This window comes from Natrix helvetica (assembly GCF_964273705.1).
Source record: "Natrix helvetica genome assembly, chromosome: 3".
NCBI classification, from domain to species: Eukaryota; Metazoa; Chordata; class Lepidosauria; order Squamata; family Natricidae; genus Natrix; species Natrix helvetica.
This window is the reverse complement of record NC_138549.1, coordinates 155,250,257-155,322,345: the sequence shown is the minus strand read 5'-3', so window position 1 is coordinate 155,322,345 and position 72,089 is coordinate 155,250,257. Positions and strand designations below refer to the sequence as shown.

The 72,089-nt window shown below is 42.2% G+C and overlaps 1 protein-coding gene and 1 long non-coding RNA gene across 2 annotated transcripts in view; both read left to right on the top strand.

Moving 5' to 3' along the window:
• LOC309389323 overlaps window positions 1–1,827 on the top strand; it is a 3,686-nt gene extending 1,859 nt beyond the window's left edge. The window contains exon 2 of the long non-coding RNA XR_014174930.1: window positions 1,324–1,827. This is a non-coding gene — a long non-coding RNA (uncharacterized lncRNA). The remainder of the gene's footprint in view (window positions 1–1,323) is intronic.
• A 35,517-nt stretch (window positions 1,828–37,344) lies between these two features.
• LOC309389553 (plasmanylethanolamine desaturase 1-like) lies at window positions 37,345–63,688 on the top strand. Its single transcript, XM_081948087.1, has 6 exons — window positions 37,345–37,774; window positions 49,309–49,428; window positions 58,570–58,661; window positions 60,418–60,562; window positions 60,893–61,105; window positions 62,331–63,688. Exons 1-6 carry the CDS (start codon window positions 37,423–37,425, stop codon window positions 62,450–62,452), a joined length of 1,044 nt encoding a protein of 347 aa, XP_081804213.1. The 5' UTR covers window positions 37,345–37,422; the 3' UTR covers window positions 62,453–63,688.
• Window positions 63,689–72,089: the final 8,401 nt, after the last annotated feature.

Here is a 72,089-nt window from a genome sequence, read left to right as displayed (position 1 = left end):
GGAGCCCAGGGAGGGCAAAAACATCCCCCTCCATGGTGCAGGAGGCTGACTAGACCATTCCCATCATGGCCATGTCCCACCCAGCAACCGGGCAGAGAGCCCCTTGCTAAACCTTTTGAAGCCCACCCCTGGAAGGGACATAATCCAACTCCTTGTAGAATGGTATAGAAAACCGTATATCATTCCAGGCAAATAGCTGTCCGGTCTCTTCTTAAAAACCTCCGGTGTTGGAGTATCCACAACTTCTGGAGGCAAGTCGTTCCACTGGTTAATTGTTCTAACTCTTTGGAAATTTCTCCTTAGTTCTATCTCAAATCTCTCCTTGATTGCAGAACATTGCAGGTTGCAGGAACTAGGTATGTCTAGCTTAAGAGAAAGAAGGACTAGGGGAGACATGATAGCAGTGTTCCAATATCTCAGGGGTTGCCACAAAGAAGAGGGAGTCAAACTATTCTCCAAGGCACCTGAGGACAGAACAAGAAGCAATGGGTGGAAACTAATCAAGGAGAGAAGCAACTTAGAACTGAGGAGAAATTTCCTGACAGAACAATTAATCAGTGGAACAGCTTGCCTCCAGAAGTTGTGAATGCCCCAACACTGGAAGTCTTTAAGAAGATGTTGGATAGCCATTTGTCTGGAACGGTATAGGGTTTCCTGCCTAGGCAGGGGGTTGGACTAGAAGACCTCCAAGGTCCCTTCCAACTCTACTATTGTATTGTATTGTATTGTATTGTATTGTATTGTATTGTATTGTATTGTATTGTATTGTAACATCTGCTTTAAAATTTGAGGGCTTCCCCTGGATGGTGCTCAGTGGAGGACAACTGTAAACAAGTCCCTTGAACGCCACACTCCAGTTCCTTGGTTTGCCTCCTTCCCTACTGGAGATAAGCAGCCAAAAGGGCCACAGGGGCCCTTGGGGCCCTCCCACTCAGCTTCAGGATATTTCAGCAAATGGTGGTGGTTCCTCATTTCCAGCTTCCCAAACAACGGTGGGGAGGAGGGGAACTTGATGCTGCAGGCAGCCTTTATTTGCACAATTGCATTGCTTGGAGGAGACAGCCTTATGCAGTTTGGCATAGAGTGTCAGGATAATGATTGCAGGCCCTTCAAGGCTGCTTCCAAGGAAAAAGGAAGAATTTGGAGGCGGAGCAGTTAGCAGCGAGGAAATGGCCCAAACTGCAAACTCTTTATCCTCTAACCGTTGCTAAAATAACTCCCATCTATTGTAGAAATCAGACTGTTCCTTCTTTTTCATTTCAAGTGTTAACCTATTCATTTCTGCACATTCTAATATTTTCCCAATCACATTCTCATCCATAGGGAGACAGCCGTAAATGGGGCCTACCCCTCGCTTCTCCTGGTTCAGGGGATGCTGACTTGGGCGATGCGAGGCTGTCCTTCGATGTTCACCTCTGACCAGGCACTCCCAACCTTTGCGACACACACACGTGGGATTGCACAATTTCAACCTTATCTGGCCAACAGTGCTCTTTGCCCTGCAGAGCTCAACAGAGACGTCACCTGGCGGGTGATAGAGGCTGCTCCTGTCTGTTGCCTCTGGGACAGAATGACCAGAATGCCTTCCTCAACTTGTTAAAAGGAAAAAAAATTTCCAGGGCTGCAGGCAGGTCAAAGGAGCAGCTGAATGCAGAACTTTGGGGAGGAAATGGTAGGAAGAACCAGCCTGTTCCACCACCCCTTACCTGCGTAAGCAAGATGGAATTTCCAGCAGCTCTGGGACACGTTGCTTCGTTTTTGAGCATTGAATTCATGATGTGCATATTTGTAGAACAATAAAATCACATTGTCTGTCTGTGTTACCCATCTTTGTCTTGGTGTAATCTGTTGCATGCACATGCAGCTCCCTAGGACTTATTCCCCCAAATAACTTCAGAACTGTGGCCTTATTTTATCACTACAGGTAGTCCTCAACTTATGGCCATTTGCATAAAGACTGTTCAAAGTTATAGGGCTGCTGAAAAAGTGACGTATGAGTCGGTCATCACCCTTTGATGATCCTTGCAGCATCCCTGTGGTCAGGTAATCAAAATTTGGGCACTTGGCAACTGGCATGTATTTATGATGGTTGCAGTGTCCTGGGATCATGTGATCACTATATCCAAATTCCCTAGGGACTTCCGACAAACAAAGTCAATGAGGACAGACAGATTCGCTTAATGACCAAATGATTTGCTTAATGTCCACATGACTGCTGAACGACCATAATTTTTTTTTTTTAAGGTTACAGAATCGGACACCACTGACTTAAAATTTGCATTGGAAGGTCCTATCCCAATTGTGATTGTAAGTTTAGGATTACGTCTAATTAAAGCTACAGTAGATCATGAGTGCATAGTTTTCGGAGCCCTCTGAGTGATCTGCTGAGGCTTTGATCCCAAAAGTGGTCAGGACCAGGACATAAATGAAAGGTTAGTATGTTTACTGTTTAATAATTTTCTCCTCCTGTCACATTAAGAATCACCAACTGATGTCTATCTTAAAGGTGCTTATTTATTTATTTATTGGAATTCGTCAAACAAAAACGAGAACAAGAATAAGAGAATAAAAATACAATGACAGGGACAATAGGCATGTTAGTGGACTTATGCACGCCCCCTCTAACTAACCACTTAAGTATGAAGTAAGGTCCACAGAAGTCAATTTGCGACTGAAACTGTGACAATTTGTAGCTGAGACAACTGAATCAGGTAGGGCATTCTAGGCTTCAACAACTCTTGTTACAGTATTTTTTACACTCAAGTTTAGAACAATTTACATTGAGATTAAAGCGGTTGTTTGCGCACGTATTATTGCGATTAAAACAGAAAAAAATCATTTACAGGTAAAACATTACTACGTATAATTTTGTACGTAACACCTAGGTCTGACCTCAAGCGACGCAGTTCTAAAGTTATCCAAACTGAGAATTTCGAGCCTCGTAGGATAAGGAATTCTATTGTGTACAGAAGAGTGCAAGACTTTTCTCATGAAAATACTGAACCCGCTCAATTGTGCTGATGTCAGATATATGGTGGGGATTCCAAACAGTTGAACAGTAGTCTAAAATTGGTCTACCGTAAGTTTTTTAAGCTCTAATTAGCAATGCAATGTTTCCAGAAAAAAAGCTTCGCAAAATTAAGTTTACAACTCTTAATGCTTTTTTTTAGCAACACTGTTACAGTGAGCTTTGGAGCATAAATCATCAGATATAAGTATACCTAGATCCTTTACAAAGGGATGGTCATCTGCTAGATCAATGCCACCTAGCTTATACTTGACATTCTGGTTACGTTTACCAATATATAAGACAGAACATTTATTAATCGAAAGTTGAAGTTGCCAAATAGATGACCATTCTGGCATATAGTGGAGATCACTTTGCAAAACAAAACAACAGAATTATCTGTAGAATTGAATAAGTTTACGTCATCGGCAAAAAGAACGCAATTGCTTTTAAGTTCGTCACATAAAGAGCAAAAAAAAGCATGGGACCTAAAACGCTGCCTTGTGGAACACCACTGTTAACTGATGCTGGATTAGACAGCGAGTTCCCTATTTTGACTTTCTGCAGTTTATTAGACAGGAAAGCGGCAATCCACTTGTGCAAAGGGTCCAGAAATGCCGTAGGAGTTTAATTCCAACAGCCACTTATCATGTACTACTGTATCAAAAGCCTTACAAAACCCTATGTAAATTGCATTGCACAGGTACAATATGGGTGGTACCTTCCTCAATAGTAGTAACTGTGAGAGGGATCTTGGAGTCCTAGTGGACAACCATTTAAATATGAGCCAGCAGTGTGCAGCAGCTGCCAGAAAAGCCAACACAGTTCTAGGCTGCATAAATAGAGGGATAGAATCAAGATCACATGAAGTGTTAATGCCACTTTATAATGCTTTGGTAAGGCCACACTTGGAATACTGCCCACGATGTAGAAAAGATGTGGAGACTCTAGAAAGAGTGCAGAGAAGAGCAACAAAGATGATTAGGGGACTGGAGACTAAAACATATGAAGAACGGTTGCAGGAACTGGGTATGTTTAGCTTAAGAGAAAGAAGGACTAGGGGAGACATGATAGCAGTGTTCCAATATCTCAGGGGTTGCCACAAAGAAGAGGGAGTCTATTCTCCAAGGCATCTGAGGGTAGAAAAAAGAAGCAATGGGTGGAAACTAATCAAGGAGAGAAGCAACTTAGAACTGAGGAGAAATTTCCTGACAGTTGGAACAACTTTTCTCCAGAAGTTGTGAATGCCCCAACACTGGAAGTCTTTAAGAAGATGTTGGATAGCCATTTGTCTGAAATGGTATAGGGTTTCCTGCCTAGGCAGGGGGTTGGACTAGAAGACCTCTAAGGTCCCTTCCAACTCTGCTGTTGTATTATATTGCGTTGCATTGTTTTGTATTGCATCAACAGCTTTACCTTGATCAGGACATGTAGTCCAGCTGTTTTTGCGGTGCAAAAGTTGTAAATTACAGGATGAGTTTTTCCTAAAGCCAAACTGTTTGTCGGATAGCAAATTATGTATGTCTCAAGTGGTGAACGATGGATTGGTTTATAATTGATTCCATAACATTGTGTGAAACACAACACAAAGAAATTGGTCTATAATTTTCGACTGAACTAGGGGTCTCCCTTTTAAAAAATTGGTATAACTATAGTTTCAGGCCATAGATCAGGCAGGGAACTAGTTTGAAATGATACTTCAAAAATTGTACACAAAGGTTCAGCTAGTACAGTAGCAAGCTTTTTCAGGAAAAAAAGCACCTAATCCATCTGGTCCTGTGGATAGTGATGGCTTTGGATTACATAATGCTAATTCAACATTATCTACTGTAAATTTAATATTCAGCAATTTGCTACTTTAGCTTCTTCAACTTCTTGGATGAGAAGTGAAATGTCCTCAAAGAAAAACAAGAAAGTCCAGTTGCCTGTTGAAAAAAGCACCTTTTGGGACAACCATGATCTGGATGACTGAGAATCTCCAGAGACAACTGACGTCCACTTTACAGCACCTGTAAAAGTCTTCTGGGAAAGGTCAGAGTGAGTTTCCCATTACATTCAGAGTTGGAGTCACACATGCCCTGTATCCTGTCTCCATATGACATGTTTAACCAGACTATTGAAGTACCTAGGATAACCCTAGGGGCAGGAGTGAAATCCTCCCGGTTCGGCTGAACCAATAGGAACAAATTCTGGTTCTGTGAACCAGCAGTTTTTTTAAAAAGCTGCCGAGGATCGCACGGCTAAGCTGTGAGCCGCGCAATCGTCGGAAGGTTTCCCCACCCCCGCTTTTTAAATCATTTTTTTTCCTGCTGGTTTGGGCGAATAAGCAGGGGAAAAAATGCTTTATAAAGCGGGGTGGGGGAGCTTCTGACGATCGCGTGGACCAGCTGTGGGGCTTCACGATCGTCAGAACTATATTTTCCCCATCTTTTAAAACATTTTTTTCCTGCTGATTCGCCCAAACCGCTAGGAAAAAAAATGCTTAAAAAGGAAAAAAAAAGTTGGCCATGCCCACCCAGTCACATGACCTTCCCCCAACAAGCCACGCCCACTGAACCGGTGGCAAAAAAATGTTTGCTTTCACCACCGCCCAGGGGTCACACGTGCATAACATGTTAAGCTCTGGATGTGTTTGCCAGGGGAGTGGGTTATGGCGTAGCTATATCTGTTAATCTACCCCATCTGACTGTTTATGGTCCAATATATTGTGCCACCCCAGCAAATGGGTTAAATTATAAATCAGGTTTAACATGTTATGTGAGGACATCCATTGAAATCATAGTGATGTGTTAATGACTAATTAAACTACCACTGATTTCAGTCCCTGTTCTTTAAAACCTAGACCCAACCCAAATGACTGGCTGGGCTGACAGATTAATCCTAAACCCAGATTAATTAAACATTATTGGCATGTGTACAGACAGCTGATCTCCAAACAAACCACATTATGGCCTTATGCGATGTCCTGGTTCACATGATATCTATGCAGCTAGAATCTCTCCTTCAGTGAACCACACATGATCCAATTCCATTTCAGCCTAACCTAGCATAATATGCAAACTTTGCCATAGTGTTATTGATGCTTACCCACATTGGGTGCATTCCAGTGGTAGGTAGCAAATCCCATTCCAACCGGTACGGTTGGAACATGGCCGACGGTGTCCTCATGGACATGCGCAGTGCATGCATGCATCCTAGTGCCTCCATGACGCTCCAGCTGCTCCATGGAGCATCGCACAGGCGCTGTACGGGCCATGCGCCTGCGCGGAAGCACAGAAGCCTTTAAACACCAGTAAGGAACGCAGGCTGGTGGGTGTGTCCTCCAGAGCTTCGTACAGGAATGGTATCCGGTGCTCCGGTACATCCATACCGGGGCTTACCACCTGCAATCCACCACTGGTGCATTCTCATTTACTCTTTGGTGAATTGATTGGTTACACAAACATGAGCCGCATTAGGAATTCATTTCTGTCATTCACAGAAAATAGATACTGAACTGAAAGTGTTCTCATCTAAGGGGGAACATTCATCTCTGTAGAATGGTCTTTATGGCCCATTATTGTCACTCTAAGAGGGACGCGGTGGCTCAGGGGCTAAGACGCTGAGCTTGTCGATCAGAAAAGTCAGCAGTTTGGCAGTTCGAATCCCGTTACTTGTCCCAGCTTCTGCCAACCCGGCAGTTAGAAAGCATGTAAAAATGCAAGTAGAAAAATAGGGACCACTTTGTAAACAGTGTTCCATGCGCTTTTGGCATTTAGTCATGCCGGCCATATGACCACAGAGATGTCTTCAGACAGCGCTGGCTCTTTGGCTTTGAGATGACCACCACCCCCCTAGAGTCAGGAACGACTAGCACATATGTGCAAGGGAACCTTTATCTTTATTGTCACTCCACAGTCGGCACTTCACTGGTTAGGAATTCTTGGAGCTGTAGTCCAAAGGTCTCCCAAAAGTGCCAGATGGCTGCAACACCCAATGGAGTTTTGTTTGAATCAACAATGCACAATTTCACCCTTGTTGATCAGGTAGAATATTGCACGAGACCCTTAGTAATCAGTCCATGTCCAAAAGCAACATTTCCCATCCATCCCCATTTCACTTTAATCCTCCCCCACTTAACAACTGTAGTGCTGGTAGAGGAATTTCAGAACATGAGGTTTTTTGCATTAATAGTTTACACTAATGGTACACAAAGGCAGTCTAATTTGATTTGAGATTCAGTTCTTTGGAAAAAGTCCATTTCACTCTCAATGAGTCAGGACCTAATCTAGCCCAACATGTTGCCCAGATGTGACGCGAGATTCAGGGAATAAGCAGAACAAAAACTTAACTCTGTTGAGTCCAGTTTGAGAAAAAGGATGACGTATATGGAACATCCTCCCACAGAGTGTAAGATTTCAATAAGGAAGCTATGGAAATAACAGAATAACAGAGTTGAAAGGGAACTGGGAGGTCTTCTAGTCCAATCCGCTGCTCAAGCAGGAGACCTATGCCATGTTTTAAATGTTTTAAATATGAAGTTAACATATTCCAAACAAAAACAAAATAGCACTTGCTAATTAATCATGCCCCTACCAACAAGTGCTTTATTTTAATTGTAGCTTTCTGCTTATTTTGCATGCAGAAATACACGTCCTTCTATATTTTGTACATCAACAGCAAATAAAAATGAAAATCTTTCAATAATCTACCTAGGGAATACTTTCTATTGAGTTCAGTATCACTTAGTCTAGCAAATTGCATTGTAATCAAAGATTTTACTATACCTCCATTAAGTCTTATTTGGTTATTCTTTGAAAATAAAGTAGCCCAAACTTCCAGGTTCAGAACAAATCAGAGACTAGTTCTGATGAAGATTTCCCAATTTACAGAAGCTATCAAAACTCCTCAAATTTCTCTACTCATTAAATGTAAGAATGGGATTTCAGAGAGCAGTCGTGTATATCATCACAGAGATTGAAAATAATTTAAAATTCAGTTTAACTAAAGATAGAAACCACCGTGATTTGTTTTTTCTAACACTGAAATCCGTTTATGACTATTTAAAAGTAAATATCATTAACAGGGTTTGTGTAATGCACTAAACCAGTTTCTTATCCTTAGTTTCTGAAAGAAACTACAATTACCTGGGTTTTACACCATTCACACACCATTCTATAAATTCTAGCCTTCTAGCATGTTGTGTAAAGTTACCCATTGAGTTCAGTGTGATTTTCCCCAGATTTACATATGATGCTGAAGAAGATATTCACTTGTAGGTTTGCAAATGTAAGAACGCATGTGCGCTCGCTTCACTCACATTTGCCACTTCCACGCATGCGCTCAGGCTTCTGCGCATGCGCTTTGGCTAAAAAAAGGTCCTAAATGGGATGCCCTAGAGCCGGGGCAGGTGGGCGGGGGCCACCCACGATTTCCACTACCAGTTCAAGCAAACCGGTCCAAACCAGCAGAATACACCTCTGATGATGATTTCCTTGCATTTTCCTGCAAGGGCAAGGTCCATTTTTTTCATATCAATCAAGAATTGATTTATTGATTGCACCAAGAATTGACTGACCGGTTTATCGCCCTAATATGATATCATGGGCTGAGAGAAAGCGACTAGCCCAAAGTCACCCAGCTTGTTTTCATGCCTAAGGCAGAATTAGAATTCACAGTGTCCCAGTTTCTAGCCTGGTGCCTTAACTGCTAGGCCAAACTAGCTCTCACTTACATCAGCAAAGTGTGTAATATGTGTGGGCATGGGTTTAACTGATGTCTTTAAGTAAGTTCTTACAACCAATGGCTCCTTTCATCTACAAAAGAACGGCTTTGTGGACATTAGTGGAAAATGGGGCATAAATCTGCATTTATTCCATTTAAGGGCATCCCGAGAAAGAGATTGATTCAACAGAATCAGATACACATTTTGATGTCTTCTAGAACATTTGGATTATAACTCCTACAATTGCTTGTCATTGGTCCTGCTGCTAGAAGCTATGGGACTTGGAAGTCCAACATGTTTGGCAGATATCCCTTGTAAAGTCACAACTTGATGCCATTGAGTTCTACATGCTGTGGTTTGCATTTTAGCTATAGACCCATTTGTTTTAACAAGATCCCCTGTGTACAAAGTCCTTATTTTATATATAGCAAAACTGAACATTCCAAATATACATGCGTAAGAGAACACTGTATTATTTCATTCCATTGTTTTAATTGGGATGCAGTTATGACTGATTTTGTGGGCTTATCCTCTTAGTATAAGTCAACCTTTTATATTCTGGTACATTCCAGTGGTTTGAACTTCAACTCCCAAGGTCCCTCGCCAGCAGAGCTAGAGGACATCAAGAGAGGGAAAGCTAAGTAAATATTTACTGGAATATCAACATATGACCACAGAATCATTGACATAAACACCTAGTGGAAAACAAGTCAGTATCCGGGCAAGGACTTCTCCCAGGAGGATGAGCACCAGAATGGTTATAGGACAGAAATGTCAGGAAGTCACAGTTATCTTTAGCAGTTTTCTCAGTTCTCTAAGTAATTTCAGCCAATTGCGACTGCACAATTGAAGGGAAGAAAAAAACTCTGTCTCCATCCTGTATCTGAAGACTTAACACTATTTGGATGGTGGGTCAGCCAATGACTTTTCCACGTATTCCCCAAATGAGTTATTTTGCCTTCTTCACATTGTATCCAGGCGGTTTAAGAACTCAATTTATTCTTGGAGAGGATTGTGAGCATTTGCTGCCCTCTGGTGGAGAAGTAAAGAATGGAAAATCTATAGTTGAACTTTATTTTGATTTATGGCTCTTCTTAAATGGCAGCACATAAATGCTGTTATCTAGTAAGGTGCTGTCTTAAAGTATGCCAGCAATTTAAAAAATTGTTTACTCCATTTCCAACCCTGGCAACAAGGCACAAAAAGCGGAAGGCAGTGGGGGAAAGCCACATTTGGTGTCGGTTCTTCACGTAATAATTATTCTGGGGATCAAAGGATCAAAGCTGTTCTCCTCCTTCCTATGGTCAGTAATCCAAGGTGGATGCTGGGCGCCCAGATTGCAATCAAATGACCAGGGACTATAATGATCAGAACATCAAGGTTCTAAGTACCACTCATTCAGCCCGGTTGTAAATTTGAATGATTGCTGAACAAGCGGTTGTTAACTGAGGACCAGCTATAGTATTTACACTCTACTGCCTCCTTGTGGTCAGTAGGTCATCAGTTGCTGCTGCAGAATCAGTGGACTAGCTGTATTATTTACACTCTACTGCCTCCTTGTGGTCAGTAGGTCATCAATTGCTGCTGCAGAATCAGTGGACTAGCTGTATTATTTACACTCTACTGCCTCCTTGTGGTCAGTAGGTCATCAGTTGCTGCAGCAGAATCAGTGGACTAGCTGTATTATTTACACTCTACCACCTCCTTGTGGTCAGTAGGTCATCAGTTGCTGCGGCAGAATCAGTGGACTAGCTGTATTATTTACACTCTAACTCCCTCTTTTGGTCAGTAGGTCATCAGCTGCTGCTCCAGAATCAGTGGACTAGCTGTATTACTTACACTCTACGGCCTCCTTGTGGTCAGTAGGTCATCAGTTGCTGCGGCAGAATCAGTGGACTAGCTGTATTATTTACACTCTACCACCCTATTTTGGTCAGTAGGTCATCAGTTGCTGCGGCAGAATCAGTAGACTAGCTGTATTATTTACACTCTAACTCCCTCTTTTGGTCAGTAGGTCATCAGCTGCTGCAGCAGAATCAGTGGACTAGCTGTATTATTTACACTCTACTGCCTCCTTGTGGTCAGTAGGTCATCAGCTGCTGCGGCAGAATCAGTGGACTAGCTATATTATTTACACTCTACCGCCTCTTTTTGGTCAGTAGGTCATCAGTTGCTGCTGCAGAATCAGTGGACTAGCTGTATTATTTACACTCTACTGCCTCCTTGTGGTCAGTAGGTCATCAGCTGCTGCGGCAGAATCAGTGGACTAGGTGTATTATTTACACTCTACCGCCCTCTTTTGGTCAGTAGGTCATCAGTTGCTGCTGCAGAATCAGTGGACTAGGTGTATTATTTACACTCTACCGCCTCCTTGTGGTCAGTAGGTCATCAGCTGCTGCGGCAGAATCAGTGGACTAGGTGTATTATTTACACTCTACCGCCCTCTTTTGGTCAGTAAGTCATCAGCTGCTGCGGCAGAATCAGTGGACTAGCTGTATTATTTACACTCTACCGCCTCCTTGTGGTCAGTAGGTCATCAGTTGCTGCTGCAGAATCAGTGGACTAGCTGTATTATTTACACTCTACCACCTCCTTGTGGTCAGTAGGTCATCAGTTGCTGCGGCAGAATCAGTGGACTAGATGTATTATTTACACTCTAACTCCCTCTTTTGGTCAGTAGGTCATCAGCTGCTGCTCCAGAATCAGTGGACTAGCTGTATTATTTACACTCTACTGCCTCCTTGTGGTCAGTAGGTCATCAGCTGCTGCTGCAGAATCAGTGGACTAGTTGTATTATTTACACTCTACTGCCTCCTTGTGGTCAGTAGGTCATCAGCTGCTGCGGCAGAATCAGTGGACTAGGTGTATTATTTACACTCTACCGCCCTCTTTTGGTCAGTAGGTCATCAGTTGCTGCTGCAGAATCAGTGGACTAGGTGTATTATTTACACTCTACCGCCTCCTTGTGGTCAGTAGGTCATCAGCTGCTGCGGCAGAATCAGTGGACTAGGTGTATTATTTACACTCTACCGCCCTCTTTTGGTCAGTAAGTCATCAGTTGCTGCTGCAGAATCAGTGGACTAGCTGTATTATTTACACTCTACCCCCTCCTTGTGGTCAGTAGGTCATCAGTTGCTGCGACAGAATCAGTGGACTAGCTGTATTATTTACACTCTACTGCCTCCTTGTGGTCAGTAGGTCATCAGCTGCTGCTGCAGAATCAGTGGACTAGCTGTATTATTTACACTCTACTGCCTCCTTGTGGTCAGTAGGTCATCAGCTGCTGCTGCAGAATCAGTGGACTAGTTGTATTATTTACACTCTACGGCCTCCTTGTGGTCAGTAGGTCATCAGCTGCTGCTGCAGAATCAGTGGACTAGCTATATTATTTACACTCTACCGCCTCCTTGTGGTCAGTAGGTCATCAGTTGCTGCTGCAGAATCAGTGGACTAGCTGTATTATTTACACTCTACTGCCTCCTTGTGGTCAGTAGGTCATCAGCTGCTGCGGCAGAATCAGTGGACTAGGTGTATTATTTACACTCTACCGCCCTCTTTTGGTCAGTAGGTCATCAGTTGCTGCTGCAGAATCAGTGGACTAGGTGTATTATTTACACTCTACCGCCCTCTTTTGGTCAGTAGGTCATCAGCTGCTGCTCCAGAATCAGTGGACTAGCTGTATTATTTACACTCTACGGCCTCCTTGTGGTCAGTAGGTCATCAGCTGCTGCTGCAGAATCAGTGGACTAGCTGTATTATTTACACTCTACGGCCTCCTTGTGGTCAGTAGGTCATCAGCTGCTGCTGCAGAATCAGTGGACTAGCTGTATTATTTACACTCTACTGCCTCCTTGTGGTCAGTAGGTCATCAGCTGCTGCGGCAGAATCAGTGGACTAGGTGTATTATTTACACTCTACCGCCCTCTTTTGGTCAGTAGGTCATCAGTTGCTGCTGCAGAATCAGTGGACTAGGTGTATTATTTACACTCTACCGCCCTCTTTTGGTCAGTAGGTCATCAGCTGCTGCTCCAGAATCAGTGGACTAGCTGTATTATTTACACTCTACTGCCTCCTTGTGGTCAGTAAGTCATCAGCTGCTGCGGCAGAATCAGTGGACTAGCTGTATTATTTACACTCTACCACCTCCTTGTGGTCAGTAAGTCATCAGTTGCTGCTGCAGAATCAGTGGACTAGGTGTATTATTTACACTCTACCGCCCTCTTTTGGTCAGTAGGTCATCAGCTGCTGCTCCAGAATCAGTGGACTAGCTGTATTATTTACACTCTACTGCCTCCTTGTGGTCAGTAAGTCATCAGTTGCTGCTGCAGAATCAGTGGACTAGCTGTATTATTTACACTCTACCACCTCCTTGTGGTCAGTAAGTCATCAGTTGCTGCTGCAGAATCAGTGGACTAGGTGTATTATTTACACTCTACCGCCCTCTTTTGGTCAGTAGGTCATCAGCTGCTGCGGCAGAATCAGTGGACTAGCTGTATTATTTACACTCTACTGCCTCCTTGTGGTCAGTAAGTCATCAGTTGCTGCTGCAGAATCAGTGGACTAGCTGTATTATTTACACTCTACCACCTCCTTGTGGTCAGTAGGTCATCAGTTGCTGCGGCAGAATCAGTGGACTAGGTGTATTATTTACACTCTACCGCCCTCTTTTGGTCAGTAGGTCATCAGCTGCTGCTCCAGAATCAGTGGACTAGCTGTATTATTTACACTCTACTGCCTCCTTGTGGTCAGTAGGTCATCAGCTGCTGCGGCAGAATCAGTGGACTAGGTGTATTATTTACACTCTACCGCCCTCTTTTGGTCAGTAGGTCATCAGTTGCTGCTGCAGAATCAGTGGACTAGGTGTATTATTTACACTCTACCGCCTCCTTGTGGTCAGTAGGTCATCAGCTGCTGCGGCAGAATCAGTGGACTAGGTGTATTATTTACACTCTACCGCCCTCTTTTGGTCAGTAAGTCATCAGTTGCTGCTGCAGAATCAGTGGACTAGCTGTATTATTTACACTCTACCCCCTCCTTGTGGTCAGTAGGTCATCAGTTGCTGCGACAGAATCAGTGGACTAGCTGTATTATTTACACTCTACTGCCTCCTTGTGGTCAGTAGGTCATCAGCTGCTGCTGCAGAATCAGTGGACTAGCTGTATTATTTACACTCTACTGCCTCCTTGTGGTCAGTAGGTCATCAGCTGCTGCTGCAGAATCAGTGGACTAGTTGTATTATTTACACTCTACGGCCTCCTTGTGGTCAGTAGGTCATCAGCTGCTGCTGCAGAATCAGTGGACTAGCTATATTATTTACACTCTACCGCCTCCTTGTGGTCAGTAGGTCATCAGTTGCTGCTGCAGAATCAGTGGACTAGCTGTATTATTTACACTCTACTGCCTCCTTGTGGTCAGTAGGTCATCAGCTGCTGCGGCAGAATCAGTGGACTAGGTGTATTATTTACACTCTACCGCCCTCTTTTGGTCAGTAGGTCATCAGTTGCTGCTGCAGAATCAGTGGACTAGGTGTATTATTTACACTCTACCGCCCTCTTTTGGTCAGTAGGTCATCAGCTGCTGCTCCAGAATCAGTGGACTAGCTGTATTATTTACACTCTACGGCCTCCTTGTGGTCAGTAGGTCATCAGCTGCTGCTGCAGAATCAGTGGACTAGCTGTATTATTTACACTCTACGGCCTCCTTGTGGTCAGTAGGTCATCAGCTGCTGCTGCAGAATCAGTGGACTAGCTGTATTATTTACACTCTACTGCCTCCTTGTGGTCAGTAGGTCATCAGCTGCTGCGGCAGAATCAGTGGACTAGGTGTATTATTTACACTCTACCGCCCTCTTTTGGTCAGTAGGTCATCAGTTGCTGCTGCAGAATCAGTGGACTAGGTGTATTATTTACACTCTACCGCCCTCTTTTGGTCAGTAGGTCATCAGCTGCTGCTCCAGAATCAGTGGACTAGCTGTATTATTTACACTCTACTGCCTCCTTGTGGTCAGTAAGTCATCAGCTGCTGCGGCAGAATCAGTGGACTAGCTGTATTATTTACACTCTACCACCTCCTTGTGGTCAGTAAGTCATCAGTTGCTGCTGCAGAATCAGTGGACTAGGTGTATTATTTACACTCTACCGCCCTCTTTTGGTCAGTAGGTCATCAGCTGCTGCTCCAGAATCAGTGGACTAGCTGTATTATTTACACTCTACTGCCTCCTTGTGGTCAGTAAGTCATCAGTTGCTGCTGCAGAATCAGTGGACTAGCTGTATTATTTACACTCTACCACCTCCTTGTGGTCAGTAAGTCATCAGTTGCTGCTGCAGAATCAGTGGACTAGGTGTATTATTTACACTCTACCGCCCTCTTTTGGTCAGTAGGTCATCAGCTGCTGCTCCAGAATCAGTGGACTAGCTGTATTATTTACACTCTACTGCCTCCTTGTGGTCAGTAAGTCATCAGCTGCTGCGGCAGAATCAGTGGACTAGCTGTATTATTTACACTCTACTGCCTCCTTGTGGTCAGTAAGTCATCAGTTGCTGCTGCAGAATCAGTGGACTAGCTGTATTATTTACACTCTACCACCTCCTTGTGGTCAGTAGGTCATCAGTTGCTGCGGCAGAATCAGTGGACTAGGTGTATTATTTACACTCTACCGCCCTCTTTTGGTCAGTAGGTCATCAGCTGCTGCTCCAGAATCAGTGGACTAGCTGTATTATTTACACTCTACTGCCTCCTTGTGGTCAGTAGGTCATCAGCTGCTGCGGCAGAATCAGTGGACTAGGTGTATTATTTACACTCTACCGCCCTCTTTTGGTCAGTAGGTCATCAGTTGCTGCTGCAGAATCAGTGGACTAGGTGTATTATTTACACTCTACCGCCTCCTTGTGGTCAGTAGGTCATCAGCTGCTGCGGCAGAATCAGTGGACTAGGTGTATTATTTATACTCTACCGCCCTCTTTTGGTCAGTAAGTCATCAGTTGCTGCTGCAGAATCAGTGGACTAGCTGTATTATTTACACTCTACCCCCTCCTTGTGGTCAGTAGGTCATCAGTTGCTGCGACAGAATCAGTGGACTAGCTGTATTATTTACACTCTACTGCCTCCTTGTGGTCAGTAGGTCATCAGCTGCTGCTGCAGAATCAGTGGACTAGCTGTATTATTTACACTCTACTGCCTCCTTGTGGTCAGTAGGTCATCAGCTGCTGCTGCAGAATCAGTGGACTAGCTGTATTATTTACACTCTACGGCCTCCTTGTGGTCAGTAGGTCATCAGCTGCTGCTGCAGAATCAGTGGACTAGCTGTATTATTTACACTCTACGGCCTCCTTGTGGTCAGTAGGTCATCAGCTGCTGCTGCAGAATCAGTGGACTAGCTGTATTATTTACACTCTACTGCCTCCTTGTGGTCAGTAGGTCATCAGCTGCTGCGGCAGAATCAGTGGACTAGGTGTATTATTTACACTCTACCGCCCTCTTTTGGTCAGTAGGTCATCAGTTGCTGCTGCAGAATCAGTGGACTAGGTGTATTATTTACACTCTACCGCCCTCTTTTGGTCAGTAGGTCATCAGCTGCTGCTCCAGAATCAGTGGACTAGCTGTATTATTTACACTCTACTGCCTCCTTGTGGTCAGTAAGTCATCAGCTGCTGCGGCAGAATCAGTGGACTAGCTGTATTATTTACACTCTACCACCTCCTTGTGGTCAGTAAGTCATCAGTTGCTGCTGCAGAATCAGTGGACTAGGTGTATTATTTACACTCTACCGCCCTCTTTTGGTCAGTAGGTCATCAGCTGCTGCTCCAGAATCAGTGGACTAGCTGTATTATTTACACTCTACTGCCTCCTTGTGGTCAGTAAGTCATCAGTTGCTGCTGCAGAATCAGTGGACTAGCTGTATTATTTACACTCTACCACCTCCTTGTGGTCAGTAAGTCATCAGTTGCTGCTGCAGAATCAGTGGACTAGGTGTATTATTTACACTCTACCGCCCTCTTTTGGTCAGTAGGTCATCAGCTGCTGCTCCAGAATCAGTGGACTAGCTGTATTATTTACACTCTACTGCCTCCTTGTGGTCAGTAAGTCATCAGCTGCTGCGGCAGAATCAGTGGACTAGCTGTATTATTTACACTCTACTGCCTCCTTGTGGTCAGTAAGTCATCAGTTGCTGCTGCAGAATCAGTGGACTAGCTGTATTATTTACACTCTACCACCTCCTTGTGGTCAGTAGGTCATCAGTTGCTGCGGCAGAATCAGTGGACTAGGTGTATTATTTACACTCTACCGCCCTCTTTTGGTCAGTAGGTCATCAGCTGCTGCTCCAGAATCAGTGGACTAGCTGTATTTATTTACACTCTACTGCCTCCTTGTGGTCAGTAGGTCATCAGTTGCTGCTGCAGAATCAGTGGACTAGGTGTATTATTTACACTCTACCGCCCTCTTTTGGTCAGTAGGTCATCAGTTGCTGCTGCAGAATCAGTGGACTAGGTGTATTATTTACACTCTACCGCCCTCTTTTGGTCAGTAAGTCATCAGTTGCTGCTGCAGAATCAGTGGACTAGCTGTATTATTTACACTCTACCCCCTCCTTGTGGTCAGTAGGTCATCAGTTGCTGCGACAGAATCAGTGGACTAGCTGTATTATTTACACTCTACTGCCTCCTTGTGGTCAGTAGGTCATCAGCTGCTGCTGCAGAATCAGTGGACTAGCTGTATTATTTACACTCTACTGCCTCCTTGTGGTCAGTAGGTCATCAGCTGCTGCTGCAGAATCAGTGGACTAGTTGTATTATTTACACTCTACGGCCTCCTTGTGGTCAGTAGGTCATCAGCTGCTGCTGCAGAATCAGTGGACTAGCTATATTATTTACACTCTACCGCCTCCTTGTGGTCAGTAGGTCATCAGTTGCTGCTGCAGAATCAGTGGACTAGCTGTATTATTTACACTCTACTGCCTCCTTGTGGTCAGTAGGTCATCAGCTGCTGCGGCAGAATCAGTGGACTAGGTGTATTATTTACACTCTACCGCCCTCTTTTGGTCAGTAGGTCATCAGTTGCTGCTGCAGAATCAGTGGACTAGGTGTATTATTTACACTCTACCGCCCTCTTTTGGTCAGTAGGTCATCAGCTGCTGCTCCAGAATCAGTGGACTAGCTGTATTATTTACACTCTACGGCCTCCTTGTGGTCAGTAGGTCATCAGCTGCTGCTGCAGAATCAGTGGACTAGCTGTATTATTTACACTCTACGGCCTCCTTGTGGTCAGTAGGTCATCAGCTGCTGCTGCAGAATCAGTGGACTAGCTGTATTATTTACACTCTACTGCCTCCTTGTGGTCAGTAGGTCATCAGCTGCTGCGGCAGAATCAGTGGACTAGGTGTATTATTTACACTCTACCGCCCTCTTTTGGTCAGTAGGTCATCAGTTGCTGCTGCAGAATCAGTGGACTAGGTGTATTATTTACACTCTACCGCCCTCTTTTGGTCAGTAGGTCATCAGCTGCTGCTCCAGAATCAGTGGACTAGCTGTATTATTTACACTCTACTGCCTCCTTGTGGTCAGTAAGTCATCAGTTGCTGCTGCAGAATCAGTGGACTAGCTGTATTATTTACACTCTACCACCTCCTTGTGGTCAGTAAGTCATCAGTTGCTGCTGCAGAATCAGTGGACTAGCTGTATTATTTACACTCTACTGCCTCCTTGTGGTCAGTAAGTCATCAGCTGCTGCGGCAGAATCAGTGGACTAGCTGTATTATTTACACTCTACTGCCTCCTTGTGGTCAGTAAGTCATCAGTTGCTGCTGCAGAATCAGTGGACTAGCTGTATTATTTACACTCTACCACCTCCTTGTGGTCAGTAGGTCATCAGTTGCTGCGGCAGAATCAGTGGACTAGGTGTATTATTTACACTCTACCGCCCTCTTTTGGTCAGTAGGTCATCAGCTGCTGCTCCAGAATCAGTGGACTAGCTGTATTATTTACACTCTACTGCCTCCTTGTGGTCAGTAGGTCATCAGCTGCTGCTGCAGAATCAGTGGACTAGTTGTATTATTTACACTCTACTGCCTCCTTGTGGTCAGTAGGTCATCAGCTGCTGCGGCAGAATCAGTGGACTAGGTGTATTATTTACACTCTACCGCCCTCTTTTGGTCAGTAGGTCATCAGTTGCTGCTGCAGAATCAGTGGACTAGCTGTATTATTTACACTCTACCGCCTCCTTGTGGTCAGTAGGTCATCAGCTGCTGCTGCAGAATCAGTGGACTAGGTGTATTATTTACACTCTACCGCCTCCTTGTGGTCAGTAGGTCATCAGCTGCTGCTGCAGAATCAGTGGACTAGGTGTATTATTTACACTCTACCACCTCCTTGTGGTCAGTAGGTCATCAGTTGCTGCTGCAGAATCAGTGGACTAGGTGTATTATTTACACTCTACCGCCTCCTTGTGGTCAGTAGGTCATCAGCTGCTGCGGCAGAATCAGTGGACTAGGTGTATTATTTACACTCTACCGCCCTCTTTTGGTCAGTAGGTCATCAGTTGCTGCTGCAGAATCAGTGGACTAGCTGTATTATTTACACTCTACCACCTCCTTGTGGTCAGTAGGTCATCAGTTGCTGCGGCAGAATCAATGGACTAGCTGTATTATTTACACTCTAACTCCCTCTTTTGGTCAGTAGGTCATCAGCTGCTGCTCCCGAATCAGTGGACTAGCTGTATTATTTACACTCTACCGCCTCCTTGTGGTCCGTAGGTCATCAGCAGCTGCTGCAGAATCAGTGGACTAGCTGTATTATTTACACTCTACTGCCTCCTTGTGGTCAGTAGGTCATCAATTGCTGCGGCAGAATCAGTGGACTAGCTGTATTATTTACACTCTACTGCCTCCTTGTGGTCAGTAGGTCATCAATTGCTGCGGCAGAATCAGTGGACTAGCTGTATTATTTACACTCTACCACCCTATTTTGGTCAGTAGGTCATCAGTTGCTGCATCAGAGTGGGTGCCACTAAATGTGGACCTCCAAAGAGCACACCCTAGCTTATACGGTAGCTAACTAAATATTAAGGCTTCCATGGTGGCGTTGGTGTGGCCATGGTGTATATTAATAGCTTCGGTCAAACGCTCACATGTTCAAAAATTTGGCAGGCTTCTGAGAACACAGTTTAACCCAGCATCATCCAACTAAGACTTCTATCAGGTGTGAGCTACATTTTAGCATGGATTTCTCCAGAAGTTCCATTCCATTGAACGTTCATGTGGTCCCAAGCCTCTTCCCAAGAGCTGGGTCTAGTACTGGGGTAGTCAACCTTTTTATACCTACCGCCCACTTTTGTATCTCTGTTAGTAGTAAAATTTTCTAACCGCCCACCAATTCCACAGTAATGATGATTTATAAAGTAGGGAAGTAACTTTACTTTATAAAATTTATAAAGCAGCAAACCCCTACCGCCCACCATGAAAGCTAGAACGCCCACTAGTGGGCGGTAGGGACCAGGTTGACTACCACTGCTCTAGTAGGATGATTCCATCGCTATCAAGCTCCTCATAGTCTACTAAACAGATTCCCTGGGAACTATAAGGAGGGGCAATGGCTCATCTCCATGTGAATTCCAACCATTACATATTGTCACAGTCAAGCTTTGAAAGTCAAAAAAGTCACCCAAGTAATATAGGCCAGCATTGCAGTAGTGTTATCCAACTCTTATTGGAAAAACAAAAAGAAATATATTGCCAGTTAAGCTCTGGGAAATGCAGAGCATTGGCAATAACCCTGTCTGCACTGCAGAAAAGGCTGTGTGAAGCAGCCACATATCCAGAATCTGCATCTACCTAATTTGAAAACTTAGTTAGAATATGATCTTGCCCATTGGATTATTTATGATTCAATATATTTTGCAAGACCAGAAAATGGTTTAATTCAATAGCCAGATGATACATATTGCAGGAATATGACCTGAGTTTAAGACAGGATGACTACTCTACCCTACAGCCCATTTTTGGCCCCAGGGGACTGCAGGGAAGCCTACTGGGCCAGAAATGGGGCACGGGGGGATTGTACATGCATGCAGGGGGGCGTGGGGGGCCAGGTTGCACACGCATGCGTGGGGGTTGTGGGGGTATCGCACAAGCATGTGCAGGGAGGTGAGACGCGGGGTGTGTGTTGCGTACACATTGCATTTCAGCATGTGATGACACAAAGGTTAGCCATCACTGAATTAGGAGTACAGTACACATTGGCCAGAATTTTAGGAGTTAATCCCAATGCATCTATACAGCACTAGGATGTTGCGGCCATATACCACCCCCTGCTATGACATAGTTTAGTCACTAGATGGCAGCCAACTGTTACACTGAGACTGAAATCTGCTGCTTTTGTCTGTTGAAAATGGACACTGGCTAACTTGCTTTTTTTTTTTTTTGAGCTCCTCGCCCTACCGCACCCCTTTCCCATCAATTCATTTCCCTTGTAGTTCTCACTTCCTGATATGCTTATTTATTTATTTATTTTGAATGCATTCGATTTATAGACCGTTTTAGCCCTGTAGGATTTTGTTCTGAGCGATGACGTTGCTTGGATGAGCAACGAAAGAAAGTTTGGTCAGGTTCCCATGATTCAACCTTTAGACAACTCTGGAAGGGCAACGGAGCAAATCTGCAGCTGGAATCTTTGTTTTTCTCTCAACTCAGCAGGGGAGACTCTCCTCACTTCACACTCATGGACTGCAACCTGGGGCAGATAACAGCACCATGTATGGTCAGCGAACCTGGTTTCTTCACTGTGGGTGACAGATTGTGTCCCCGAGAGGTTGGCAGGTGGCAAAATTCCATCGGACTATGAATTATGGCTACCATGGTGTTGGAAGAAATGCCATTCTGGGTTCGTTCCAAGTGGGAGGAAAGACACTGGAAACATGGAGATTATTTGGAAAGATGGTGATGAAAGAAATGTCCTTCTGGGTTCGGTTCCAAGTGGGGAAAAAGACACTGGAGACATGGAGGCTGCTTGGAAAGATGGTTTTAATGGTGGACAGGACTACATGGCCTGAGTCCTGAACAGAAAAGGTGATCACATGCTTCAATGTTGGTGGGGAAGAAGAGAAGGGCCGATGGAGGGGCTTGCTAGGCTTTTTATAACCTGTTCAGTCCCACCTCTCTGTTTCCTGTTCCTGTGTAAGAAATGTATTCTGATTGGTTGTCAGACTCACATGGGGCCATGCAGGGGCAACTCTCTAGGCTGAGTCCAGGTTTGGTTGAATTCTCAGAGTTCTCAGATGCCATGTGGTCAGTTGAGTAAAGGCTTATATTATCATGCCTTCATTCCCATCCCCCTGGAGCTGAAGGGGAGAACTCTTTATTATGTAAAGGGACTGGCTTGGCCTTCTTAATGGCCCATTGACAAAGTGGGTGGAGGCAGGAAGCTACAGGGAGCTATTCTGAATTTAAAACATGTTTCTTCCTTCTCACATCCAGGGAAATATAATATTCTGCCTTTTCAATATTTCCTAGGATATTTCATTTTTCTGGGAGAGGGCTGGGTGATAACTTCCTACAATGGTTTAATGGTGGACAGAACTGTTAAATTCGGTATTAACAGAAGAGGCGTGCGGTAGCTGAGGTAAGAGAACAGCTTCGTTTATTCAGTAAAACCACAACTATGTACAGATGAATTCGGCACCTTGCCCTGCTTGACAGCTATTTATACTCGAGCTGTCAAGCAGGGCGACCAATAGAATTGCTTAGACAGCACATGCTGAGCCAGCTGTGCCTTAGCCAATCAGGCACGGCTGAGCTGTTGCCGGCTGTCAGTAAGTCGAGGACCTGCAGCCGGTCGTAAGTCGAAGACTTTAAGACCGGTCGCAATTCGAGGACTTAGCAAGGACCATATTGACTTTTGGGGTCCTGGGCAAAATGAGCACATGGTGAGAGAGGGGTGGAGAGGGAGAGAGGGAGAGAGGGAGAGAGGGAGAGAGGGAGAGAGAGAGAGAGAGAGAGAGAGAGAGAGAGAGAGAGAGAGAGAGAGAGAGAGAGAGAGAGAGAGAGAGAGATTTATAACCTCTCTTGGGCCCCGTTTTGGAGCTTCCTGTTCCTGTGTAAGAAATGTATCCCGATTGGTTGTCAAACTCCAATGAGGCCAGGCAGCGGTAACTGTGTAGGTTGTCTTGAGTCCCAGACTTGGTTGAATCCTGCTGGGTGATGCAATCGTCTCAGAAGGGTAGAGGGCTAATCCTATTATGCCCTGAGGGTGAAGGTCTTTTGTGTTGTAGATAAGCTGGCCCAGCCTTTCTGGGGCTATTAGCAAAGGTGGAGACTGCTTTCCAAGAGCATGTTTCTCCTTTTCTCATCCCGGGAGCTATAATATTTTGCCTTTTTAAATATTTCCTAGAATATTACATTCTTCTAGGAGAGGGGTGGGTGCTAACTTCCTACAATGGCACCAGCATACCTCAAGAGTAGGTGGGGAAGATTGGTGTCAGGGTTCCAAATAGCATCCAAAAGTAAATCAGAGTCCAAGGCAAAGCATTGCTCAAAGTTCCAATTTATTAAGAGAGCCATGCTGGCACATCTGGGAAAAGTCGAATCTGAAAGCTTCCCGGTTTTCCCCAAGTTCAAGATCTTGCCCCCACACCCACAAGTCCATCACATGGTCCAGTCTCCCACTGCCATGCTGGCAGTTCCACCCATCCAGTTCCGGTCAAGTGCAGAGGTGCAGAGACAAAGGATGACCTTGGCTTTCTAGAAATAATTTTGTTATGGCTACATAGTATGCAACTCCTTACTATCCCCCCCTCCCATTTTCCCACAATAGAAAATGCATAGCAGAATAATAGAAAGTGTGGCAGGCCAAAGATCCAAAAAAAAAAGATGGCTGCAGACCTGACAATTGGCTTATAAGCCTCTGACAGCCCATCGTTGGGCAAAGTTGGCACAAACTGCTCCTCCTTTGCAGATATTCTAACCCTTAGGAATAAACATGGTTATAGCTCATCAGTGAGATGCTCCCTGATTAACAAATATTTATTTATAGGCACATGAGTGTTTCTTGCCCACTGGCTCACTCTTACACACAGACGCACTTTCAATATTCAAGCTGGCCATGTTTTTAAGTGGGCCAAATATTCCTGGCTTTCTTTTTGAAGTTGTAAAATGTCACCCTCAAAGTATTTATAGATATAATTCCAGCTCCAAGGACTTGGAGGATTTTCAGCAACTAACGTAAAAAATGCTGTGGCTCGTTGCAAATGAACCTTCCGCAATCTGAACGTCTAACGGTTGTTCTTTGTTAAATTGCATTGCTGTTTTTTAATGATGTACACTTTTTTGCGACCTTCTGACAAGCAAAGTCAATGGGATAGCCAGGTTCACTTAACAACCAGGTTAGCAACTTAACAACCACAGTGAGCCACTTAACAATTGAGGCAAGAAAGGTCGTAAGATGGGGCAAAACTCACTTAACAAATGTCTAACTTAACAACAGAAAATTTGGGCTTAATTGTGGCCATATGTTGAGGACTACCTGTATAAACTCAAGTGCTATTGCTATTGGTAAAGCAGGATTATTCTTAATATTTTTCCTTGGACTTCTGTACATGGGGAATTTCCTTGAAGCCCACCAACCCAGAGGCTGCAGCTGGTCCAGAGTAGCAGTGCTTATGGCATTAGACTTATATGCTGCTCCATAGTGCTTTACAGTGGTGGGATTCAGTCAGTTTGCACCTATTTGAGAGAACCGGTTGTTAACTTTCTAAGCAGTTCGGAGAACCGGTTGTTGGAAGAAATCCCATTTTGTTTTTTTCCACTTTATAGGCCTAAATCTGTAAGGAAGGCAGGAAGGAAACATTCTGGTGTTTTTTCTAGCCTAGTCCTTATTGCCCTGCTTGCAGAAACAGCCACTCTGGTTAACCCTTATTACATTGCAACAGCTAAGGCGAAGCATTCTTTGACGTGAGTATGCTGTGTTGGCCACGCCCACCCAGTCACATGACCACTGAGAAACACCTACCACTAATTAATCGGTGGAATGACTTGCCTTCAGAACTCGCCTTCAGTGCAGGATGCTCCAGCACTGGAAGTTTTTAAGAAGAGATTTGACAACCATTTGTTGGAAATGGCATAGAGTTTCCTGCCTGAGTAGGGAGTTGGACCAGGAGTTGGATACAACCGGTTTGAACCGGAAGCTAATTTTACATCCGGTTTGCTGAACCAGTAATTGCAAGGACTGGCTGGTCCCGCTTGCCCCTCCCCTCCCAGGAGTCTCCATGCGGTCTGTTTTGGATGCCAGATAGGTGCAGGGCCCATGCAGAGGCTCTGGGAGGGCAAAAAACAGGCCTCCCGGAAGTTCTGGAAGTCTGGAAACGGGCCCGAGGAAAGCTGTTTTCGCCCTCCTGGAGGCTCGAGGAAAGCCTCCAGAGCCTGAGGAGGGTGAAAAACAGGCCTCCTGGAAGTTCCAAAGTCATTTCCACATTTGCAGTAACTCCTTCACCACAGCTCTTCGGGCCTTCAGATCCTTAAAAGAGACGGCTGCCTTGATGTTTTTGCCTTCCCCCTCTCCCCAAGAACCTCTATGACCCTTTTTGTGTACCCGAGGAACTGTCTTTTGACAAGAGTCTCTACCCATGCAATTCGATCCAGAATAACAGAATAACAGACTTGGAAGGAACCTTGGAGGTCTTCCAGTCTAACCCAGGGGTGGGATTCAGCCTTAGAGAAACAGCACTTAAAAAAAACAAACCCACAGACATGTTACTGCAATTTCAAATAACCTTCAGCTGGGTCAAAAAAGGCTCAGCAGTGGGACAGCATGAACATTTGGGACCAAAGAGATTCAGATAATCTTTTGAAGATCCTCATGGCTGTGTTTATGCAATATCCTGAGCCTTCTTCAGTCGTAGCAGAAGATCTGACGGTTTTCAGGGGGGGGGGGGGGAAACCCAAGAAAGTCCAGTTGACATTTGGAAAAAGCACCTTTGGGATAACCATGACCTGGATAATTGAGAATCCCCAAAGACATCTTGAACCTTTATTCCTTTGAGCCAGGATTTGATCAATTAATACCATTGCCTGAGTCAGTACTGCATCATAGAGTAGCTGCCTTGGCTTTGTACTATATAATTAGCCACAAAATAGCCAGGCGCATGATAGTTTGGCTTACATCTACATCTATATCTATATCTATATTTATATTTATGTATATTTATTGTGTTTTTAATATGACTGTACACCGCCCCGAGTCCCTTCTGGGAGAGGGTGTGGTTTATAAATTAAATAAAAGTAAAGTAAAGTAAAGTTACTGATTAAAAGCAACCTACTTCAAAATGTGTCCTATAGATTGTAGTTCAAAGTGATATTAATCAGCTAATGTGGTTTTAAACAATAATTATGGTATTATGTACAAGTTGGTCACTATTAGTGATGTGATTCAATCGATCTAACAACTGGTTCGCTGAGCATGCGCTTTGCATGCGCTTTGCGCGCGCATTGGGTTAAAACAACGCTAAAAAACTTAAAGGTCCACCTGAAGGTCAGAGCGAACCGGTTCACTCTAGCTGATCTTCGTAGTTACCGGTTCTTCCGAACTGGGCCGAATCGGCAGAATCCCATCCCTGGTCACTCTGGTATGTTTACTGAACCCTGGTTATAAGACTATGCCTTCATGTGTTAGATCAGTGTTTCTCAGCCTTGGTGACTTTAAGTCCTGCGGACTTCATCTCCGCAGGACTTAAAGTCACCAAGGTTGAGAAACACTATATTAGATAAACATAATCCTCCACAAAGCAAGATAGACAAAGCACCAGACAATAATTCATTTAGAAACCACCCTGAATTAGGTTGGTCTTATCCAGCTGGTTGACTTTGGCCCACTCACTGTCCCTCAGCCCAATTCACCATGCAAGTTTCTTCTCCGCTCCTTCCATCAGAAACTTAAAACCCACCTATTCCAGCTAGCCGGCTTGGCCTAATTCCACCTATCCCACCTCAGTCCTATTTCTAAATTTTTAAGATTGGTTTTAAGGTCTGTTTTTTAATTTTTATAAATTGTACAGGGGTTGTTTAATTGGATTTTTACCTATGTGTTTGATTGTTTGTATGTTTTTAATTTTTTCCTGTACACCGCCCCGAGTCCCTCCGGGGAGAGGGGGCGGTCTAGAAATTTAATAAATTATTAAATTAAATTATTCTTGTGGGGAAAATAGGAGGAAGAAAGAGCATTAAGTATATTCACCTCGAGCATTATTTATAAAAAAAATAGAGGTAACATTTTTTTTAAAAGATCTTTAAAAAAATAATCTTACAGCTGCTTTGTCTGTCAAAAGATTTCTTTCCACTCTCCGTTCCATACAGCAAGGATCAGTCATACCAAAAACGGTGGTGTGATTTTTACAGGCCAAAATCTTCAAGTTCCTGACCATGTGATTCTCTCCTTCTGAAAGAAAGCCCACAGTGATCATTTAAAAAATGTGTCTGAATGAGCCTTTTGATGTGTCTGTTTGAGCTGCCTGCTTCACTGGATTCTACGGGGAAGAGACAGATTTTTCTCCCTTTGGTGCCTGTTTTTTTTTTTTTAAGAATTTGATTGGTTTTTACAAATATTTATAGGAAGGGGGTAGGTACGTATACAAAATTTTGACAGCTACATTGTGTGAAAGGTAGAAATCCCCCCAAATCTCACAACTTTTACAGAAAAAAAAGTAAAGATCAAAAATTAAAAGATAAACATTGGCAGCTTTTTGTTTTACATTATATCAACAATATATTCAATCATCTTATGTGTCACTTCCAACAATTACATTATAACAACAATTGCAATAATATTTCAAACTTATTTTTGTGACCTGAGTGTTCTTGATGTTGCTTCCTCCCCCCTGTCCTCTGGCAGAGCCACGGCCCCTCCCTCCTTCATATCTTGTGTACTGTCACCTGTTCCATCTAGAAAGGCAATGTGTTTTTTAATGAAGGCCTCTGCCTCCGCAACTGTGTTGCCTTTAGTGCCTGTTGATTCTTCCATGAAGCCATCAGAATCACAACATTGTTTTAAATGATGCACCATCAAGTCAACTCTAGCAACCACACAGATAGGGTTTTTTTTCCCCATGAAGACTGGCAAGTCAACCTATTCAATATATGTATTGGGGAAAGTGCTGATATTTTTGAATTTCGTTCATCTGGAGAGCTGGCAAATGGGAATTTGCATTGTGCAGATTGCAGGCAGTGTTCAACATACCACCATTCATTTAATGATCGTTCAAAGTTACAATGGTGTTGAAAAAAGTTACTTTTAACCAGTCCTCACATTTATGACCATTGCAATGTCCCTGTGATCATATGATAAAAATTAGAGCACTTAGCAACTTGCATGTATTTATGACCGTTGCAGGATCTGGAGGGGTTTTTCCCCTCACATGATCACTATTTCTAACCTTCCCAAGGGCTTCCATCAAACAAGGTCAATGAGGGCAGCCAGATTTACTTAAGGACTGAATGATTTGCTTAACGACTGCAGCAAAAAAAGTGTACAATCAGGCATGACTCATGTAACAACTGCATTGTTTAATAATAGACATTCCAGTCCCAATGAGTCGTGGTGGTGCAGTGGTTAGAATGCAGTGTTACAGGCTAATTCATTGCTCACTGCCAGCAGTTCGATTCTGACCGGTTCAAGGTTGACTCAAACTTCCATCCTTCCGACATTGGTAAAATGAGGAGCCAGGTTGTTGTAGGCAATATGCTGACTCTGTAAACTGCTTAGAGAGGGCTGTAAAGCACTATGAAGCAGTATATAAGTATAAAGGCTACTGCTATAAGTCCAAGACCACTTGTGTGGGCTACAGAAATAATTACTATGAGATACATGGAGGCTGCAAAGCCTGTTTCACCTGATTCACTGGTCAGGGTACTAGGCAACCAGAATGAATTTCTACTTCTCTTTGGATAAAAGCACTTTTTGATTATAGAATACATCAGTTTGATCCACAGGCATCTTAAGCAGAACAGTTTTGACAGCCAAGGTTCCTTGTGGCTAGCAGAATGAGAAATTAATCATTTAGAAAGTGTCTCAATGATTCCACAAGCTTTAGGGCAAGGCAGCAGAAGTAGGAGACACTTAATATACTTCAAATGTTCTCCAGATAGTCAAGTATTTGCAAGAGATTTTCACTCTGCCTTTAGAGCTCAGTGAAATCTGATTCCAATGTTGGCACGCAACAGCCTATTCTTGATAAAATTAAACATGAAACGAATCATGAATGGGCAGCCCTATGAATTAATTAAACAATCAAACAAGTTGTTCTATATGGCCTTAGTTTACATATTCTGTGTTTCCAAATATACCGAAAATAATTGTTATTCAATGTTTCTATTAAATTTATATTCAACTTTACCTGCAGGAGCTCAAGATAGTATATAAAACATGGCTTTTTTTTTTTTTTCATTCACAGTGAGAGAGTTTGGATTGAGACAGAACAATCGGCCTTAATTTGTGTAGTTAATTTCTGTGGACTCAACCCTGGACTTCCTTAGTCATAGTTCCATTCATTAGACACCCATTAAGCACATCGGTTCCTCCAGTTTGTGGAGGGAAGACTGCCATGTATGGAATACTTCCAGATTTGCCAGGCAAAATGTTAGCATTAACTCTGTAGTTGTATGCAATATCCTTAGGAGTAAATTCACCTGATTTGTGAATAAAGAAACCAAGTATCAGAGTATATAAGATAACATCAAATTCTAACAGTTTAGAGGTTAAGCGGGACACGCGTACTGTATAATAGTTTATTTAAGCCTTGTCTGCTAAGACACTGGCAAATTTGGTAAGATGGCCACTGTTGGAAGAAATGTCCATCTGGGTTCAGTTCCAAGTGGGAAGAAAGACACTGGAACATGGAGACTACTTGAAAAGATGGTTCAATGCCGTGGAGCTCCTAGGTGAAAAGGGGAGGGGGTGCTGAGAGTCCCTAGGTATTATGCCCTCTGTTGGGTCCCACCTTAAGAGTTTCCTGTTCCTGTTTAAGAAATCTATCCCATTGGCTGTCAGACTCCCGGGGGATGGAGGTCTTAGCTAACTTTGTAGGCTGTGTGCTAAGCTTGGTTGAGACTTGGTGGATGGTGCAATGAAGGGCAATGAAATGGCTCTGCCCCTTCAGGGTAGATCTTTGCTATGTAGAATAGACTAGCTCAGGCCTTAATGGCCCATTGACAAAGGTGGTGGTGGGGCTGCATTTCTGCCTGAGTTTCTACTTATCTTTTTAGGGGAAATATTCTGCCCTTTTAATATTTCCTAAAATATTTCATTTTTCTAAGAGGGGTGGGTGTTGTGGCCCAGCAGCGGCCAGCTGAGCTGTTAGTGGACTCTGACAGCTCAGACCATTATGGGACTGTTCTGGAGGATGAGGAAGACTCTGGAGGGTGTTTGGAGTCAGAGCAGGAACTAGAGAGGCCTGTTGGCCACCAGCTGGCATCTGAGTCAGGGAGCAGTGAGGAGGAACAGAGGGAGGTTGCCCCTGATGTGCATATGCGCAGAATTGATAGGAGAAAGGAACAGCTGTGGAAAAGACGTCATAGAAGGAAGTAAGGACAGGTGGCTAAGGGTGTGGCCCCTCCCAAAGAGTTTATAGGTGGAGCGACGGGAGGGGAATCTTTGTAGGAAACAACAGTCCAGTATCTGAGCCGTTGAGAAAGCATTCTGTAAATTTAATCTTGTGTTCTTGAAGATAACTTTCTAGGCTCCTAGCCAAGGGGTGGCTTTATCTATGTAATTAGTCGTGGCAGACAGCCAAGCCTGTGTCTGCATACTCATTGGAATAACGGGATGGAACAGGTGGGTGGATGCTAACTTCCTTCAGCCACCTACACAGGAAGTTCCCCATTAATAGAGAATAGAAATTTGCATATCTGTTTCAATGACAGTGGATGTCAGAAGAGAAACAGAGCAACCAGGGGCCTGACTTGAGAGTAGTTAAATCAAGATGCTCACATTTAAATAGAAACACTAGATCAGGGTTGGGGAACGATGACCCCTTTATGACTTGTGGACTTCAACTCCCAGAATTCCTGAGCCAGTATGGCTGGCTCAGAAATTCTGGGAGTTGAAGTCCACAAGTCATAAAAGGCATCGTTTCCCACCCCCTGCTCTAGATTAATGCATTTATTCTACCTCCCAAACTACTGAGCTACCACTCTCCTCAAGCAATGGTCCAGGAAACCTGCTATTCTTAACTGTCCTCATCACTAGGCTGAAACACCATATAAGTATCATTTCTGATTTTGTACTGCAAAGTGAATAGTTCAAACGCAACTAAGGAACGCAAGAAATCTTCTGTTCAAGCCTCAGGCCAAATTACTGAGAATTTTGTTTAAACCTGTTAGATTGGGTAATGGATAGGCACACACAGGATTAACAGTAACAACAGCTCTTTATTAAGTACAACAAGTGAGAACAATCCAGCGAAGGTTGAGTCTGACAGCAGCCCTTTTATAGGGAGCTGTCCAGTGGTGGGTTTCTACCGGATCGCACCGGATTGCGCGATCCAGTTGGTCAATGAACCCGGAAGTAAGTTTCCTGCCCCGCCCCTGTCACGGGATGGCGCTTGCCTGCTCTCCACCAGCTCGGGCGCGACCAGAGAAGTTTCTCTTCTCAGAAATGTCTTCAGTGGAGCGGTGGCAGCCTGCGTCCCTTTCAGGAGCTCCACTGAGGAAACTTTTCCAGTCGCGCCCAAGCTGGTTTACACTGCAGAGACGAAATGCCAGCCTTCGGGTTGCAAAGCCCACCTGCCTCCCCTTCGCGCCTCTTGCAGCTGCCAGCTGCTCAGGAAAGGCGAGAGGCTTCAGCTGGCCAACTTGTGTAAGACAAGACAGGCAAGCTGGTGGGCGCGTGACTCTGCCCAGGACAACGTAGAAGGTACAGAATCAGCTCTGTCTGAAGGTGAGAAGGCTCGGAGCCACCACCACCCCTGCTTGCCCACCAGCCGAAGCCTCCCGGGAGGTTTTGGCTGACGGGTGCGCGGGGGGAGGTCCAAGCTTTTTACCTTCAGGCAGAGCTGATTCCGCGCCTTCTACATTTTCTCCGGCAGAGTCACTTGCCCACCCGCCTGCCTGTCTTATCTTACAAAGTTGGCCGAAGCGGCTTCTCTCTCCTCCTCGTCCTGCCAGCCAAAGGAAAAGCCCTGGGGAGGGCTGCCGCAGAGCCCGTCTCCCCGGGGCTTTTCCTTCAGCTGGCAGGAGGAGGCGAGAGAAGCCACTTCGGCCACTCTCTTCCAGACCCCCAGCTGGGACCGAAAAGGCGCCCTTTTGGCCAAGAAGGGATCAGCTGTGGATGTGGAACCGCGGGGTCTTTTCAAGTGCGTAAGCTGAGCAAAAGGAACATCTGTTCCTCAAACCCGGACAGCGCTACTCCCACCTCCCCATTGTCCGAGTTGCAGCAAGTGAAGTGCCACGGGCGGCAGGGAAAACGAGGCTTCTTTGCCAGCCTCCCAGCTGGCAAAACAGAAATTTTCGCCAACTGGAAGGTGTGTGTGTGTGAGAGGGGGGAGTGAGAAAGAAAGAGTAAGAGAGAAAGGAAGGAAGGGAGAGAGAGAGAAAAAGAGAGAGAGACAAAGATAGAAAGAGAAAGAAAGAACGTTGGAGAGAGAGACACAAGAAGGATGGAGGGAAGGAAGGGAGGGAGGGAGGAAATAAGTGGGGGAGAGAGACAAGAAAGAAAGAAGGAAGGAAGAAAGAGGAAGAGAAAGAAAGGAAAGAAAGAAAGAAAGAGGGAGAGAGAGGCACAAGAAGGAATGAAGAAAGAAAGTGGGGGAGAGAGACACAAGAAAGAAAGAAGAAGGAAGGAAGAAAGGAAGAGAAAGGAAGGAAAGAAAGAAAGAGGGAGAGAGAGACACAAGAAAGGAAGGAAGGAAAGAAAGGAAGGAAGGAAAGAAAGAGGGAGAGAGAGAGACAAGAAAGAAAGGAAGAAGGAAGGAAGGAAGAAAGAAAAAGAAAGAAAGAAAGAAAAAGGAAGAGAACTTATGATCACAATTGAGCCCAAAAATTTGGTTGCTAAGCAAGAGCATTGTTAAATGAGTTTCACCACATTTACAAGTTGGTCACTCCCACCCGGTCACATGACCGCTAAGCCACGCCCACAAAATAGGCCACACCTACGGAATAGGTTCTAAAAAAATTTGAAACCCACCACTGGAGCTGTCAGACCCTTCGACCAATAGGATTAAACCTCTGTTCCCGCCGGAATAGAGGACCTTGCTGGAAACCACTGTAGTTAGAGCAAGTATCTAACAAAACCCTTCCTTGATATTCCTCCATGACCTCTAGTGTTACTTGAGTCTGCTGAGAAGTTGACTGCAGGATCTAATAAATTTCAGAGTGTCATTATGCAAATTTGTAACTCTCAGAGTTTGCCTGGCAGTCTGCCTCTTCTTCATGCTTTCCTTCTATACTTTCTGCAGCTGAATTCCTATTTCTAAAACTGACTTCCTTCTTTTAAAGCTTTGTGTGCACACAAATGCTTCGTCATGATTAGCCATGGTTTACTTAGCTCTATTTCCTGCTGTGTTCTCTTTCTCACTGCCCCATTGCATGGAAGGCAGTGGGGGAATATCGCAGCTAGTTCTCAACCTGCAACCATTTGTTTAGCAACCAGTTTAAGTTACAACACCTTATTAATGACCTGTCCTCCCACTTACAGCCATTTGCAGCATTCCAACAGTCCCAGGATCAAAATTTAGGCCCTTGGCAACTGGCATGTATTAACATTGGTTGCAGCATCCTGGGATCATGTGATCACCATTTGCAAACTTCCCAGCTGGCTTGATTTAATGATCACATGATGCACTTAACAACTTTGGCAAAGAAGGTCATAAAATCTGGTATGGCTCACTTAACAACTGCCTTGCTTAGCATTGGAAATGCGGGTCCCAACTGTGGTTTATTACCTGTAAAGCATAATGAACAGACCAGCTTGCTCATAATAATCCGTTTTCCCTCTCTAAGAGTTAAATATCACTTCTGCTAACTTTCTCAGATCAGTTTTCATAACTCTCCCCAGTGCTCATTAAGTCATGTAAGAAGGAGAGAGGATGCGAGTGGGCGGTGTGCATAAGAGGATGCTTGCTTTTATGCAATAGAGGCAAGTGATAAAAAGAGGCAAACAAAGTATTGTTACAGTTCTCTCTGTGACATGTAGATCATTAAATAAAAGTCAGAAATTGTACACGATCAGAAAGATCCTGGTGGCATCTTTTCTAACAAGCTTTATTAAAAGCCATATATCCTCCTATTTTTACCATCAGACTGCATCATTATTTAATAATATGCAGCAACCCAACACCTAAATTATATTAAACATGCCTTCAGGTACAGCTTAATTAGGGCTACCATATCTGGGCTGCAAAACTCACAGCGCTCAGAAGACCACAAGGATATTGCCATGACTGAAGGAGAAGATATTGGAAAGGATAAATTTACTAGCAGTAAATTTACTCAATCAGTCTTTTTCAGGTCAATGCCCTCTAATTGTGTTGGACTTCATTTCCTCTTATGGGTAGTCCTCATTTAACAACCACTTCTCCAGCAACTGTTCAAAGTTCTGACAGTGCAGGATGAAACTTATGATCCATCCTCCTAGTCGTGACTGTCATAGCATCTCACAGTCACATGGTCACCATTCAAGAACTTGGCAACTTGCTTGTAATCACAATCAAGTGTCCCCCAGTCTCTTTCAACCTTCGTTGTTACCTTTTGACAAGCCAAGTGAATGGGGAAGCCGGTGGGAAATTGCAAAAGGTGACACTACGCCTAACAGTGTGGGACTCATTGAACAGCGGAAACTGGAACTGCCGCAAGTGATATTATAAGTCAATGCAGTCATGTGACATCAGGCTTCATGACCGTATCGCAGGGGAGTCAAACTCATGTCGTCACGGCGGTGTCACATGATATTTCGTGACTCCCCCCCGCTTCGCTAAACTGGTTGTGGGCGTGGCCAGCGCGTGATGCATCTGGCCCGTAAGCTGTGAGTTTGACAGCCCTGACAGTAGTGTTGGAGTTGCTGGTCCCAGTTATTCTAGTTAAGCAAGAATTCTTGTATTTCCCAGCTGGGGATTAATGAAATGCTGTGCCTCTTGAAAGCAATAGATAGAAAAAGCAGCACTAATAATATGGAAAAATTGTGATTTTGTGTTATTTGCCCGCAGTTGTTTGAGAATGAAGGTTTAATACTTCTTGTCTAAAATCTGGCTGCCGAATGAAGTGTTTGGCCAAAGAGAATGGATTAAATATAGGCTATACTTATTTATGTATTAATGTGTTCAATACAATTTAGAAGCCACCACACTCCGCACAACGTTTGGCAGCTTACGTTTTAAAAGCAGGAACAATCTGAAAAATGAAAAGCTCTTCCTTGCAATTGTGGTCAGGCTGGTTTTACGCTGCGCACGTTTGGTTTTGGCTTAGTGCCTGAATTTGACCACTGTGACTTATAAATCATGGTTTACACAGGTAGTCCTCGCTTACAACAGTTCACTTAGTAACCATTTGAAATTATAACGGCTCTGAAAAAAGTGACTTACGATCATTTTTCACACCATCGATGCAGCATCCCCATGGCCATGTGATCAAAATTCAAAAGCTTGGCAACTGGCTCGTACTTATGACCATTGCAGGGTGCTTGGGTCAGGTGATAACCTTTTGCAAACATCAGAGCCAGAGGTGAGTTTCTGCTGGTTCGCCCCAGATTGGGCAAACCGGTAGTGGCAGTGGCGGGAGCCTCCGCCCACCTGCCTGGACACTTCACTTCTGCACATGCGCAGAGGCGTCGGGCAATCGCGCGTGCACAAGCAAACCGGTAGTAAAATAAATTGAAACCCACCACTGATCTGAGCCCAAAATTTCTGTTGCTAAGTGAGACATTTGTTAAATGAGTTTTGGGCCATTTTACCACCTTTCTTGCTACAGTTGTTAAGTGAATCCCAACAGTTGTTAAGTTACACGGTTGTTAAGTGAATCTGGCTTCCCCATTGACTTTGCTAGTTGGAAGGTCACAAAAGGTGATCGCATGACCCCAGGACACTGCAAACATCATAAAAATGAGTCAGTTGCAAAGCATCTCAATGTTGATCATGTGACTATGGGACTGATGCAACAGTCATAAATGTGAAACATGGTCATAAGCCACTTTTTTCAATGTTGTTGTAACTTCAGTCATTAAAAAAACTGTTGTCTTGAGGACTATCTATAGTAGCTGCCCAGAGTCACTTGGTTGAGTTGGGTGTTTATAGAAATCGAATAAATAAAATCCAGAAATAATTACTCTTTTTTGCTTCCTAGTCTAATTTCAAAAGCACCTGGTTGATCATGGCTGATTTCACTAAGATTAGAACTGGACTGGAGGCCACCAGGAAATCCCAGGGCTGAAGAATTGAAAACACCAGCCATTCCTTAAAGGTAAAGGTTCCCTTCGAACATATGTAGTAGTCATTCCCGACTCTAGGGGGCGGTGCTCATCTCCGTTTCAGAGCCGAAGAGCCAGTGCTGTCCAAAGACGTCTCTGTGGTCATGTGGCCAGCATGACTAAACGCCGAAGACGCACAGAACATTACCTTCCCGCTAAACGTGGTTCCTATTTTTCTACTTGCATTTTTAATGCTTTTGAACTGCTAGGTTGGCAGAAGCTGGGACAAGTAACGAGAGCTCACTCCACTACGTGGTGCTAGGGATTCGGACTGCTCAGCGTCTTAGCCAATGAGACACCGTGTCCCTATAAAGTGTCAAAAAGACTATCTGGATGCATCCCGAGATCATCAGATGCTGAACTCCGCTCAATCCAGGCTGCTTTTAGCCATCATCTCCAAAATCAAGCGTGGCCCCTAACATCACAAGGCAGCCCCCTCTGCCAAAGCTGATTAACCTTTTGCGTTCAGAGTTCAGATCCCAGCTAAATTGTAAAGATCTCTCGTCAAGTGGAGACTCATTGCACCCTCAGTGTTGTAAGGATGTTATTTGGGGCAAATTACTGGAACAAATTACTGGAACAACCTTGACCTCAAAAAGGGAAAGGAGGAAAGTTCGAATAGAGCTTCCATTTTTATAGAAACCCAGCAATGCGTAATTATCGTATTTTACTGAACGCATTCGCACTCAATTTTTTTTTTATTTTATTATATTAGTTACCGTAAATTGGATTTTACTGCCGTCGTGAGCAGCCCAGAGTTTGCGTTTAAGATCGGCGGCCCCAGACAATCAATTGAATAAAGAAGTAAAAATAAACTCCATTTATCCCCAGGGAAGGAGGCACCCCCCCCCTCAGAAGTAACGTTTGCAAGGTGGTTTTATTTTATTTTTTCTACACCTCCGTGCAAAATGAAATGACAACGGGCAACGCCTTCAGATTTTTATTTTCCATCCCCGGTTTTGCCACGGCCTCTCCCTGAACGCACGAGCCACCCACGCGGGAGCACAACGACCGGGCCTGGGTCCTACGTGACCCGCTCAGCGTCGCGGAAAAACCGGACAGAAGCTCCTCCCACTTGTACCCGGCCCAGCCAGGTAGGCGGAGTCGACGGGGCACGGTTCGGGCGTTCGCCTCAGCAAGGCCGGGACGCTATTGGCTGAGGCGAGCGCGCGCGGATTGGCCGTCTCCTTGACGGAGGGGCGTGACTCTTCCCTGACGCCTGGTTCGGAGGGCCGGCGAGGGGCGAGTCCCGGCTGGCTGGCCGCGGGGTGCGTTGCGTTGCGATGTTGCTCTCGCCGCCGCCCTCCTCGTCCCTGTCCTGCGGGCGGGCGGCAGGCGGCTCCCCTGGCCTTGGGGCGCGAGCGGCAGGGCCGGAGCTCCAGGGGGAAGCTGCTCCCCGAGAGCCGCCCGACGAAGAAGGGGAGCGAGGCCGCGCCGGAACTATGCCCGAGTGCGCCCCGCTCCGGACGGTTGGAGCCGGCTCCGAACCGGCCAGGGCGTCGTCCGAGGCGGAGGCCGCTGCGTCAACTGTCCTGGAAGAAGAAGGAGAAGCAATAGGAGCCGCCGAAGACTCCTGTCCCCGGTGGGGAGCGCAGCACGCGGGAGCCCGGGAGCTGGCTGAACTGTATTCCCCTGGTAAGGAGGGGTGCGGGATTTCGGGGGGAGACTTTCAAAGGGTCTCTCGGCCGTCCCCGGCGGGCCCTGATTGTGATGCCGGTTCGTCCATCTCGCTCATCCTTCTCTGCCTCTCCACGGGATTATTGCGCACTTGAACGGCTCCTTTGATAGCACATTGCTCCGGGCAGGTCGTTGGAACGAGCCTTCTCGCCGTCCGTCTGAACCTGCAAGTTGGGGTTAGGGTTTTAAAGCCGGTGGGACGGGCAGGTTGGCTTCTTCCCATGCTTTTAAAAAAAGTGAGTAACTGATGGTGGATAGATTAGGATCCCCCCCCCCCCCTTCCACGTTTCCGGATCAGATTTAGTAAATCTGAAGAGTGGGATCTTTTTAATTCGGGTAAGGCTGCCTTGGTTAGTTGCAAGCTTTCTACAGCCCTGGGCCAAGCACTGAATCCAGTCTTAAAAGTGACATAAGAGGACCTGGGACATAAAATAAGGTGTGGGCCTCATCTACAGTTGGTGTCTTCTTGTTGTAACCCGTTTTATCAGATACTTGGTTTAAGGATGTACAGATAGTATTTCTTTTTCTTTTTTCTTTTTGTAGTCAGTAAGGGGTGTGCACCTGAGATTGTCCTTATAAAATCAGAAAACTCATGTTAAAATACCTGGAGGGGCTTGGTTGCTTTCAGCTCCCTATTTAGAGGTATGCTTAATGCACCCTGAGTTTTTCCGTTATGAATGCATTAAGTGCAACATTAAGTAGGGTTGGGCCCAGTGGTCGGTTACGGCTGGTTCGCCCCAGTACGGGCATACCAGTGCCTGCTGGGAGCACCATGTACCGTTCCGGGCCCGCCCGCCTTCCGTACCTGTATTTGACCCAACCAGGCCATTTGCGCACGGAGTGTATGGCAACTGTGCAACGCTCCACCGAGCAGCTGGAGGGTCGCGGGCAGTGGGTGTGCATGCACGCGATGGACGCCTGGCCCTGTCGCAGCATACCGATTGCGATGGGATCCGGAACCCACCACTGGTTGGCTGTTGTTACTACATGGAATAGAAATTGTGGGAAATTTCAAGGGAGTAGTCAAAAACATAACACAAGATTGAAGTGAAAGTCCGCCTTCATGTTGTTGTCAAGAAAACTTCATGATTTGACTAGGAATCAAAACTTCCTTAATGAAGTTTTCACTCTAAGAAAAAGCAGTAGGATCAGTAGATCACTAGCAAAATAGCCATGCTAATCCATGTACTATGGATTCATGCATCTTGCTAATGGAAAAGCAAACACTGCTTTGTTATATCCTCTTATGATTGTCTTAGGTTGTCATCAGTTGTGGTTTATTTGGAAATCATGGCCTAGTGCAAACATCTTATGAGATGGTTGTCATGGAAGACCCTCTGCTTTTGCTTGTTGATTCTCTGAAGGTTTGTCCAAAATCCAGGGCATTGTAGTTTGTGGAGCAGGGGTGTGAAACGCGCACATTGTCATCACATGACGTATTGCGACTTTTCCTCCCCTTGCTAAACCGGTGGTGGGAGTGGCCAGTGCATGATGAATGAGCCAGTTTGACACCCATATTGTAGAGTATTAGCTTTATTTCTAACAGCTTTTGTTGGTTACAGAAAGCTGCAAATTGTATTCAGACTTTATGCCATTTATATTCAAATGATATGTATTTATATTCAAATTTTATGCAACTTTTATTCAACTCTAGCCTTTGCATTGTACAGTATGTCTTTCAAGGTTAATTGAGTAACTCAACCATTTCTCTTTTGGTGAGCAGCTAAGGCATCAGGCTAGAAACCAGGAGATCGTGAGTTCTAGCTCCACCTTAGGCACAAAGCCAGCTGGGTGACCTTGGGTTAATCTTGTTCAAACCTAGAAAGCAAACAATGGCAAACGGCTTCCGAAAAACCTTGCCAAGCAAACTACAAGGACTTGTCTAGACAGTCTACAAGAAACAGACATGATGAGTGAAAAGGGGGAGGGACTCTTACATAAAACATATTTTTCTTCTTTCTCCTGTCCCCAAAAACTTTTTCTTAATGATTGTGGCAGAAATTGATACTGTAATCTGTGATGTGTACCGTGGAATTTTATTTATTACTATTTTGACTCCTGATGACTGTGTGGATAGATAGATAAAATTTTGAAAGTGATTTGCTGGTGTCTTCTTTCTAAAGGTTGAGAGAAAATAGCTCAAAATCGCTGAACTATTTTTATGCCACTCTCTTGTTTTAAACCAGCACCTTTAACCATTAGGCCAACTGGCTCTTTTATATAGTCCTTCTGGGTTATATAAAGTACATAATACATACTTGGTATCGGTTTAGCATGAGAAAAACAGGAGCACGTGGGTAGTCTTCCTTCTGAAAAATTTCTTGTTTAGAATTCTCTCTGTCAGCACAACAATCTTAATCATTTCCTTGTTGAAACAAGAAGGCAGTGGAGGGAGTGAAATAAAAAATAGATTCGGGATGTGCTCAAACAGAGCTTAAAATTAAAGAAAGGCCTTTTGGCTGTATGGGTTTGGGATGTATGTATGTATGTATGTATGTATACACACACACACACATTCATATACATACATACATACATGTGGAACTGCTCATCACTGGGTACAGACTAAAGTATTTTTAGTCCAGCTTTCTTTGTCAGCATGGCCTTCTCGTCTTTTTAAATCCTTGATTTTAAGTATTATGAACATAACAATGGGTTGCCTTTTTTAAAGACTGCAAAGCAATAGAATCAGAACATTTTCCTAAGTTCCTAAAGTGGGGTCTATAAAATTTATGAATAAATGAATAAAATGTTTTATTTATCTGGACATTCATAGCTCTACTCTCTTAAGTGGACTATATATGCAATTTGATAAATAATCTGACCATAATCATTGCACCTGACTGGATGCTTTTTCTCATAAACCTGAGTGTTGATTCTTTTGGAAAATTCCTATCAGTTTCAGAGCCAGTTTAATTAGTCAGTTTAATGTGCAGCTGTAATTAGGTTCTAGTGGTACTTCAGACATGAAATCCAACTAGATGACTTTGTGCCAATCAATTTTTCCCACCCCAGCCCACCTCACAGAGTTGATGTGAGGAACCTAGGAGGTAGTTGTGATAAAAAAATCTAATGCATGATCTTTAATTGGAGTGAGTATCCTCCAGATGTTTTGAATTACAATCCTCAATAGAGCCAGTCTACATAAAGCAATAGTTGAAATTGAGATACAGAAAATCTAGGTCATCCAACTCCACAGCAACTCTTAAGTAGCAGACAATATTAAAAATAAAGTGGCAACAACAATAAAGGAAAAAGTAGTAAACACTCTAAAAGAATAAAACCAACATCTCAATCATACATCATTTCCACAAGGAGTCATTCATCCAATCTAACTCAGTGTCTGGGATAAGTGCCAGGTTTTAAGGACCTGTTTGAAGAAGGCTAAAGTAGAAGCAGGGTAAATCTCTGCGGTGGCATTGTCCAGAGTTGTCCTTGGTTCAGATTATATAACTGAGTCAGAAAAAAATAACCTTTTGGGGAGCTATCAATAAGTGGCATAATATATAGTGGGCTAATAATAATAAACGTGCATGCTCAAAATCCTGCTTAGATCCATTCAAAGGTTGATGTCTTCATTTTATCCTTTTCAAGGGCTTGAATAAACATTTTAAGATAATGAAGGTTTGGCAGGCATATAATATAGAAATCTAAAAAACTTAAGAGATAGCCTTTTCTGTTCTGTAGAGGTTTTAAAAATAGAAAGCCAAAAACAAAGATCAGATTTGTGAATGGGAAAGGATTATGAGTCTTGCAAGCAAGGATTATGAATCTTGTACTACAAGTACTGTGATAATGGATTATAAAATGTGGCCCTTAGACCTTAAGTCTTTTCATTTGGCACTTGATCTGACACCTAATAGTATAACAATGTTGGCTGTCTCCTTCATTCAGGATATAGCATGTGTTTCCTTCTGTAGCTACAGTCTCATGGGTGTGCATTTGTGCATGTGTGACTTTTGAGTCATTCTTTCTCTCTCCTTTGAAAGGTAACACCCCAGTACCAATGAATGAGGCTTATACATGCAAAGTGTCATCTGAACTGCTTGATTTAATCTGGTTATCAGTTGCTTGTCTTATATGGTAAAATGTTCAGTGTCTAAGAAGCAATTTCAATTTTGAACTTAATTTCAGCATATAAGATAACCTTATCTGTTTGAAGTTTATTCAATTCGTATTGGCCATGTGGTTAGTCATAAAATATTGCAGAGCTGCTCAGTCATAAAGTATGCTTTAAACATGTTTAAAGCAGAATCACATACTTAACTCTTAACATAGTCATTCATATCAATTTGACATTCTTAAAAAATTTAAAACTCAATTCCATAATCCAACATTGTCCCAGTATGTTAAGATTATAGGAGAGATAGCCTTAACAGATACACAAGGTACTAGGTCGAGAAGCTACAGTGGCATGTCTGGTGTTTTTGATTGCTCCACAAACAGCTCTGATTAAAAAGGTAACATATTTTACCCTTGATTGAGGATTCACTAAACTGCTTTGTCAAAAATATCCACTGGAACATTTTTGTTTTTTATACAAAGAGTTTTTGTTCTCTTACTTAAGGCCTCACATAACAATGATCACGTGTCAAATCTCCTCTTATTACTGCTTGGCCTCTTGCAAATCCAAAGACAGATGCGCGAAGCAATCATTGGCAGTGGGACATTTTGGGAGGTTTGAAATATATTTTATTTTAACAGCTCTAAACTGTAAGCTTCACTCTTAGCTTCATTGGCTGTGTCCAGGTTTTAACATTACAGTGTGAAAGAGAAATATTGGTACTTATAGAAGAAACGACTATTTGTAGTTCAGTGTTGTACTGTGGAGTCCTTGGTACTCTCTGTCCTTGGTTGTTTTCTTGCAAATGTTTCATTACACAACTAGGCGATATTTTCAATGCTAGAAGGAGGTTGGGTTTCCTCTCTGTTTATATACAGTGGCTTGTCGTATCAGTGTTGGTGGAAGTGTTGTTTTCTTCTTGGTAGTTCCTTGATTAAACTGTTTACTGTTTGATTGTTTGTCTGAGGTTTCACTGGGATATTGTTTACTCCTTGATTGTTGGTCTGGTGTTAGTAGTCCCTGTTTGGGAGTTGATTGTTGATGGGAAGGTGTTCTGGTCCTTTTGTTTTCTTTTTAGCTTTTTGATTATCATGAAGAAAACAACACTCCCACCAATTAGGTAATGAAATATCTGCAAGGAAACAACCAAACTCGGCACCAGGAATTCCAAAGAGAAAATATTGACTTACTTTCCCGTGCCATATATCATTCTGTATGCCTTTGTCATGTCCTACTTTATTTGTATTTTTAAAATATCTGAAACCAAAATGTAATCTTTCCACATATAAAACTTAGTTCTAGATTCATGATGGCCAATCTATGGCATTTCTCCGGGCATGCGAAGCTTCGCCTGTTGCTCTTCCAGGTTCCAATGCGCCAGCCACTCGGAGCGCATGTGCGTGTTGGCCAGCAGCTGTTCCAGGTTCTGGCACGCACATGCAAACCAGCCACCTGGTCTTCCGATTTCTGGCACGCATGTGTGTGCAAAGACCAGCTGGCCGGTGCACGTGTGCATGTCAGAAATCAGACGATCATCTTCCTGGTGTGTGCATGTGCACCGGGCAGCTGCTCTTTTGGTTTCTGGGGCACATGGGTGCACGAACACCAGCTGGCCGGTGTGCATGCATGTGCTGGAAACTGGAAGAGCAGCCCCTGGGCACGTGCATGGCACTGGGCGGCTGCTTTTCTGGTTTCTCCCATTTCAGCACTCAGTGCCAAAAATGTTTGCTAACATTGTTCTAGAATCTAGATCATTATTCTCCTGTTGGCTGGGGAATTCTGGAAATTGTAGGCCTCATATCTTAAAATTATTAAGATTGAGAAACACTCTTTCTAGCCTCTTACAATACAATACAATAGTAGAGTTGGAAGGGACCTTGGAGGCCTTCTAGTCCAACCCACTGCCTAGGCAGGAAACCCTATACCGTTTCAGACAGATGGCTATCCAACATCTTCTTAAAGACTTCCAGTGTTGGGGCATTCACAACTTCTGGAGGCAAGCTGTTCCACTGATTCATTGTTCTAACTGTCAGGAAATTTCTCCTCAGTTCTAAGTTGCTTCTCTCCTTGATTAGTTTCCACCCATTGCTTCTTGTTCTACCCTCAGGTGCCTTGGAGAATAGTTTGACTCCCTCTTCTTTGTGGCAACCCCTGAGAAGAGGGAGTCAAACTATTGATCAATATAACTGCTGCCTTCTGTATTGTTTCTTATACTTAACAGAATCCCTTTAGAAAATCCATACAACTTCCGAAGTATGATCTCATCATCCATAATGTAAAAGCATTGTAATAGATTGGCAATTTCTAATTACCCCCAAATGCTATTTAATTTGTCATTTATGCAGGAATTATAGTATAGTATCTTCTTTATTGTCCCTGTACAAAATAAATACAATGAAATTGGTTTTAGCCTCACTGGTGCAATCCATGACAACAAATATAAACAACATAAACAGTTGTTTGTTGTTTATTTGCTTAACATAAATAAAAAGTGCCCACAAGGTCAGGATTTTCCTTGTTGGGCCTATATATTAAGCAGACAGTTTTAATTAAAAGGTCCAGTGATTAAGGCACTAGGTTAGAAAACAGAAGGGTGTGAGTTCTAGTCCCGCCTTAAGGCACTAGGTCACTGGGTGACCTTGGGCCAGTCACTCTTTCTCAGTTCAGCCTACCTGACAGGACTCTTATTGTGGGGAAAACAGAAAGAAGGAAATTAGATATATTGCTACTTTGAGTCATTTAAAAATAATAAAGCTAGGAAATTAAATAAATAAATAAATAAATAGGTTTTTAAACTTCTCTTTATCTCCTACCCCTGCTATCAGAATTGTGTCAGTTGTATCTGTTGTCCTTGCAACCTGTATAATCTTGCTAAAATTTTGCCTCATGGATGAAAAAAATATTTGGTCCACTGACATATATATCCCAAGTAGATTTACAGTAAATGTGCTTCCATATTTCTTTTTATGTGTTACTCTCCTGAATGCTTTTGATTTTAATTAAAAAATATTTAATTAAGAATTTTTACAATAATAAAAGATAGTACAAACTGAAATCAGAAAGAGGGGAACGAATAGAAAAAAGTAAGGATAAATGCAAAGGATAAAGGAAAAAAATGAAGGAAAAAGGAAAAAAAGCAATAGCTAAAGAAGGGAGTTCTGAACTTAGTCACAAGTACATACAAACTTAATATTTCCCTACCCCAAAAGGTTAAATATGTGGATCAATTCATCCCAGAATCTGTCCCATATACATTCACAAATCCATGAACCATTAATACTTTTTATGCATATGCAGGCAAAAAGTCTGTGAAGGATTTCCAGAATTTTATAAAGATACATTTTACTTTAATCCTCACCAAATAAATCAGCTTTGTAGAGATGTGTGGTGGCTTAGAGGTTAAGACACTGGCCTCCCACTTGGAAGGTTGAGGGTTCAATCCTAGGCAGTGTATAAATGTTTATCAGTGCACAATGAGAAAATATCGGCTGCAAACTGTGTACGTGTCAGGAAGGGCGTCCATCCAATAAATATTCAGCTCCATTCAGTCGCCCGACTCCACCCCAAATAAAGGAATTAAAGGGTCATAAAAAGGGAAAAAAATCTACTTTGTATTCCTCCTTTTACTTCGAACAATGGTTCCATTACACCAGGCTCATCGCTGGTCTGTTCTGGCCACGGTGTCATCTCTGTTCCTTCGGACATCTCTAATTTGCCATTTCCTCCTCAGAATGCATTAATCTAATTGGGTTCAATTGGCTCCATGTAACTTGAATTGATGAAAAGTGGCCTTGATTTTTAATTTGTCAGGATGAAAAGTTGTTTTAGGTACATGATCAAAAATATTTTTTTGTGTAGGGACTTGGCAGTAATGCTGGTAAAGTAGCAACTGTAATCATTTTTTCATACTATATCAGTGGGAGAAAAAAAAACCTCTGTCTTCCATCACAGGGTAATTGTGAATGTATTTGACATACTGCCAATGAACTAAATCCTTCAAGGCCAAGGAGATTGCAACTTTTTGTAGTTACAAACTACTGTTGCTTTTTTTCAGCAAAACCTCCTGGATGGTCATTGACTACTGTAGTAACTTACCGTATTTTTCTGACTATAAGACGCACAGGCGTATAAGGCGCACCAAGATTTCTAAGAGGTAAGAAGAAAAAAAGTTTGCCTTCCCACAGCTCCCAGCAGCACTCTGCAGGCTTCAGTAGGGCTGGGGGAAGGTAAGAACGCCCCTGTTTTTGCCTTGCCCCAGCCCTGCTGAAGCCTTCAGAGTGCTGCTGGGGGCTGAGGGAAGGCAAAAAAGCCTCAGTTTTTGCAGAAATGGCCCACTTTTTGCAAAAATGGGATGTGGGGCGGGGATTCGGTAGGCAAAAATGGCTGTATTCGGTGTATAAGACGCACCAACATTTCCACACTCTTTTGGGGGGAGAGGTGCTTCTTATACTCTGAAAAATATGGTAGCTTGCAAGTATTAATATGTCAGAATGTTCTTTTATCTGTGGTTGGGAGTTAAGGCTTGCTTATTGACTTCTTTGATCTGAAGGCCAAAGCAATAAACAACTGATAACAGATCATATCCAGCTACCCAATAGCTAATGCTTAAATGCATCTATTTGAATAATTTATATATAAATGAAGAGTTGGAGTTGTTTATGAGAAGAGCTTAAGTCCTGAAGTGTTAATACTTTGCATGTCAATTTTTATTTACAAACAAGAACTCATACAAGCCTTCTTGCTTGACTTGGTATTTTTTCAGCTTTGAGATATCTTAAGATGTACTTAACTGGTCCATGTGATATCTGAACAAACTAAACAGAATATAATAATGTAATCCTGACCTGTTTGAAAAGTGTCATCCATGGCAATCAGAAATAGGAAATTTATCACATTTCTGATTGTTTGGTAGATCAAAATATTATTTACTTAATTCTCTTTTAACGGGGGTCCTTTGAGTACTACAAGAACGCATTAACTAGATTCAGACAAAACAGTGAGCCACAGTTTTATTAGCTATATTCACAACTGCTGGTGTATAAAAAGTGTGCTAAGTCATAAGTAGTGGGTTGTGTACACCAGTAGCTGCGTTTCCACAATTTGCTAACAAAAAAATCAAATAATGTTACTAGTTATGAAGTATGTTAATCTAGGCACTTTCCAGTTAACTTCATTCTTCCCTCATTCTTAGATATAAACAATTCTGAAACTTTGGTTTCATATTAAGATGCAAATGATTTAATTGAATCTGGTTTAGTGTTGTGGCCCAGCAGGAGCCGTTGCCACTGCCACCAGACTCCGAGAGTGAGGGTCCCTATGAGTCGGCTAAAGCGGAGGTGGGGGACCTGGACAGGGTTCCGATGCTGAGCAGGGATCGGAGAGTCTGGTCGGCCACCAGGAGGCACCTGAGGCATGGAGCAGCGGTGAGAGCCAGAGGAGGGGGGCTCCCAATGCCATGCCTTGGAGCAGTGGGGAGGAGTCACGGGACAGTGAATCAGAGCTGCACAGGGAGTTCCTGGGCGCTCGTTATCGCCGCGCCCATAGACGCAAGGAGTGTGGGCGTAATTATCGGCGGTAAGAGCTCTCAGCTGCTGATCAGGAGGCTCCTCTCCAGGTTATAAAAGGGTTGACTGTGCATACGCCCTTTGAAGCAGTCAACAGAGGACTTATGCCAGAAGTTCTAGTCTGGAATTCTAGCAAGCTGGATAGCTGCTTTCGTGTTTTGACAAAACCTTGAGTTTTGTCTTGGTGGTTTACTGCCACAGAACCTTCTGCTTGTTTGTGCAATAAACCTTGTTACCTTGTACTGTTCCGGAGCGTGTTCTGTGTGGGCAAAGGAGGAAGGGGGGGTCAGAACAGTTTAGGATGCTATATGACTGTGTTATGCATTTTAAATCATGATTTATGACAGTGTGTTATGCAAACCCTGTTGATTTATTCAGTAAATAATAGTTTAATCGGTGCTTGCTTAATATGTACAGAACTAGTTTTGGCTTGAAATGGCAGGGTTACCAGTACTTTCGCGAGGAGATTGTGCATAGTTTCCTTTGGGAGGTAAAATGTAAGTGCCCTGATGTTTTGAACATCTTAATTGTTCCTTGTGGACTTTAACATTTAAAGTCTTCTGTTTAGGGTGCGATTGCTTCTCTGCGGAATGTTAACTTTGATGTCATGAATACTGTATTAGAATAATAATAATTTCACATATACTTAAAAAAAAACATATTGTCAAGCTAATAATCTATGCTTTGTCCTACATACGAGAGCTATGTGGGTTCCACAACCTGCTTCCACAAACCCACAATTTTTGAATTTCATTTTTTTCCATTTAAGACAACATAGTCAACATACTGCTGGATGTAGACAGAAGAACTGTGTGTACCGCTCCCTGGGATAAGGCTAGCATTTATGCTTCCTGGAGTTGTCTTTTTATAGTTTCCCTGTCACTATACAAGGAAAATTCAGAATTATGGGAGTGCTTGATAAAATATTTTGATCACACAGAAGCCAGACTGGTGTAAGAGGTGAGATAATTCCTCCATTTCATTAACCCAACTTTAAAAAATGGGTATTTTTGAACTATTCAAGTAAAACACAATGTGCCAATTACGACATTTCAAATATGGACACAATAAAATATTCATATAAATCTAAAATGGGCGTTTTCAGAAATAAAATACTAAGAAGACAAATGTTATCTACCATCTACAAATCTTAATGGCAGCCACCTACGTGAAAAAGCGCCTGCCAGCTCCTACCAGAAATTAGGGTGAAGTTTCGCTCATCCCTTTTTAAGCAATCAGTGGGAAATATTTTAGGCCAGCAAGGGAAATAGTGTACAGGTAATCCTTGATGTATGACTGGTCATTTAGCAACCAGTAAACCTTATGACAGATTCCCCCAAAAGCTACATATTATCCAGTTTCAAAGATGCAGTCACCGCATTATCGATAGGCCCCCTGCCTATCCTATCTCCCCTATCTGCCCTCTTCACCGGCTCCCACAGTCCTTGGGCCGTGCTTGATCCCCACCCCACTGGGTCCCACACCCTCCCAGCCCCTTTCACTTATCACATACTTGCCTATCCTATCTCCCCTACCTGCCCTCTTCACCGGCTCCCCACGATCCATGGGTTCTTGGGCCTGCTCCCCACCCCATGGGTCCCACACCCTCCCAGCCCCTCTCACCTATCACGTACTTATCTTTGGAAGAGCTATGCAGGCCTAAGCCATATAGCCATTGAGGAGACAAAGGTGAATAAGCAAAGTGATTGTGGTCTTGCCTCTCTTAGCAATCCTCAGGGCTTGTATTAAGGACTACCTGTTATCTGTTACTCTCTTTCATATTAAGTGTTGGTTAATATGTTGCTGTTTTAATAAGAGCAGAGCAAAAGGCACCATGCTTTAAATTATCTTTTTTTTTTAAACAGGGAAAAGGCTGCAAGAATGGATTAGTGTCATTTTATGTTTCTCCTTGATGTCTTTCAACTTCTACAAACTTCTCTTTTGCCTGAGACTGGAGCATTCCTTCTCAATTATTGTTGGTATATGTAAGTATGCATTAGTTTTTATGCAGGTTGCTATATTTGGAGAGTAATCTCTATGCTTATCTCTATGTGATTCTTTCACCAGTTTATATTCTGAATTGCGCTTGTATTTATGTTGTTTCCTTTCTCTTGACATAAGCAGCAGGGTAAAAATGAATAAAAACTTAATCAAAAGTGCCCTAATTAGAAAAGGCATGATAGCTAAAAACATAATGTAAAAGCAATATGATCCAGGAAATTGGATTTTGCCCTCAGAGTATTTCTAGGAGAAATGACGCATTAAAACTACGTGTGTTGTCCTACATAAAGAAATGAAAAATGGAAGATGAAGATTATTTATTCCATACCCTTCAATAATATCTTCTGAGTAATTTACTAAACTTTTAAAATACCTTACAATCGTTGACAGCCACTCATAGATTTTTGTATGCAAGTTGGGATCTGAAGTCTATTAGTTACTTAAAGTGGATTTTTTTTTCCTTTTGAACGGATTGAAGGGTGCCTTTCTCTTTAGCCTGAAACTAAGGCGAAGACAAATGGGTTGTTCCATAGACTTAGGCAAGCAGATCTAGATTTGCTCCAACTAAGAGCTTTGTACTATAGAAGCAAAACAATTGAAGAACAAAGATTATATAGTTTGCTTTAAAATTGACCCGAAGCTTCTTCCAAGTTATAATTTGCCAAAGTCAAGAATAGCTTTGAGAAGGATATGCAAGTTTTAAAAAGTCTAATCTTCTGTGATCTGATTTTTATTTACCTTTATTTTAACTACTTGTACGTATATCTTAAGAGTTGAATAAGTTGAACAAGGAAATATGAAAAAAAAAACTTGCTTTATATTAAAATATAAAACTTCTGTATCTGAACGCTTTACAGACCTGGTTTATCATTACCTTATTTCTGTTCTGTCTGATCAAACTACTGATTATGATGTTGTCATCCAAGATGGAACATTTACTTTCAGAGAAATGTCACACCAGCTCAGGTCTTTGGCAAATCATTTGCTTATATATGTGCAGTCCATCTCAAATCAAGTCACCTAGGAGCAGCACTTGGTATCTGGTCTTGTCTGGCTTAAAGTGGTTCTTTAGATTGTCCTATTCTCTGTCTACCTCAAACATAAACAATAAAAGAGTTCATTGCCATGAGGTGCCAGGTTGAACTTCCAGTGACCAGTATAAGAGAATGAGAGTGATAACACCAAATTTAACACACCTGCTCCCCCTTCACACCTGAGACCTTGTAACACTAACAAGTCACAGGACACCAGGGAGGGAAAATGGCTACTTGGGCCCCATTTGGATATTATCACTTAGGGGTGTACTCACTTTTGTTACCAAGGATTCAGTCATTAATTGCTGTGTATTGCGTTATGTTGAGGGGACAGCACATTTACACTGTTACACAAGCTGTATACCCACTACTTTACATTGCAGCCAAGCGTCATTTCTGCAGTGTTGTCACATGAAAAGATATACTTAAATATTTACAAATTGTGAGGGGGTGTACTCAATTCTGTGAGATACTGTATCGTTTGGTCTCAATTGTGGACTGCCTGTATGTCAGACCTTCCCCAGTTGGTTCCCTCAAACTCTTGAATCCATTGAGTTGAATGAAAATAACTTTCACTGAGAGAAATTGGATGAAGTCAGGCGGAATCTGAAGTCCCCACACAAAGCACAAAGTAATTCTTCCGGTTTCCCAATCCAAGCCCCCTGACCTGATGAAAAGCAGCAGGGAGGGAGTCCGTCCCGTCTCTGAAGACAGTTCCCTTCCCTAATTCCCGAGCAGAAGCAGAAAAATCCCAAACACGCCATCTCCCATCCACCTTCCTCCTCAGCACAGAGCAAGATGGTGGACTTGACCCTGTACTTCTGCACTGTTTTTTGAATTCCCTAATTTTCAACTACATTGTACCAAAAGAGTAAGAACAGTAACTTCTAGGTATTTCCTTTTCATTGTCCCTGTTCATCCTGTTCCTGGAAGCTAAGATTATCTATGTACTTAAACACCTGATGCAGTAGTAGACATTGTAATGGCAGAATTATATTATCCTTGTACAAGTAATTAATAAATTGTAAATGCTTCAGAAGAACTATAGTTTAAGGAAGAGATCAATTAATAGGTTTGTGTGTTCCGGTTCTTATAATAAAATGTTATATCTGCATTTATTTTCAATACTTCATTGATTTTGAGACACATATCATTAAAATCTTCATGTACTCAATTACAAAGTCTTCAACTCAAATGGGGCATATATTTTAGCTACTCTACTGAATCTGTGCCTAGTACCAGTAAGAGCCATGGAATCGATTTTTATAAATTGATAAATTGCCAGACAATTTTCTAGCAACACTTAAAGGCAAAATAGGATGAAATCTTTCATGCTTATACAATGTTATAAATTCCTGCTGTCACGGCATAGTAAGGTTAACTCTGGACTATTGATTTCTAATGTACAGTTTCCAACAGGGCAATACCTGTTCAGTTTCTTTAGTTCCAGTGCTATAGCTTTTCATGGCTTTGTTGCCTCTCTATAGCAGTTCTGCCCAACCTGGTCACTTCCAGAAGGCTGAGAAATCATTCTCCACACTTCCCAAACAATGCTGTGTTAAGCATAGTTTTCCCAGCTTTTCAAGTAGATTTTAAGAATTCTTGTCCCAATGTATTTGGAGGGCACCAGATTAGGAAAGTTTTGAATAAACTCTGCATGAGGATAACATCAGCATGGGGAATATGTGGGCCTCCGGATGGTGTTGATGGCCTATAATGTTGGTTATTACCTAGGGTTGACATCCAAAATATTTTATGGGTCAAAGCTCTTCCCTCTCCCCCCCTCCGGGTTTGCTTATAATATTCCTCAAGGCTTTCTTTTCTGTTCTGCAGCTTAAATCAAGCTGTCTTGAAAATGAATTTTGGACTGATGTTCTATGAAAACTTTAAAAGTTTGAGAGTTTGTGTGAAGCGTGAAATGTTCCTTTGTGGAACTCATTCAGAGAGCTGAGCAAAGGCTGAACATCTGCTTTGAATTGTACTTGTGTAATTTCCCAGGCAGCATAGGTGAGTTTCGTTCTTAGCACATCTGGAGATGACCAGGTTGGGATACTAGCATGCAGTGCGCTACTGTTTGATATGAATCCTGGAATGTTAATTCCAGGAGGCTCTAGAACTTTTATGGAATATTCTCATAACGCAACCCTGGGAAAGTCAAGCAATGCTTCCTTATTTGTACGCAACATTAAATGCATTACCATGGTTGGTGGCTATGTGTGAATATATTGACAAAGAATGTTCTATCTTCTTAAAAAAAAATATTGCGTTACAGAAAAGGAAATGCGAATCCTGTGCTGATCTTCATGGGAATATTTGATTATTTTTCTACATAATTTTTACTGAAAAAATTCTAAACAAGAAAATAAAAGCTAACATAAAGTAAATACACAGTAAGGAAGACAAAAGAAAATGAAAGAAATCAAAGAAAAAGCAGAAAGTGCAAGAAAAGAAAAAAGTTGGAAGAAAAATAGAAAAGAAAAAGGGAAATGAAGTAGTTTCCGATATTATACAGGGTAGAATATATATTTTCACCTTTTATAAAAAGTTACATCATATCACTTATATCATCATCATCATTACACGGTCATATCTCAGATTCTGATTTATTTTGCCCCATACAATAAGTGTTCGGGGAGTATTTGCTTCCAAGCAGGGCTTGTGACACTCATTCAGGGCTCATCTTGGCATGTTTCTTGGCTGCGTCTCCATTTCTTTTTGACTCATGCAAGAATAGTGGACAGCTAGGAAATGCAAATCCTTGGAGAGGGAAAGCATCCGTGGGAGAAACGGCCTCCCATTCATATTCTTTTTCGAGCATAAATGAGAGTCTGTCAGGAGTTTTGGCAGAGGACTCACACAGTAGAAGAATGATGGAGGTAAGGGTGGGAGCTGGTGATAACTCTTCTTCTAGAAATCTTGCTAGATCGGATTTTTTTATTGTAAAAAGATGTAGGGTTGATGCAGGTAGTCCTTGACTTACAACAGTTCGTTTAGTGACCATTCAAAGTTACAACAGCACTGAAAAAAGTGACCTAAGACCGTTTTTCAGTTATGACTTTTCTCCAGCGTTTTCTCCCCATGATCATACCATCAAAATTCAGATGCTTGGCAACTGGTTCATATTTACGACCGTTGCTGTGTCCCAAGATCATGATCACCTTTTGCGACCTTCCGACAAGCAAAGCCAATGGGGAAGCCAGGTTCACTTAACAACCGGGTTACTAACTCATCAACTGCAGCGACTCACTTAACAGCTGAGGCAAGAGAGGTCGTAAAATGGGGCCAAATTCACTTAACAAATGTCTCCCTCAACAAATTAAATGTTGGGCTCAATTGTGGTTGTAAGTTGAGGACTTGGTCAAATTTCAAGCATTGCCTTTTGAGAAGACTGCAGATGCTTTGATACCTCGATGCTTTCTGATGTGCCATGCCAGATCAGTACTCAAAGAACTCCATTTCTTTCTGTCCCTCCACAGCAAAGGTGAAGCATTTGTGACATCTTCAGAATTTAGCATGTGCTACTCTATAGGTAGATTGCCTAGAGATCCATGATGTTGCAACACATTCCAAGCAGGCGAGACCAAAAGCAGAGGCTTAATCTGGAAGAGGATTTAGAAAGCAGGAGGTGCCTTGTTTAGAACAAGGTATGTTCCTGTAACTTTGTCTCCTGCTAGGTTTTTATGACTGTGGTGGCCTCATTCCTGACTTAGCTACTGCCTGATAACATAGCTGATAGCATTTCTAGTTCTGTAAGCTAAACATGTGATCTGTCTCTTCCCAGCCAAGTGCTGCCGATATAAATTGGACTATAGCTCCGGGATCTCCAACTTTATTTTCCTGTCTCCCTTCAAAGATTGATGGTAGCTTTGGCATACTTCTGGAATGTTTTCTAGCTTAGCATTTAAACATTTCCACCAGCGTTAGCAGGAAACATGAATCTAGAGCTCTATACTTCAGGTATAGTTCCCAGAACTAATTGGTGAGAGTATGACTCTGACCTAGCCAAATTGTGTCATAATTGCATTCCGGGTTCTGTTGACTCTTGTTGGTTTAGGTTTGCTAACATCTGATTGCAGGATTTCAGAGTTACCTGAACTGTTCTGCCGAAAGCTTATTAGAGCGGATGCCAAGATTTTGTAATCTCTTTTCATTTTTACATCACCTACCTACATGCAAAAGGCATCGACAAATAGGGACACGTGAAACTGTAAATCAAAATCTAATAATAAACGAAGCATTTGGCATTATAGGCGGGGAGAAAAAGTCTGCTCTAATAAAATCATATTTACAGCCAATATCATATGACTTCTTTTCCAAGTCAATCCTGGTTTTAGAACCCATGTTTAGACTTCATTTTTTATTTTTACTCAATGCCCTCAAAACCATTCTGTGCTTTGTCCTTCAAGAATCATTTTAGATTGAGAAAAAATTCAATATTTAGACATCTTACTTTCTGGTGCGATTCTGCAAGGAAATTATTTTGTATGGATTTGTATTTGTGCATCCTCTTGTTTTGATGGGGATCATAGCACCTGTAAAGTTTGGTTCACAAGGTCCACTTTTAGATGCAGTGGCCCCCTTAAATGGGATGGGGGGAGTTAACCTGGTCTGCTGGACTTTATAAGAAAGCAGTCCAGCTTGTGTTATTCATTTCTGCAGATAGTTAAAATAAATGTTCCACATAGCTATAAGTAACCTTTTATCTCCCTGATCTGAAGTTTTGCTAACTGGGGGAATAATCATTTTTCCTTTGTTCCAATTAAGTGGAAGAGAACATTTTGTTCAAATGCTATGTTTGGATTTTTTTCATTTCTATAAATGAGAAAAAAAATCTAGAGCCTTTATAAGGCTAACAGATCCATAGCAATGGGTGGATTTTCAAATTTCGCTACTGGGAGAAGATATAATTTTCCTGCTTTCACATAATGAACTTTCACAAGTCCATTTAGTTTGGCCCAGGGAACTAAGGAACTTTCCACTAATACTAGCTTCCTTTTTGGAATGAGTTGTGCTGTTAGGAAGAGTAAGTTTCATAATGACAAGTCCAGGGGTATCTAACCTTGGCCACTTTATGACTTGTGGACTTCAACTCCCAGAATTCCCAGCCAGCATGGGCAGCTGAAGTCTGTCTTAAAGTTGCCAAAGTTGGACACCTCGGACTAGAGGAATTTATTTTAAAAGTAATGTGTTTGCTGACTAATCTCTGGTCCTATTTAGTTTTCAGATTTTTATTAACAAAATAATACTACAATATGAAGATGGCTGATGACTATTTGTGGCTTTTGAAGCAAGCTTGTTATGGCTGCATAATGATCACCTGTAATTTGGACTTAAAGACATTCACACAGGGGGACACACACACACCGATATGATAAAGGGCAGATTGGCATCTTACAGAAGCTGAAAACAATTCCTTTTCACGTTGCTTTATTTTGTAACCCTTCCATGTTTTCCTGCTAGGGCTCTTTAATAAATCCTACTTTGAGTCAAGTGATCTGCTTAAATCTTTAGACTATTCTGGTTGCTATTCTCTGATCAAAATCTGAGAAATGGTCCTTAAAAGCAAAGAATTACATTACTAATATAGAATACTTGGGCTAGATCGCAGAGTAAATCAGCTGCTTGGAGAAACCACATGAGATCCAGCCCTCTGGTCATAGGAACTGCTATGGTCGCTGGGGAATTCTGGAAATTTAAGTTCACTCATCTTCAGGTTGCCGAGATGGTGAAACACTGCTGCATAGTTGAAAATGAACACAGTGCAGCTTTGTTCTTGAAGATGTTTGCAAGCTTTCATTGGAAAGAGACACACTAAGGGCAGGATAAGTGCTTTAAAAAGTTTTTAAGATAAACCACCTTGAAAGAAACCTAGCAATTGTTAATCATCTTGTTTGGTAATGGGTGGCCAGATTCAATTAAAAACACATTTCAGTACCTCCCAGTAGCTCAGTGATTTATTTCCTGCACAGTAAGGTTTCTTAACAAACCTTGTGTTTTAATCAGACCTAAATTATTTAGTCGTTGATTTAATGAGTCTTTTTTAAATTGTTTCATGGTTTGCCACAAGTCTGTTAGGTAAGCTCCCTGTTAGTAGAGCGAGTGTGCAGAGAAGCGTAATGAGAGTGGTGAGGAAGAACACGCACAAACCAGCATACAGGGACACCGAATAGGAAAAGTAATAGTATTTTACTTATCTGGAAAATAGAGATATTCAGAGTTCAATTTACACATGGTTCAGTCAGTCAGTTATCAATGTTCTCAGTTAAAGAGTGATCCATCGAACACAGTCCAGCATCATATAATCAGTTCAGCACACAAAGTCGCTAACAGTAGCAAAACACAGTAACTCACATACGTCTCAAACAATATTCACCGATCAGCATCTAACAAACAGAGAGCTAACAGTCATTCTGGCTCCATCTTATGGCTACTTGAGGTAACAGCAACCAATCACATTTTACAACAGTACTTAAAGAAACTACTACCATCATGGTTTATATATTGCTGACCCAACTGTTAGCTTACATTCCTAACAACTCCTAGCAAGATCAAACCAGTTATTTATCATTGCCTGTGAAGGAAATATGAACCAATTCAAAATACATCCTAGAACCTCAATAGGTAGAAGTCAAAAAAACATCCTAGAAAAAGACAATGGGAGATTGCTTCAGTGTTGTTGCTGCAAAAATGACAACGTATCTATGAAGTCACCAAGATCCTTGCTCAGAGGAGACTTTAATGTATAGGGTACGGTAAGGACTATGCAAAATAAGCATGTAAGTGTGTTGCATTTTGGAAAGGCTTATTTATACTTACGAGTGGTTATGAAGTTGGGAAATAATATCTTCCAAAAGCTTAGTTGTGTCTTGTGCACAAAATGAGCTACAGTATTTTAATTGACTAGATTTGGACTTTGAAAATGGTTTGTAGTGATCAAAATTAAGCTGTTCTTTGATTCTAGTTTGATTGTTGAGGACCTTATAGACATGTGATTTTCTTGACAATATAGAAGGGCCTTGACATTGTCATTTTCTAGGACAGGGGTGTCAAACTTACGTCGTCACGTGACACATCGTGACTTTTTTTCCCCTTCGCTAAACTGAGTTGGGGGGGGGATGGCCAGCACGTGTTGCATCTGGCTCGCGGGCCACAAGTTTGACACCCCAGGTCTAAAATATTATTCTAGCTTTTCAGTCTAGCTCATTATCTTGGTAATCCTTGGTGATCTCCGCTACAACTACTGATTAGACCCACCCTTGCTACACTTCTAAACCTATACCGTATTCCATAAGGTTGTCCAGGTGCTGCTAGCTGTTTGAATGGCTTATTGTGAAGGCACAAAAGAGGCTGTACTTCCTGAGAATGCTAAGGAAGATAAATCTATCTCAGCATCTACTTCTGTCCTACTAACCACAGCACTGTTGAGAGTGTCCTGACATATGGCATCCATGCATGGTATGGGAGCAGCTCTGCAGCGGACAAAAAAGCTCTACAGAGAATCATTAAAACTGCCCAGAATATCAAAGGGCTCCAGCTACCAGCCCTGGACGACATCTTCGCATCTCGCTGTTTGAGGAAGTTGCATAATATTCTCAGAGACTCTTCCCATCCTACTTACAATCTTTTTAGACTGTTGCCTTCTTGCAGAAGACACAGAACAATTAAAACTAGAACCACACGTCTTCTGAATAGCTTTTATCCCAGAGCTATAATTGTACTCAACAATGAACTAAAGGGCCACCATCAGTGAGCTATTGGACAGCACTACTTGGTCTGTTGTGTGGATGCTTGGGTGGTTTAGGGGCAGGAAATTATTTGGTGGGTGGGAGTGTTTGGGGATTGTTATGTGTGTTGGGCCTGGTCTCTGGGGGTTATGTGAATTTTGTTGTGTGTATAATGTGCATTTATTTACAATGACAATAAAGTAAAGTAAGAGTTATTTTGGAAAAGCATCACCATTACTGACTTACATTTCTGTCAAAACAGTACTTTCTTTTATTGATATTCTTTAAAAATCACCATCTTTGCATTGTTCCAAATGTCTAATAAGTCACCTTTCTCTCTATCCCTCCCTCCCTTTGTCTCTGAAAGTTGCAGGAGTCGTTACTGCTGACTTCGTATCCGGTTTAGTGCACTGGGGAGCAGATACTTGGGGCTCGGTAGATCTGCCAATAGTTGGAAAGGTCTGACTTTTTGTGTGTGTGTGTGTGTGTGTGTGAGTGTGTGTGTTGAACTCACTAGTTGAGTTTATTAGTTCAATATACTTGAGATAAATAGTAGTTGATGAAAATTCTCTAATGGAGTTCACATATTGTGCTCAACCATAATGTGCCTTAGACTAGATAAATCGTGCTAAACTATAATGGACATAAACTGCAGTTTGTGACATAGCATGTTGTAGTGAACTAGATAATTGCATCTTATTGAGTTAAGCAAAGTTAAGCAAAGTTAAGTCTTGGAGATTCATGATGATTTATAACTAATCTCTTATTCAACTGTCAAAGCAAACCTGTAAGTCAAGGATGGAAATGCAAGCCCAAAGAGAAGAAAAGAAAGTGTACATAATAGTTGAATCAACACAACAAAACCACATTGCTTGTCTTGGCATAACATGCTAAGTCACTAACTAACAAACCACAATTTGCCTCAGCAAGTTTTGTGAGCTTAAACTATGCTACGTTATATTGAAGCATCTTATTTAAATGTTTTTCATTTAATTGTTAAGCTTGTCCACAGTTTATGACTTCAGAATAATAGCAGATTACATTTTGGGTGTATTTCCCAGTCTACTGACTTGTTTATGATATTACATATTTTAATCTTAATTTTGACTAATGCCAGTGCCTTATTTTTCAGTTCATTCTCCCCCACCCACCTCTTATTCCAATTTTAATAAACTTGGTGCAATATATTAAAGCCCACATACATACAGTATTGAATTAAACATTCTAGATCAGGGGTGTCGAACTCAAGGCATGGGGGCCAGATCCGGCCCGCAGGATGCTTAGGTTTGGCCCACTGGGCTGTCCCGAAAACAGCGAAGGACCAGTCTGTGATGTCTCAGGCAGTGGAAACGGAGCTCAGGCAGGCCGTGTATGACCCTCTTGAGCTCTGTTTTCCCTGGCAGAGGGTTGCAGGGGGCCAGTCAGCTGAAAACTGAGCTCAGGAGCTCCCCCCCCTCCTCTAAGCTCCATTTTCACTAGCAGAGAGTTGCAGTAGGCTGGCTCCCGACCTAAGGAACCCATTTTCACTGGCAGAGCGCTCGGGTCACTACAGGCGCCCCCCCACACACACACAAGTGACATCAAGCTGGCCATGCCCACTCTGGCCACACACCCCCGGCCCATCAAACACAACCCTGATGCGGCCATCAATGAAATCGAGTTTGATACCCCTGTTTCAGATGGATAAATAAGAAAAATAAAGGAACTGCCTGTAGGATATGCTTTATGGCTAGCTTTTAATATTCCATGTATTTGTTTGCATGGTACTCTCACTGAGGAGGTAAAAAGGTTACAGACTTGGGCTAATAGTACTTGCAATAAAGTGACAGTTAATACATAATCATTTCACTCACTCAAATCTCAGTGCTGCTTTTAATTTCCTATGTTGCTTTAGATAACTTTTTAATATACACTGGCTTGTCTATGGTCAAAATCCTGATAGGACAAGACGGTGGCTCTTCTCTAATCCATAAATCAGGAACATCTAGCTGGGATCAAGTTGGCAGTTCCGACGTCCCATTGGGGTCACATACAAAGAGTGAGGGCTTTAACTGTCCCTCTCATCTTGATTTCTTTTGGACATTCCCCTGCAAAATGCCAACCCAAATTATCTATTTAGGTATGTGCATGAGTAGATCAGTAAAATCTGTAGGTGCTAAGACTTCATCTGAGTTAAACACTAAAGTTTCATCTTTCTGCTTTTTACTACTTTCAGGCATTTATTAGACCTTTCAGAGAACACCACATTGATCCAACAGCAATTACCAGACATGACTTCATAGAAACCAATGGCGATAACTGCATGTTGACAGTCGTTCCGCTGGCAAACATGGCCTACAAATTAGCTTCTTTATCACCAGGTAAGAGGGAGCCTGACAGGTCCACGAGGAAGCTAGAAACAGCCTTCTAAAGAGTAGTGAGCAGCCCTTTGAGTACAAGAGAGTTAATTCTATGCACATTTCCCAAAAAAGGGTAATGAAGTTTTTCACCTTGTATATAGAGTAAATAAAAGTGTAAGGGCAAACAGCGAATAAAGTAAGACAGTTCTATATGTCTTTCATACAAATTGGAGTACAGTGTTACTTCTGATGCAAAAGTTTTTTATTAGAGTGAATCAGTTGTACTGTAACACACGGTTTAGCTGTTGTTCAGTGTGACTATAAAACATCCTATATTCTCTTTATTTTTAGAAGCGTTACACCAAACCTGTCCTGGGGAGTGCTACGTCTTCGCCCTGTCTGTATTTGCAACCTTGACCAACCAGATTCACAAGTGGTCTCATACCTACTTCGGTCTTCCACGCTGGGTAGTTTTTCTGCAGGACTGGCACATTATCCTACCACGGAAACACCACCGGATCCACCATGTGTCTCCACACGAGACATATTTCTGTATTACTACAGGTAAAAATGAAACTCATTATGTGGCAGAAATTAAATTCCTATCTAACTGAACAGACTTTTTAAGACACAGATGAACTGGTGGATCTGTGTCAGGTTGCAAAGAAAAGAAAAGAAAAAAACAGCTGAGCATTCCTGTTGTTGCGTACTTTGTTTTCCTGTTCTGTTCCATGTCCTCCTCTGGGCTCTGGCTACACAGAGATGAAAAATGGGAAAATAAATAATGGGAAATAAGAATTGACTAAAAAGAAGGCTATGCCTATTAAATTGAACTACTCTTTTCAGATTGGTTCACATTCAATACAATACAATAGCAGAGTTGGAAGGGACCTTGGAGGTCTTCTAGTCCAACCCCCTGCCTAGGCAGGAAACCCTATACCATTTCAGACAAATGGCTATCCAACATCTTCTTAAAGACTTCCAGTGTTGGGGCATTCACAACTTCTGGAGGCAATTTCTGTTCCACTGATTAATTGTTCTAACTGTCAAGAAATTTCTCCTCAGTTCTAAGTTGCTTCTCTCCTTGATTAGTTTCCACCCATTGCTTCTTCTTCTACCCTCAGGTGCCTTGGAGAATAGTTTGACTCCCTCTTCTTTGTGGCAACCCCTGAGATATTGGAACACTGCTATACCTCAGGGGTATATTTATTTTGCCATAAGTAACAAAGAAATGATTATTTTTAAATGTGTTCTTTAAAAATATGGGTCTGAGGGGAAAAGATACCTGATTTATTTTAGAAGAGAAGACTGCTTCATCTAACGTTTCTGTAGAACCTCAATATTTAACAACCTTGACTCCTCAATTACGGTTTGAGATTTGAGTGCAATGTTTAACATTCATTGTAAGTCATGGTTTCTTAAAGGTGTCAAGTCTGGCATGCACAGATATAAATCATACCTTAGGGATGAACTCTGAACTCATTCAGAGTCTGAGTTTAACAGACGTTAAATAAACCAGGGGTTATTTTAATGTGTGAAGTTCACCATTAAAAGTCTGCCATTCTAAATGGCTTTAGAATGCTCTTGTGTGGGTTTCAATAGTCAGAGGAATAAGTTCAGAACAATTCCACGTAATGTGAATAAAACTGAAAATTGCATCTTCTATTAAATTGACACCTTTATTTCTTACATTCATTTTATGCAATATTATCTTAAAACAATTCATTTATCAAAAATGCTGCTTGCCCATTTACACTCACATGTTGCTCTTCTTCGATAATCTTTCTAGGCTGGCTGAACTACCCACTGGAAAAACTCAGATTTTGGAGATTCCTGGAGAATATCATTGAAGGACTAACAGGAGAAAAACCCAGAGCAGATGACATGAAATGGGCTCAGAAAATAAAATAACCCTTGCCAGGCTTCTGCTGTTGTGAAAACCTGTTGCCAATTTTTTTAAAAGAAAAAAATAAAAGCCATCAGCCAAATTAAAAGACTTGCAGAAAGATAATGGACTAAAGCACAAAGCTTTTTAAAAAGTGCTAACAGACTGCAGTTAAAAGACTCACTCCTCAAAACAATACTTGAAAAAATGCAAATGGATTATTCTCGTTTGTTACTGAGCACCTTCTGTTAGCCACATTTGCTGATAATTGAACATTGTCATCCTTGACACTCCAAAGCCATTAGTTGGAGAAGGCAGTGTACCTTCCTAGTAACATTTGTCATTGGCACGGTAATGTGTTGTATCAACATGAATTCCCACTCTGAAAATGATTTAAGGCCATATTGGAATGGCAAAGATAGCAAGCTAGTTCCTAGGTTTTTAAAGAACAAGTTGCTATATGAGAATCGGAGGGAAAGGTATTGTCATCACGTTAATGCACTTGGTGTTTGGTGCATCCTTCCAGTTGCTTCATCTTGCTATCATATCAAGACATTATCCCTGTGGTGTGCAACAGAATATTTGGGAGTCTCATCCTAGTTCATTAGGGTTACTTAAAGCTGACTGTCTCCTAAAATAAAGAAGTGTTCCATTCCTTGATATTTGAGCAGGCCATTTGCTGTATCAACCTACAGCTAGCTTGGTAGCAGTTTGGGATGGAAGTGAAGTGGGGCAGAACTTGTGTTCTGCACAAATGTCAGACTTAAATTACTTCCATTGGATCATGTAGCGTTCAGTGATTGATTTTATTCAGTATGATTCCTCTTCCAAAATGTTTAAAATAGCTATAGAAAATTGGTCATTGTCAAATTTGAATGTTAGAAGGAATAAGTTAATGGTGTGTGTGATTAAGGTGCTTGCTCATTTCATGTAAAATATCATAAAGCCTTAACTACTATTTGGTGTAACATGGAATAATAATTTTAATGTGGTCTGAATGTACATAATTTATAACAAAGCAGTTCAATTATACTAATTGCATTTGTTAAGTCTTGTGGCCATTTTTGACGGGGAAGGGTAAAATTGCATCTCCAGGGGTTTTTTAAACAGCATATCCAAGCGAAATCAGTGGGTTTTCTGTTTTGTATACAAGAGTGTCCTACAAAACACTTTTTATTTTTGCGACCGACTTCTGTGCCTTTCTAAGGAGATTAGATGGCTAATCTGTGTCCGAAATGCAACTTTCTGTATTTTTTTTAATTTAAGAGAAAGCTTGCACATTCTCCTTCTTCCTTGCATGTTTGAGATTTTTCTATTTAAGAACAAATTCTTAACTTCATACCATGACTCTGCTACGTCTTACCTTTGTAGCATTTTGCCTTTGACATTCTGAAGTCTCAACAGAGAGCACTAAAGTTAAAAAATGGAAACTAAGAAATATAATTAAAAAATAGATGAAGGCAAACAAAAGAGATACATGTACCATTTCTAAAGAACAATCCATAGAAGAGACAAATATCAGTCAGTCTCTCCGCTTTTACTGTGATAGTAGGATTTCTGTTTAAGATTTTAAACCTTGGGCAAGTTTAATGTGTTTCTTACTTGCTGACAGTCCATTTTTGTTTTGGGGGGGATATTTTTTCCTTCTGATCAGTGTTGATTCCTTTTGACTGCCTGGAGTAATGCTTCCAGTTTTCTTGGGAAGGATTTTTGGAATTGGTTTTCTCTTGCCTCCTTCCTAGGATTAGGAGAGAAAGTGACTGGCTTAAGGGAATTCATCTGGCTTTGTGTTTTAAGGTGAGACTAGAATTCAGTCTCCCAGTTTCTAGCCTGATGCCATAACAACAACAATCATCAGTGAAGCATTTGAGTTTCTACTGTTCTGCTGAAACACAACTTTCAAGCTGTGGCTTTGAATTATCTCTCATAGTTTGTGTGCATGTGTGTGTGTACACATGTGAGCTGGCAGGGGAGGAATTGAAGTCCCTACATCTTAAAAGTAGGGATAAAAGTTGTGGTAGAGTGTAATAGAATTTGGAAAACCTGTCCAAATTACCCTCTGCTGCCCCTTATCACCATCTAAATCACAGCATGGTAATTTTGAGCCTTTTCTTTCTGCTTTCCCACATTTTCTGTCTTATTAGCTAACAGCAATTCATGCTTGCGAACACTGGAACTTTGCCTTTTGCTGCTGTTTTGTTCCATGGCCCATTCAGAAATTCAGAGATGTATAAATGAGTGTCCGATTACAGGGAAGGATAAGAAATTGGGTACGTAGTAGACATTCCCGCCTTTAGCTGGAAGGAAAATTCCTGGAAGCCTATCTGGATCAGACCCAGTGAGATCCCAAGTTTCCTGAGCCTTTTTTCCTCCAATGTTGGACGATGACTTCTCCAACCAGTATTTAAAAATATTTCTAGTTGTACTGAAATGTTTCATATTAGCTGCCTGACCACTGAGAGAAACCCTAAAGTCACCTCTTCTGTAGCAAAAGTTTGCTCCACAACAACACAAGGAACACACCTCTGATGTGATAAGATCCCCACGACCATGTGCAGCGTCAACTTTGCTTATGAGGGGAAAGCACTGAATGTTTTATTAAGTATCGGGTTTTATTTTGGCACATTAAAAGTAGGTAATAAAATTTTGAACTGAATAGCTTGGCACAAAAAGTCACATTAGTTATTCTAGCTCAGGGATGTCCAAACTTGGGAACTTTAAGACTTGTGGACTTCAACTCCCAGAATTCCCCAGCCAGCATGGCTGGCTGGGGAATTCTGGGAGTTGAAGTCCACAAGTCTTAAAGTTCCCAAGTTTGGACACCCCTGAGCTAGCTGATAAGCCACTTGGACCAAAGGCACTGAAGGCAGCCATCAACTATGTTGCTCTGGAAGTGCTGACTACACAAGGAAAGAAGCACTAAAGCCCTAGGGCCCTTCTCGTGATTCTTGCCATACTGTGATTTATATCAATGCTTGCACAAACCATTGTCTTTACAGAGGGCCCATTTTGAGTGCAAGATTAAGGAAAAGTCCACAACTGCCCATTCCTTGCTTGAACATACATTCCCCCATCCGGAAGGAAAGTCTCATTTATTTCCCCCTCCCCCCAAACCTACACTTTCTTATGTTATACTAAGGCAGGGGTGTCCAAACTTGGGAACTTTAAGACTTGTGGACTTCAACTCTCAGAATTCCCCAGCCAGCTATGCAGAGCTGGCTGGGGAATTCTGGGAGTTGAAGTCCACAAGTCTTAAAGTTCCCAAGTTTGGACACCCCTGTACTAAGGGAAGCAAATAATTCCCTTAATTACCAAATAAACTTCACACTAGGCAGGTATCTGAACTGACACGTCTCCAGATCTAGTTGAACAAAAACCAATAAAACACTCACACTTTTTAATCAATTTTTTTTAATTTTTCTATTCTGACTCTCTTAATTATGTTCCTAAGTTTTTACCCGCCACAATAAATGTATTAAATGTTTGAAAGACCTGGTGGATGTTTTATGTTTCCTTTGTTTGTTTTAGAAATGATTGCTTTGCTTAAATAATTCGTCAAACTAATTCTGCCAAAGATTATCTACAAAATTGTCCCAAAGGTGCTTTTCGAAAGGCAACTGGACTTCCTTATTTTTTTGCTTCCTGGAAAACATTTCACTTCTCATCCCAAAAGCTTCCTCAGTTGTTTTTAAAATGAGAAGTAAATGCTTTCAAGGGGGGGCGGGGGCGGCGACGACAAGGAAGTCCAGTTGTGTCTTGAAAAAAAGCACCCCTGGGACAACCGTGAGCTGGATGTTTATGGGGATTCTCAGTCACCCAGATCATGGTTGTCCCCAAAGGTGCTTTTTTTCAAGAAGCAACTGGACTTTTATTGTTTTGGAAAGTTTTTCAAGCGGCAAGTGGACTTTATTGCTTTTTGCCTTGGAGCAAAAAAAGAAAACACCTTTGGGACATGACTTGGATGATTGAGAATCTCCACAGACATTTTTCTACAAAACCTCAAAGTTTTCTGTTTATGCTTGGATATCAGCTTCAAGTTTATGGTGGGTTTTTTTTTCTTATGATGCTGCTTAGATTCCAAAAGATTTGGACTATTTCAAATTTAGAATCACTAGGATACAATTTTGCTAAAATATTAGGGAATGAGAGACCAAGAATTTAAGTCGGACTCCTTGTTGCCTGCTAGCAACCAGAAGAACTGACAGCAGACTTGGACAGTGAGGAGGTTGGGGAGGAACATGAGCCAGTCCGGGAGTCGGGGGAAGGCTCTGATGAGGGCTCTGTGTCAGAGGCAGAGAGGGAGCCAGAGCCGTATGCCAGTTATCAGCTGCCTTCAGAGTCAGACATCAATGAGGTAGATGAACAGCTGGAGCTTGTTCCCAGTATGCACATGCGCAGAGTTGCCAGACAAAGGAAACAGCTAAAGAACAAGGGTCAACTTGGGAGTAAGGCCACAGGTGGACGATGAATAGCCCCTCCCAGAGGAAATAAATGAGGAGTGAAAGGGGGATGGAGTTTGCAGGAGACAATTAGTTTGCTTAATTAGTTCGTGACTCTGGGACTCCTTGCCAAGTTTTGCAGATATTGGCCTGGCAGCTCTCCATTCAGATAAGGTCTGTGACTGTAAATCCTCCCTTGAAAGACTTTGCTGGATGTGAATAAGCAGAATTCACAGTAAATTAATAAAAGGGTTTTTTGTCGGGACAAGAAGTTTGCTTCATGCCTAGGTCAGAACAAGACTGTAATAAAAATCCCTTTTCTAGCTTGGTAGCCATATTGAGCCAGGAATGAAAAACAGACATCTTAAATAATTCCATATTGGTGAATGAACAGACTTAATACAGTCCTTCCTGTCTCCACTGAAAGTCTCCAATTGATCGTATTATTATGTATTATTAAGGTTTCCTGCATAGTCAGTGAGATAATCAGGCTACATTTGGCATTTTTGTCCACCTATTGAATCCTTCCCAAGGACCTGGGATAAATAGATACTTGATGATCTTAAAAGGTATAGTTGCAGGATGTAAGCTGTTGTGAGCAAAGCTGCCTTTCACAATTGACGGATAGTAATTTTGTCAGTACTGATTTTGTTTGTAGTGCTCCAATTGTTTTGGGATTGCACCCTGCTTATTTCGGGGGTCCAAAGAAAATAGGACCCTGTCTTATTTTCGGGGAAACACGGTAACATTTGAGAGTTGGTATAGAAAAAAAGCTTCCTTTAAATCATGGTTGTCGAACTCGCCACGTCACGTTGCCGTCACATGATGTTTCGCAATGATTGGGGTAGTCCTGGCCTGCATGTGACACTTTCAGCCCACGGGCCACCAGTTTGACCCACCCTGCTTTAAATTGTACTGACCTTTGCACCAGGTTTTAAGAGGGACATTATGTGGATCTACAGCAGCATCCCCAGAACAATGTTAAAAATCGTTACATTTTTAAATACAAATCCCACCCCTTTGTATGTGAGAAGCTGGAATGGCTTCATATGTTGTGCTTAGCCATAATACAATTTATGTAATAGCAAGAGGACTTAGACTTATGTACCGCTTCACAGTGCTTTTTCAGCCCTCTCTAAGCGGTTTACACAGTCAGCCTATTGCCCCCAACAATCTGGGTCCTCATTCTACCCACCTCGGAAGGATGGAAGGCTGAGTCAACTTTGAGCTGGTATAATGTTAGACTGTTGTGCAAATGAGCAATTTGTTTGCCAAGGGTTGTAGTTTTGCATGATGTGTGAATTCTGTCATGAAGGGTCATTTAATCATGGTTCAAATAATCCATGGCTTAATGTGAGTTGTAAATATTTCGTTAGAGCCTATTTAGTCATTGCTCCAAATGCTTTTTTTTTTTTGTCCTACTAGCTGCCTCATAATAGAAACTTACCTTCTTTTGTCTTGGTATGGAAAAATGTTGCTACAAAAGGCATAGAATTTCAAATTTCAAAGTTAAGAGCTAATGAGATATAAAATTGCCTAGATAATTATGAAAATATGAAATCTGATATACGGAGATAGGGAGACACAGATATTTGCAAATTGTAGGCTTATCCTATCAAATTTGCTATATACTTGTTTTTACCTTCCAATTTCTAAGAGATCAGGGACTTTTCAGAAAGCAATATTTTCATATGTAATTGTCTTTGCATTTATTAATCTAGTCTTGATAAAAAAAATTATAAACAGAATTCTGCACTTTTAAATTCACTTCAATTTCTTCAAGTTTCTCAACTTTGCAACAGCATCATTTTTAGGTAGTTGAAGACATCTGCTGGTCAAAGATAGATATTGCAACCATAAAAATTTTTTTTTAAAAAAACCATGGGAATATAAAGACATTCTTTTAAAAGGCTTGAACGTGGTGATATTTGTCCCTGATGATACTGCATAATAAGTCACTCTAGAAAGACTCCTCAACTTTAAAAGAAGTTATCCTATCAGTCAACTATTGAAGAAATCCAGGCCCCAATGTAGTAACTCAAAAAAAACAGGAATTAAATTCATAGGTATACTATTATGAATACCTGATTCTGCATCAGTTGAACTGTAGGTGATCACCAGATGAACCCAAGTTAGCATCATGATGCCGCCAGGCCAAAAAAAGGCAAATGAAGCATCCACAGGGGAAGTCAAAAGAGTCAAGATGGTGACTGGGACCACGTGATTGAAAGCCTACCATTTACATGTATTGTTGTGCACAGCTATACAAAAAAAAGATTGCTGTTCAATCACATAGGTGTAGCTTACTGTGAAGTGCTGAAAAATGAGGATTAAGAAGCCTTTTCTTAGCCTGCAAAGGTAAGTTGAACAGTGGGGGGGGGGGGCGGCGGCAGATGGATTTCCTGCTTTCTAGCGAATATAAACCACGCGCCACAGCTGATTGTCACACAGCTGATTGGTCATACACATACTCTTGAAGCAGGGGTGAAACGCTACCAGTTTGGACCGGTTCGCCCGAACTGGTAATAAAAAATGCTACCGGTTCGCCCAACCAGCAGTAAAAAAAATGCCATCAGTTTGGGCAAACCGGTAGCTTCAAGGATCAGCTGTGTGACAATCAGCTATGCTGATTTTATATTCGTTGGAAAGTAGGAAATCCTGCTTCCTAGCAAATGTAAACGTGCAGCACAGCTGTCTCCCCCTCCCCTCCCGGCTGTTCTACTTACCTTTGCAGGCTCAGAAAAGCCTTCTTAGTTCTCCTTTTTCAGTGCTGCACAGTAGCGCCTGCGATGCACATGCACGCAAAGCAAACTGGTAGTAGACGTCCGAGCATTTCACCCCTGCCTTGAAGGCAATTGTAATTTTAGAATGCACCCACATGAGTAAACTTTACAAAGCAGAGGAAGGAACAATTCCTCTATACTTCGTCTTGGTCAGACCTCACTTTGAGTACTGGGTACCAAACTCTAAGGAGTAAGAGCAGTTGAAGTAGTTTAAAAGGAGGACAAGAGAATAAAGCTAAATCTCCTGAAGAAGGATTGAAGGAGCTTCAAAAAATTGATTTTGTCTTGAAAAAAAATGGAGTGGGAATCTGATAGTGTTCTTCAAATATCTGAAATGAAGTCACACAGAAGAAGGTGAAGATCTATTTTTTTTATCATTCCTGAATTTATCTATTTACTAAAGCAAGTTATATTATGTCTGCCCAGTTCAAACACCTTGACTCTGGGCAGCTTACAACATTAAAAATCAACAGTATAAAACTACTAATATCCTCAACCTCCCATTGCAGCCACTTGATCAGCTCCATATATATTTCAGATCCGCAGATCTGCTGATGTTTTCAGGGTCCTCTGGAAAAGTATCAAGGTGGGAACCAATCTTATTTTTTCTATAAAGCAGTACAAAAGAGATTTAGATATTGGTAAGGTAGATTCCAGCTACCCTGTTTCCCTGAAAATAAGACCTCCACGGATATTGAGCCCAATTGGGCTTTTGAGCGCATGGACTAAAATAAGCCTTCCCCAAAAGTATTGCAATACAGCAGCAGCCATGAGGTGACCACGCTAACCATCTCCTATACCTCAAAAATAATAAGACCTCCCCGAAAATAAAGCCAAGTGCTTATTCGGGGATCAAAAGAAAATAAGACAGGGTCAGGTAAATGTATGTTTAAAAGTTCCTTAACAGTAAGAGCAGCTAGCAATGGAATCAATCCTTTATAGAAGTGGAATTGGTCTCTTCTTCTTTGGATGTGGTGAAGCAGATGCCGATCAATTAATCTGTTAGGCATATTTTAATTTGAATTCCTGAAAACAGGAGGTCAAAATTCTAGCTTTCCCACTGAGGTTTTAACACAAGCATAACTATAGCACCTCAACTCTTTTAGTATCTATGGGTTATTTCATGTCAGTAATTTTCTGACAACATTCAGAATTAACTCTCCCTGGAGGGTTTTGGCAAGGATGGTGGGCACATTCCTTTCCAGTGATATTACGGAAGAGCCAAATAGCCCAAAGATAGAGAAGTATGATCAGAAATGTTTCAACCTCCCAGGTTGACCATAGCACAGGGCTCTCAAACTTGCGGCCCGCAGGCCAGATGTGTCACCCGCTGCCCAGGCCCAGTTTAGCGAAGGGGGGAAAACGTTCCGATATGTCACATGACTGCATGAGTTTGACACCCCTGCCATAGCAGGACTTCAGCAAACGCCCTCTGAAGTTCCATTATTTCTGCTAGAAGAGACAAACCGAAGTCTAATTTGTATTAATGGTTGGGAACCGCATTCACTGGGAAAGTGGCCAGTTTCCATAGGAATCTAGCAGCATCTTTTCGTTGGGTACAATTTTTCTCAACCATGGTATCTTGAAGATCTGTGAATTTCAACAACTGAAGTCCACATATCTTCAAGATGCCAAGACTGAGAAACACAGGTATATGCCATTAACAGTTTTTATTGAGGATTTCTTGGAGCTCTGTTCCCTTGGCTATTTTGGCCCAATGTTGTAAAATGCATATTTCCAGAGCCTTTTAAGACTCTGAGTAGTGCCATGTTTATTTGAACTCCTCTGCTCCGTTCTTCTGATCTAAAAACTCTTCAATTGAGGTCAGCTCCCAGTACAGCCATGTAATTTTGGTAGCAACAGCATGAAAGCGGTTTGCCTTCCCTTCGGGGTGTTTTTCTAACCTAGTCTGGGAAAACTTACCCACGTAGATTTTCTAGCTAACTTGTTTTCAAACTAAAGAGTTCTGATTTACTTAGGACTCCCCCCCCCCCCAAATTTGGAGATTAACCAAGATATACGGGGCACAGCAATCCTCAGAGAACCTTTACATCTACAATATAGCAATTTTGAGAAAGGGGAGGGCTTCATTTAGGTCAGTGTTTCTCAAACTTGGCGACTTTAAGTCCTGTGGACTTCAACTCCCAGAATCCCCCAGCCAGCATAGCTGGCTGGGGAATTCTGGGAGTTGAAGTCCACAGGACTTAAAGTCGCCAAGTTTGAGAAACACTGATTTAGGTCAATGAACTCATCTTGGAAGTATGCGGAAAACCCTGAAATAACTTTTTTACTTTGTTTTACCGAATACAGAAAACTATTAATTTTAATCCAGGTGATTAGATTTTGAATAGAGAGTTGGAACAGTGTTTAAAGACATTCAGCCAGAAACCCATGGATGATGAGTTCTAATCCTACCTTAGGCCCAAAGCTGGCGGGATGGT

What these genes read in the sequence shown, in the direction of transcription:
- LOC309389553 (XM_081948087.1), top strand. Translation starts at nt 37,423, where the DNA reads ATGTTGCTCTCGCCGCCGCCCTCCTCGTCCCTGTCCTGCGGGCGGGCG. An exon ending in ATCTGCCAATAGTTGGAAAG is followed by an intron (nt 58,662 to 60,417) that starts GTCTGACTTTTT and finishes TACTACTTTCAG; the next exon opens with GCATTTATTAGACCTTTCAG. An exon ending in ATTAGCTTCTTTATCACCAG is followed by an intron (nt 60,563 to 60,892) that starts GTAAGAGGGAGC and finishes CTTTATTTTTAG; the next exon opens with AAGCGTTACACCAAACCTGT.